We start from the raw sequence: 70190 nt of genomic DNA, 5'->3' as shown, positions 1-70190 counted from the left end.
AAGGGAAAAGAGCAGAAAATTACCCCCATCCTAAACCTAGGAGCATGGAATTGCAAATAGTATGTAGGCCAACCAGGGGTTGGGCGGGGAGGAGGGGAGAGAGACTGCCAAATGAAAGAAGCTGTGATGGTGCTTGTTTTACAGTAAAGCCACTATTGAGCTTACATCAAAATTTGAAATTTTTGATTCCATCATACCCTCATTCATGTGATTTGATTTCCAGTACAAAACAAAGGGAACCCATAAGATAGCAGAAAAGATTAGACATAGTGATGAAAATTACCGAAACCCAATAACAATATAAGGAACGCCTGCTAGGAAAGATTGAATCTGCAACAGTTAAAACAGCCATATTAATTCATTAGCATTAAATAAAGGGGAAAATCCAATAGAAATACAAACTTTTCAAATTACAGAGAAAGATGTAAAGATTATTTTGATAAGAAAGACGCAACGAAAAAAAATATCAATAAAATATTCTAACAGAGGTGAAGCTTATCTCTAACAGAAATGTTTTGAGTCATGGTAATTGCTTCAGTAAAATCTCAATCTGTCACAAAAATCAATATGATAGGCACGCCCACATTGAGAAGTTATAAACAAAAAAGTACCAAGGGAAGAATTTCTCCTTCTATATATTTTTTTTGTTTGGTTAACACAGTTCAACTTCTACAAATTCCATAGGTCATCAAAAATTTTTTGACAAGTACTAAGCTTCTTCCCCGTGACAGCATCACAGATTGCCTTATAAGTTTATCTTTAACATTTCAAATTGACATGCTTTATCTTTTACATGAGTTGATATAATGTATCCAATGTAACAATGGCCATAAGCTTATGTAGTTCTACAGGGAATGAAGGCAATCCTTAGCAAACGTACCCAGAACTTCAGCAGTTTTTCCCTTTCATATCTTTCCTCAGTATGATAATCCAACTGCAGAAAAAAAGAGAGGCATTTTACTGGTTATCGAAGAACAAGACAATGTCAAGATTTTGAAATATTAAAAAGAAAAGGATGCATAACAGATCAGAGAAATGAACAGGTATGTCAACCTCGCGGCTCGTTTTTAGCTCTACATAGAACCTCCTTCCCTCATCAGTTGAATCACAGCAATCCATTTCAGCACCCATCAAAATACGATGAGCCCCTAATTTTGTTTTAATCACAGAACAATATTCTGCATTGGCATCAACATTCTGTATCCCTTCCCCATCAGCTCTTCTTGGATCTTCAGTGGCGAGGCTCTCAAAACAATATCCCCAATAACATCTAGACCAACATGACACAAGTTAATAAAACATGTTCACCTAAAATTAAGAATAGAAACAGTAAGGAAATTATGATACAACACTCTTAACCATGTCTGGAGAACTTGGAACAACTAGATCAGGTATGAGAATGTATTTGATAATTATTATAAAAAAATTAAAATGGCATATCACATCATTGTCAGGCCAAAATTGTTGCGCCTTTGTGCCCTTCCATTTACTTCCAATTAAGAGTCCTCGAAGCTGTTTTGTTTCCAAAGTATGAAGAGATGAACCCATACCTTCGACGATCCAATTCACTTTGTGGCCTTTCTGGAAGCTTATGCACATCAAGATAGACAACCCCCTTCTTCTTGTGCACACCCATTTCCCAAGGCTCATGCCGAATATAAGCAGTAGCTAATATCTACATGGGTTCAATATCATCATAAATTAACAATCGAAAATGTCCATATCTCAGTGTGTGAGTATTGTGTATTTAATAACCATCATTTGAGTATCTAGTACAATCAGCCACAAAGGAACCCAATCAACATAGACCACTTGGAGACATTGTTCAAATAGATTAGCAATTACCTTATTAAGGTTGTTACGGAAAGTCTGCGAAAGCACCCAAGAGAAAAAGGGGGAAAAGGAATAAGTTTAGTAGATAACCTTAATAAAACTACAACATGGTTTTGAGCACTGGAGTTATAATACATACATACCACAAAATGCATGTTTTGAAGTGGAATGTTTTTGTCTCTTATGCAAGCAAGAAGATCACCAAAGCCCTGAGAGCCCAAGTCTGGTTTAGAGAAAAGGAAAAGGAAAAAAAAGAGTTGCCAGCTTACGTTAGCCTCATATAACGCAAAAACAGATGCATATATATAAGAATTTGTTTTTTAATCTTACTATGCTAATCCATAGTTGCAATCTTTTAGATGCAAGCATACCTTTTTTCTCAATAAAGGTATCAAAACCTTGACTAAGATCAGCTCCAACATCTTCAGTAATAAGACGCTTAAAAAGCCTCTAATAACAAATAAAACAGTTACGTCAATGAGATAACTACAACCATGGATTGTACATAGACAAACTAAAAGAAATAATACCAAATTAGATCTAGCTACAGAAAGCTTACCAAGCTTCGGTCATCAAAGTAGACCACTCCACCTTCTACACGACTATAGCAAGCAAGTTCGCACGGCTATTGGATTAAATTAAAAAATTCAGTAAAAGGGATAAGAATCAGCAGATATTACAAGGTAACCTCCCTACAACAGTGGTTTTCTAGCAGCATGTGAACCTACATAAAAATACCATTAGTGGTGAGATGCTACATTCCTTAAGCATATCAATAAGATCTCTCTTTTTTTTCCTTTTTTTTTATAGGCTAATACATCAATTAAACATCCATGCTGGATTAAACCTATGATCTTACCCACCACTCCTTTTTTTGATAAGTAAAAGATCTTACCCACCACTTCTAATGTGGGGTGGAGAGAGGGGAGATGCCATCAAGGACTCTGAGCAACAAAAACTAAGAGAACAATAAACCAAATCAAACAAGACAAATGTCCAATTACAAACTGTTTTCACCACCTCAGATTTCCTTATTTTTGTTCCTTCCTTCAAACTGCCATAATGAATGCGAGAGAAAGAAAACAGAATATGCCAATCAATAAACATCTGGGTGCGGTGCCATAGAAACCTTTTCAAAAAGGAGAAAGAAATATCCTTGCTGAGTGGAGATCTCCCTTTACACCATTGATAAATCAAACTTTAAAATGCTAAAATAAAAATCTAAAGAAAAAGTACAAAGGAATAGAAAAATGAAGGCTTTCTTACCTCCTGAAAAGCGATGCATTTTCTTGATAATGTTTCTTCACTCTTTGAAAGCCTTAGTTCAGAGACAAAACGTTCATCATGACGGCCATTCGGAAACTTTGGACCAAATCCAAAATTCTGTCTCTGAGGATAAGGTCCAGGTCGGGGAAGGAGGCCTGCTCCACCTCTATCATTCTGCCAACGACCACGCCCGAAACTTCCCCTACTCTGGCTATTAGTGTTGCGTATAGTAGGCAATACTGCCACAAGGGATTTTGATGAATTTGCATGAGAAAAAAATCATAAAACTTTACAGGGTGAAAGAGAGGGGAAAAGAAGCAACAGGGCCTAGCAACGCAGATGCATGAAGCTGAAGAAGATAAAAGAACAGACGAAAAAGTATTATTTAGTCAAAAGAAATCAAGATTTACATATACCACATGCCTTCAGTAAGATGGTGTAAATTGCCAATATGCAGCTACATATCACATTTTTTTATAAGTAAAAGCTACATATCACATTGTTAGAGGAAGATGCAAGGAACCACGTATTTCTTCAGAAGTATTATACAGTGTTGTTATTTCGCGTAATCGTTCATCATTTCCAAGGCTCAAGAAGGAACAGCACTTGTTCCCGCTTTCTAACAGTTTCATGTGTTTTGCACAAAACCTATAAACCAAAACCACTGCTCGTCAAAACTTATTTGTAACCGGATTTTATTTTTTCTATCGGACCACCATTTTCTTTATAACATCAGTTTAACAATAACCACAAGGGTCTTCAACGTGTAATAGATGTAAGACACCAATATTAACATACGAGTATTTGCATTGACATATATGAGTCAGACCACTTTATTCAAAACTAACGGGTACATCTAACCAAGTCTCTTTACTAACTACCCTTTTTTGATGGGAGAGGGGGGTTCTTCACATAATATCCCATTGCTATTTTGCAGCAAAACCTCTAGAAAAGCTACTACTAGTAGCACCAAAATTCCGGCATCTCTTTCGATATTGATAGGTAAAAACGATTATACTACATTAATGAGAATAGGCTTAGCCCAGGTACATGTACAAGAGTTTAACACCTATTTAACAAGAAGGGATCTCTTTCGATTAATATATTATCTAGGGAGAATAGAAGCACTGAAATCAGATCAACACGCTCCACAAGCTACTCGACTCAATTCGTAAACAACTATTACTGCTGATATACAACCAAAAAACCATAGAAAATCACATAACTAACCAACCTCCCCCCGAAAAAAAAAAAAGAAGAAAAAAATCGGGAGGCTTCAAAACCTACCCAAACAACCAAAAAAGCCCAATATACAAAAGACCCATCAAAGAGAAACAATCAAAAAAAGGTTACCTGGAATCTGGTAGGGACTAGTAGCAAGGGTTTTACAGTAATCCTCGTTATCAGACCCAAAGAGATCCCTTTCGTCTTCGTACCCATGATACCCTCCGTTGTTATTCTCCACCTCTTCACCATTCTCTTCCGCTTCGTCTTCTTCTTCTCCTCCTCCTCCACCTCCACTGCTCGCGCTCCCACTGGCGCTACTGGAATCTCCGCCGTTGGATGAAGATGCGGATGATGAAGACGACGATGGTGAAGAGGCGGCGGAGGACGAAGATGACGATGGCGACGAAGAATACGCCCCATCTGGTCGGACGTGGCGGTTTTGATCGTCGTCTTCGCGGTCATCTCCGAAGACATCTACGTCTTGTTCTGGGAAATCCATCGGATGTTCTCTGGGACCTTTGTTTGGACGATGGGTCTGTTTCAGCTCTTAAAATTGGTATTGGAAGCTGAGTTGGTCGGATATGACTCGCGATATGCTCAGTCTGATTCGCCGAGTCAGTGGTTTTACGCGAGTTGACGCACTGAGTGGTGAAATTGGGCTCAGTAATTTGATAACTAGGGTTTTTGGCCCAGCAAGGAAAAAGGAAGAAAATAAAATTGGGGTTTTATTGGGTAATAGAAAAAAAATAAAAAAATAAAATAGTAAAATAATTGGTGAGAGAAAATAATAATTATCGCACGCCTTTATTATTGACAAATGTCTAACATTATTTTTTATCTTGAATGCATCGTTATCAATTATGCAAATTTACATAATTAAAAATTAAATTATATCACATAAATTATATGTGGTGTAAAAATATTTAAATAAAAATATTTTAAAATATATTTTATCAGTTGATTTAATTCTAATTGATAACTCAAGATACAGAATGATATCGTTCGAACAAAATACAAAAAAACTTGCAATATTAGCTTACCTAATAAGGAAAATGTGTTCAAAAGTGGAATTAACAAATGTCCTATTTACAAAAAAATAATAATAAATACATGTCACTTTTCACAACACTTTACACAATTATGTTTTGAAGTGAGGGTAGTTTTGTAAATTATCTTATAAAAGTAACAATATTTTATAAGAATATCCTCATTTTAAAACATGTATTTTGAAATATATTATTAAATGTGTTGTGTATATATCATTATTCACGAATAAATTGTGTAACTGCAAGAGACGTGTGGAGTGTAGGATGCCAAAAGGAGCAAATGATGTAAATGACTTCTTGGTGCTGATGGAGACATTGAATGGAATTTTAGTTCATAATGATTTTGAACAGATGGTTGTGGTGATGAAGAAAAATAAGGCCAAGAAGAAATATAGTGATTTTTTAATGCCATTTCATGGACCCAAGATGTATTTATTAGTCAATCAAGCTGAGCAATTGTTAAAAGAGTAAAGTTAAAAGAGAAGTTGTAGATATTATTAATGTTCTGGGTCGACCAGAAAGCAGCTGAAGCTCAAGCACTGCTCAATGCTCTAATGCTTTGTAGTAACTTGGGTTTTGGGATAATCAATCATCAAATTCGAAGGGGATGGATGCTTTACAGATAGTTAATGCAGTCAGTTGTTCAGAAGAGGATTTGAGTAGGATCATTTGTGCACTTAATTTAAAACATTGTATAAAAGATTTTAAAAAAATAAAAATTGTGTCGTTAGTTTCGTTTCATTATCAATGACAGTGATGTTGTTTTTGCTTCCAAAAAAAGTCATAACCCTTATGGTAGAAGCTTTACTTGAGTTCTTGAATAATAGAAATGATGATCATGAAGTTTTGAACCAGCAAAAATTTTGATCATTAATATAATATAAAAGGTTATACTTAAAGCCCTTGTATCGTTAACGTCTTGTTTACTTTCACAAAATTTTTTATTTCATCTCATCTAATCATTATAATTTTTTTTAAATTCCTATACAAAATAAAATAAATAATTCAACTTTTTCAAAATCCAAAACAAAAATAGCATTAAAAAAAATATTCTAACAATATTTTATTTTATTTTTAATTTTTATCTCAACTCATCTTATATCATTTGCGAAAACAAACGAAATCTAATGAAAAAAGGGTCTTGCTGCACTGCACAAAACTGAGTTGGTTGTGAAGAAAAATAAATAAAATGTCCAATGAATGACTCAAAGCTGTCAAAAAAATATTGTATGTATTATGAGTTTTGCTACACATAAACCGGTGTATTAGCACACCACATATTACTTATAGTGAAACCCATTATAACTATAAAAAACCAAAATACTAATCATCTTTTAGCATAATTGATGCGGGAAATCCTCTACATCAACGGTGTGATGGGTGTATAAAAAAGAAGGCTTCTAAATAAATGCAAGTCGAGCGGCCCTCGTTTTATTCTCTCTCAGTATTGAAAGGGCTAACAAGTTTGTTTCTTTCGCTCCCCATGTATTAGACGCTTCAATCTCAACCAATATTTCGAGTCCAACTTGATGATAACCACAGTATGAATTGCTTGGAGAGTGTTGCAAAACCAATAGATAAAGCGCTTGAACACATCAAAAAGCATTCGAGACAATGGAGAGGCGATAATGAGGATGGGAAGGACGAGCCGAAAGAGTTCAAATTGTCAAGGGAACTGTCAAGGGACCCAAGAAACCTCCCGCACGCATAGAGGCTTGTTCAAATTCCAACTTACCATCTTGGGCCCAAGTGTACTTGTGCTTGGATATCAAGACCACGATGTAGTGTGTGATTTATGAGTGGTGGCACAACATATCCCAAATCCATGAAGCAGCACATGCAGCCTACGTTTGCAGCAAATTTTGTTATATTCTGAAGACTACTCTTCGAACTTCAATCTTTGCCAACCCATTTTCTAAATGCCAGGACATACTCTAGCCTTTTCTTTTGAGCCTCAGTTTTAGCTTCTGATGCTTTTAACCTCCTATAAAGATTCTTATGGAGCTTTACAAACTCACTTTTGTACATCCACTTGTCAGTGAACATTTTATGCTCTTTCATGTAATCAACAACCTCCATCACTCTCTCAAAGTAACCACCTTGAAGAAAGCTCAGTAGCAAAAACTCACACAAATCTCTGCTTAACACCAAATTTCCACTCTGCATATTTCTCTTAATGTCTCCCCATATAAATGTCATATCACGATACATCCCTAGTGAAGAATATCCATGAACCAGAATAGAAAATGTTTGCTCAGTAGGTTGGACTTTCATCTCTTGCATTCTTCTGTATGTCTTCAAAGAATCCGCTACCATTTTGGCCTTGCAGAAAAAGTAAATAGAAGAATTGAACTGATAAACTATAGGAGGAACTGTTTTATCCTCCTCTCCCATTTCTCGAACCAAAAAATTTGCCAGATTGGATTTACTGATCGCACTCGATGCATTTCCATACATGGCATCTTTATCTACTGCTTCTGATAGACAGGTGGTGATAACCATCTCATCAGACAAATTTAAGACCAAACCAGCTTTTTTCATTTGCTTTAGCAATGCTTCTGCTTCCCTAAACATCTCTGCCCTGTAGTAGGCTGCATAGAGTGATGAATAAGTAGTAAAGCCCATGGGAGATCCAGCCGCTTCCATGTCATCTAAAATGTCATGAGCAGTTTCAACCCAACCCAAATTAATGCAAGCATCAATAACATCAGAACACAAACTGGATCCTCCCAATGAATGGATCTCCTTCGGAATGATGTGTAAAAGTTTTGACAGGTCACTAATCCTCCCAACTCTCCTGTATCCAATGATGAGCTTAGCCACGGCCCTGTTACTAGGGGCAAGTTTCCCATTTCTAAAAATAATGAGTTCTTGTATACCTTCCACTTTGAGGACAGAATCCTTCTGCAGCATGTCAGGCACAATCTGTATCTTTAGCCCAGTCTTGAGATTTTGAGATCCCATTGGAACAAGGCAGGGCTTTTGTAGTTCCTTCATATCTTTTAGAATGGGAAAAGACTCTGGGAATCTATACATATCCAACACAAGCTCAGCAGCAGCATCTATGTCGTTAAATTTGAAATGCAAGCTCAACAAACTATCATAGAATTGCCGATAATGATGGATAAATGGAGACAGAACTTGATCGATGTGCACTTTCAATCTCTTCATCTCATCCCTCTGACCGTTCATTTCATGGATCCTTGCAATAACAGCGATTGAGTGAGCATCAGCTATAATGCCTGTCTGTGTCATCAATTCAATGATCTGTTGGCCTTTGAAAGATAATTTAAACCTCGCACAAGCATCAAGCACCAGGTTAAAGATCATTGTATCCGGTTTTATCAGCTTTGCACCATCACTTCTTTTCGCACTTTGGAAAAAATCACAAATTTGAACCAAGAAATTTGAGGCCAGGCATGTCCCAATATCTGTCTTCACCATATGCAGAAAAACCAACCATAATATGTTCATGGGAGGCGAACTCCCTCTCTCCAGCATCAATCTTAGAATTACTATGGCAGGCATAGGCATTTGAGATCTTGCTAAGGAGAGAGACAGCTTTGTTAGCACGTCAGAGTGAAGTACACCTGTTTTCTCTTTCAAAACTAGCAAGACCAAATCATATGCTTTATGTAGCCAATGGGGGTCAGACGAATAAGTAAGGTCAGTGATCAACCTAGCCAGAAGGTTATCGCTAGGAAAGCCGTACAAGCTTTTAAAATCGTTAAAAGATTCCCACGCTTCAACCATTTGGTGATCCTTCAATGCAGTTTCAAGCTTTCTCGACAGAATTGAATGAGAGGAACCTTCCCAACATATCCTTTCAGAGGAAGTACCTGTAGAAAAACTTAAAAGGAACATGTTCCGACGCCAGTTATAGTTACTGTCAATATTTTTTCCAGCAATAAATACCGCATCAAAATATGATATAGTGGCAGTCCTATGAATAGCTGCAGCTTCTCGGAACCCCAATGTATAGAGCTTGATGAAGCGGGGATGCATCATAATTCTCTAGTCAATGTCATATATATCATCATAACAACGACACCTATAAAGTACCTCAATGCATGTAAATCATCACCTCAATGTATACATGTCATGTTGGACAAACGCTGCCCTTGGCCAAGTGAAAATCCAGAACCAAAACTGAAACATTTGATTCTTTAACACAAGTAAGGGAACTCAATCATCCAAGACCATCTCGTAGAAGGTACCATAATTTTCAACCAATCGCTGTCTGTTCAAAGAAAATGAGTGAATGAGACACATAACATTTTGCTAATACAAACAAGTTAAAACAAGTGTTTCAGTTAGCTAAAACTGAAATTAAAACAAGTTACATAAACTGCTGGGCTCCGACTCGGGCTCCAAGTTAAAGCAAACTCCGGGTCCGTTCTGCTCGGCCGGAGCCGGCGTCGGGAGTCGGGCGTGGTAACATTGAGAAGAGTAGGATGCGTTCGGCTCCCAACGTGGAACGAAAAAAAATTATCGGGCCCCCCACCCACCCAAATGATCAAACCGAACTTCAATCTTAGGAATCTCAGTCCCCAAAGTGCCACCAATCCAAACCAAAGCCAGCAAATTAAACGAGTGCGTACCTGTTGGTCTGTCCTTGAGTCTGTGCAGCAGCTACTGGGGACTTGGAGCTTGGCTGGGCGGATTATCTGTCGAGATGAGAGAGCGAGTAGGCAAGGAAGAAAATATGATTTTTAGGTTAAAACCTACAAAATGGTCCGTTCAGATCTAAGCGACAGGAAATAATATATTGAGAAATTATGTTTGCAGTCCCATTTGGGTACTACACGCGCACGCCTTATGTGATGAAACGATGTGTTTCATTAAGCAAAAAAATGTATCGTTTTGACGGACTCCCCAGTCCGAGATCCATCTGAGCCCTTTGTCAACTCTGGACGATCGTCCCCTACCTCAGCTTGAAGTCGCGGCACGGCCGGCTCTTCCATCAGGCCAAATAGGCAATTGCCAAGGCCTAATGAAAAAAGGCCTCTTAAAAAATATAAATAATTTTATATACAGTTATAAAATATATAAATATAGTATAATCGTTTTAAAAAATAATAAAATTTATTATTAAAAAATTAATTATTTTTCATATAAATTTTATATATATTTTTTTTAAAATGACTGTATAATATTTATACACTCACAACTGTAAGTATCATTTTTCAAAAAATATATATATAAAGTATAAATTTTAAAAAGTATATATATTCAATAAAATGTTTTAATTAAGAATGAGAATATAAACAAAATCAAATAGATATTATATTATCATTAATTTTTAAAGTATCACATATAATAATTATTTTCTTATTCTTTTTCTAAGAATACACTTTTTTTTTTCATTATTAGTTTAATATATAATTAATGTGAAAATTATAAATAACAAATTTTAATTTTTCAGCATTCATAATTGTGTTTAGTCTAAAGTGTTGTAAAACTAGATTTGATAAAAAAATTTCTAAATAAAAAATTTCTTAATAAAGATTAAGTCAGTTATTAATTGAAAATGTGGTATAAAATCTTAATCAATAATTTTATTTTATAAAATGATAGAAATTATTTTTAAATAAAAATATAATATAAAAATAAAAATAAATTTATTTAATTTTATCTTTAAAAAAAAGTCTCACTCAAAATTTTAGCTTAGGTTCCGAAACGGATTGAGCCTGCCCTGTGTCGCGGTCCCCTTCCTTAGCTCGACGTCGGCCCCTTCCTAGATCTCTCTCTCTATTTGAAATTGATTTATCAGATCGTACTCGGTTACTTGTATTTTTTCTATTTCTTGAAGAATTATTTGATTTACACGGTATATCTGTTGGCTTATATGTTGATATTTGGGATTGATGACAACTGGATGACAACTGGAAGAGGCCGACGGTGGTGGAGGACTTGACCACTAGCACTCTGTCGGATAAGAATTGAAGAGACGGTGGAGGGAAATTCTTCAGTCGTTTTCAGAGAAAAAATTTGCTTTTTATACATCAGTGGCATTATTGTAATTCAAATAAATTTTAAAGAAAAAAAAGTCTAGGCTTACGTGAAATGTCTCCAAATGAGGACTGTAAGTAGACCGACTCTGATATATTTTTTATAACTAGTAACATTCATCTTATAATAAAAATCTTTATTTTTATTTGTTAATAAATAATGTACATGTACCATGAAACACCCATATGGTATATATATTCGGAATTCGGAGATTATGGTTTAATTGTTATAATTAAGAGCATTAGCATTAGATTATCAAATGTAAATGTAAAATTTGGATAATATGGCATGATTTTTTTTCAATTTTTTTCTATTATTTTTTTTTTCTAAATTAAAAGCTATATAGAAATACATCAATACAAGTGCATAGCAATATTTATGGAGTGTAATAAATACATTCTAAATATTTAATATAACACCATTAAAAACACATCTATCTATTACGTTTTTATCTAAAAAAAAACCACCATTGAAAATCACAAGCAGCAAAAATGAAAATTTTTTCATAAAGCAAAAAGAATAAAACAATTATTTATGAACATAGATTAGAAAAAACATAGAAAATGACCAATTAACTGTCTACAAAATGAAATTTTCCAATCTCTTTCTTTCATTGAATGCATAAAATTTTCTGTCTCCAGCTCAAATCACAACACTGGGAATATTAAAACAAAGCTCAAATCCCCCCCACCAAAAAAAAAAAATCTTAAATTTGAAAGATTGAACTCAGCAAACAAAAAAAAAAAAAAAGGAAAAAAAAGGTCAATGGCCAACAATGCATTCGGGAGAGGGAGAGGGTCTATTAGCCAAACTTCTCATTGAATTTACATTTACATAATAAGAAATTCTATTTACAGTCCTGAAGTGGGGACTGTATGTGCATGCACATGCTTAAATGAGAGAAAATATTATTTTAGGAGAGATAATTTTATAATTTTATAAAATTTTAAAGTTAAAATAGACTAGGCCTACACATGCAGTCCCCAAGTAGGAACTGTACCTAGCATTGCTATGTATAATTCAATGAGAATGCTGTAAATACATCTCCTATCAATGATGCATTTAGGCCTAGTGGGCCCCCTGCATACTCTCAGCCTCTCTCTCAACTCTTTCTCGCTCCTACTCGCCAAAACCCTTTTTGCTCTCCATCTCATCATGTAGTTATAAGTATCTCAAAATCAAAATCCATTTCTTTTATTTTTTTTAATGGAGGATGAGATTGTTTAATGGTGGAAGGAGTTGTGTTTTGGATGCTATGAAATTTGATTGGTGCTTATGTTTGAAGTTCGATGCTTATTGCTTTGAACATATGATTTTGAAAAATATTTAGAATTTCAATCCGAAATCTTAAATTAGTTTAGGATTTTAATCTTAAACCCTAATATATGTTGAGGTTTTGAGTTGAAATCCTAAATTAGATTAGGACCTCGTTATGAAATCTCTAACCTAATTTGTTTTGGGGTTTTAATTTTGAAATCCAGGCATGAAATTTCACTTTATAATTTTTACACATGTTAATAATGTTATCAATTCATATTCTCTTTTTTTTTTCTTCAAGTTTTATGATGCCTATTGGAATTGGCAAATGCGTACTACATGTTTATATTTACTTTTTTTTTTTAATGTATATCAATTCTTGTAACATTGTAATTCATTCAAGTTGTTAGACAATTTGTAATATTTTTAAATTAATTTTTAATAATTTTAGATTAATGTTTAATGTTTTATACTATTTGTAATAAATTAGAATTGTTAGATAGAACTTAGCAACTTTATTATGTTTTATGCATTTAATTTAACTGAAGCGAGAAGTTAAAAACAAATTTTGGGTCAAAATTGGCTCAAATATGAATTTTGGGCTAAAAAAAATACCTCGTAAACATGTTCAGAATCTAGTAGACCAATAGATCCATTACGGCCACGGGGCCCAATGGATCAAGAAGCGTATCTACCCTCCCGGCATCCAGATGCAACGTCAGTATTCCTAATCGTAACTTCTCTCAATTTATTTTATTTAATTATTATATTTTTTAAATTTTATATAAAATAAAATAAAAAATTTAATTTTTTAACATTTTAAAATAAAAATATTATTAAAAAATATATTTTAATAATATTTTATTTAATTTTTAATTTTAATCTTATTTTATCTGATCTATAAAAATAAACGAAAATTTACTCGCTCAAATAAGCACGTGGCATCACCATCCCTCATCCCTTAATTCAAAGTGATACGACGGACAGCCACCATGGTTTTCTTTCTTGAAGGCGACGCTATTGACTCTTGCATTAGGCCTGATTTGAATAGTAAATTAAAACGAGATAAATTTAGATAGTTTGAAAATAAAAATAAAATATTTGAATTGAGATGAGATGAGATGAGTTATAAATGATTTGAATTAAAATGTTTTATGAAATTTTGAAAAATGAGTGAAAAAAAAATTGAATAAAAATATTATAAAGTTAAAATATTATTATAATATAATTTTTTAATATAAGTTTTATTTAAAATTTGAAAAAGTTGAATTGTTTTTTATGTTTTGTTTGGAAGTTTGAGAAAATTTTAATAACTAGGTAATGATTAAACAAAGAGTACAAAATTTAAAATTTAAAAGTATTTATGTGTGTGATGTTTGGATATTGAAAAGATGAGATAAAATCATTTTTCTATCCAAACAAAACCTTAATTTCAATTAATCGTATTTGTTTTGGATGATGTAAGTCTCACGCAAGTTTTTTTTTTATAAAAAAGTCTATTCCATCAAGGTAAAAAATGAGTTTTTTATATTTTTTTAGAGTAATTCTACATACAACCGTGAAGTGCATAACCGTTGCGTAATCGCTTTGAAAAAGAGTAGGGTCCACTATTAAAAAATTAATTTTTTTCATGTGGGTCCCATGTTTTATTCATTTTTTTCAAAACGATTACGCAACGGTTACGCAATTCACGGTTGTAAGTATATTTTCTCATTTTTTTATAGTGGAATCTACTTTTTTATAAAATATTATGCAAGGCTTAAACATTTAAGATTTGTATATATTATTATTCTTTAATTAAAATGCCATCAAAGTTCAACATCTGCTTGATGTAGAAATCATTCATAAAGATATTTTTTTTTTCAATTCAAATCTAATAATTCTAATTGCAATTTTAGAAATAATTTTTTTTACTATTTTTTTCAAACTTGCTTAAATCCTACTATATTAACATGCACGCAAAAGTAAAGATATTTTAATTGTTTATAAATATGATAAATTTTTTGTTACAAAATATATGTTAACACAGATTTATAAATGCTAAGACTCTTTATAAAAATAAGTTTTAGAAATGAAAAAGAATATGAAAAAAAAATCTATTTGCAATTTTTTATACTTAGCGTATATTAATATAATAATGCTATTCTTTTTTATTTACACAATCCTCTATAATTAAAATATAATTATTTAAATTATTTTTTTCCTCTTCTCTCTTTTTCTCCCAACTAAAAACCAATGATCTCCCATCTTCTCTGCCAAGCTCCCTCCTCTCGTTTACTGCTTTTCAATTTTTATTATGTTTTTCAACCTTTTTTTTATTGGTTTTTATTGTATTATTTTTCTTTCATAACAAGGAGAAGAGCCGATTTATTGTTTTCCGGGCTCCCACAACCACCACGCACCTCACAGTAGGATTCCCCCGCTGCCATTCCTTCATACGGCTGAATTAGAATGTTAAACGGAGTGGTGCGTGAGATCCACACACCACTGCACCTGGGAGTACTTGTTGTTGCCACGTGTGCCATTTTCAGGGCCAACAACCTTGAATCCTTCAATCTGACCAACCTCCACTTTCTTAGAGTGGCGCATGGCCTTCACATGCCTACACAGTCCCTGGTGTTCATTCTATAGCAATTTGACGCATATCTTATTTGCTATTTTCCTATGTTTCTATTTTTTTTAACCAATGATCGTATGAAAGATGTAGTAGAAATCTCCTGCAACCAGTCCAGACCAGCAAAATACAGCATAACTCGCTTAACTGCGACTCCTAGTCATAGGTTACAGTCAATTTATCAGACTGTACCAAAACCTCTTCAAGAGGTTTCCCCTTATGAGAAATAGGTGGGGGTCAAGTTACTTGCCCTAGATCCCTATTTTTTTATTTTTATTTCTTGTATATTTGTTGGCTTGAGATAAATATTGTGACCTCCTACCTTGTTGACTATTGTATCATGTAACTGTTAAATAAATCTATGATATGTTTGCTTAAAAAAAAAGAATATAATTATTATTTTTAAATGTGAAATTTTAAATTTTACACAATCCTCTATATTTAAAATATAATTATAAAATTCATTTATTTATTTATAATTAATACAATACATTGAAGACAGAAAAAAAATTCATACGAGCTGGTAGTTGGTACGGCTGCCGTGATCCCGGCAGGAAAGGGATTACAAATAAACAAGAAGTGATTGTGTACTGTGTAGTAGCCTCACAGTTATGGCTCTATGCAATCGCTGACTCCCTCACCTGCTCTACTCTCCACGATCAGAGTCTCTCTTCTTCTTCGCCTTTCAAAGATAACCAAAAGAGCTTCACAACACTGTTATATTCACAAACCCTACCTATCCTGTTTTCAAAATTCAACTTCGTCCAGATCTCGACCCCCAATTCTCTCCCCCCCACAATCCAGAGACCACCCCCACCAAATCCCCTCTGAGGTTTCTTTTCTGCCCCAAATCTCAAATGGGTCGCAAGCAAAATGGCCCAGAAGCCACCCACTACACCTCTCTGATCCTCTTCTTGGTGGGTCTGATTTCCTGTGCTCTGGTCTACGCAGTCCTCTCTGTGGTGCTCAGACCCTCCCCTATTTCAGAGATTGATTCCTTGGCATCGTTTAAAGAGAGTGGTGGCGAGGTGGAGGGAGAGAATGGAGGATGTTGTAGGGGAATTGAGCATTTGGAGCTTTGGGGGAACGCTGTGAAGTGGGGCTCGGAGTTCAAATTCAATTCATCTGAAGAGTGTTGCAAGGCTTGTAAGGCCATGTGTAGTGGCAGCGATGGACCATGCTTATGTGATTCCTGGGTCTTTTGTGGGAGTCGGGATGCTTGCGGGCCGCAATTCGGTGAGGTGAGTTTAAATTTGTTCTTGATATGTTTATGTCATTGATCTGGAATTGGTTTAACCTGTTTGGATGTTTCGGGATGCTGAATCGAATATTATGATGGATTTTTTTTTTTTTTGTGTGGATTTTTGTAATGGTGAACCAGTTTGATCCGAAGTGGCGTGTCGGGTTTGAACTGTGAAGTGATTGGAATAATTGACAGTATATTCAAATTCGGTATTATAGGTCAAACGGCTACAGTTACGCGTAAAATGTGATTCATATATTCAGAGCTTTTATAGAATCGTATATAGAATTTGATTTGAAAGGAGTAATCTTTGGAGATGGTTATTCATAATTATGCAATTTGCTGAATGAGTTCCAGTACGTGAAAGACTTCATCTACATCAACTTACTCCATCGATATTCCTAAATTAGTTGGACTTTAACCTCTTAAAGCACTTTGCAAATAATATTCTATTTTTTTTTTCTTGAGATGCTTGGTAGCGGACAGCTAGAGAATAATTTCAGATGTTTATCATTTGTGTATATTTGACCGAGTATTTATATTTTCTCATGCCGTGGTTCATAAAAGTTTACTTAAAAATATGCTCTGTTTCTGGACTACATGAGTAAACTTTAGTTCGTTCACCTCTTTTTCTTCAGTGCTGGTTGAAAAAACAAAAGGACAACTTGGCCCCAGCACGGCAAAATGAGGGGCAAACAGTTAGTTGGACTTCTGGCCTCATCTTTGGGAAAGGAGAGGTATTTAATTTGCACATTTTTGGTTGATGTTAGCCATTTTTCTATTTTGAAATCTCAAGGTTCTTATCATTTTCATGATATTTCATATCCATGCCATTCAAATATTTTTTTTGTTCTTCTCTATTTTTAGATGCTAAATGTGCATCAATTGATGGTGTGATTAGCATATGCAATGCGCTAGCATATCCCTTCAACTGAGGGGCACCCCCTCCAGACCCAACATAGGCATGCTGGCCTGGGTTGAGGGAGAGGGGAAGTTTCCTCTCCTGAACCTCAGTTTTGGCTTGGGCTGGTGGAGACAGGGACTCTTTACCCAACCCGGGTGCAAAGAGTGGGACACCCTCCTCTCCCCCAGACCTAGGTCATGACTCATGACTCGGTGAGCGTGGATGTGAGATATTAACTTTCCCTATCATTTAAATATAATTTCTTTTTGTAGGGAATCATTGGCTTGGAAACGGAATATGGCACTCTTCATATAAAAGTAAGTGGTCATGCTTTGGATGTTGAGCAATAAGATGCTGTAAATACTGAGATTTTTCTGTTCAAGAATTTACTTTGCAAACCGCTTCTCCATGGTCTTAAACCCATGGTTATGAGTATTTTTTTATCCTTTAATAATGGTTATGGGGTTTATCGGAGGTACTTGCGTCTTTTTTTAGGGTTAGGTTGGGGCATATTTTGTCAAACTGCATAGGAACTTTATCATCTTCATCTGACTATTATGCCCGAGTACTAGTATATTTTCTTTTTTTGATAAGTAAAAAATAAATTTTATTAATGAGAATAGGCATAGCCCAAATACACGGGACATATCCAAGAGCAACACCTATGTGTGATGGTCTAAAGATACAAGGAAATCATGAATGCTCATGTCATCAAAGTCTATTACCATCGACCAATGGAATAAAGTATTAAGAAACTCCTTCCATTTCTCTCCATCCATATGCACCACCAAAGATAATTCGGGGACATCTTCCACATAGCTGTAATTTGAGAATTAGATTGGATGCCTCTCCAACTTTCTAGCAAATCGACCACCCTTCTCGGCATCACCAAGTAACCCCACTCTCCCGAAGATATCATTCCATAAGCTCAATGACCATTTCACAATGCAATAATAAGTGGTCAACAAACTCCCCACTTTTTTTGCACATACAACACTAGTCCATCACAATGAATTGGCATTCTCGACTACAAAGCTTGTACTGAGAGAAAGTTTCCCATCCTCTTCTTATCTGCTTCCAAAGCCCCACCCCATGTGCTCCACTCACCTCGTTCGAGCACCATCCTCCCCAATGCCCACCAGATTTTACTTCTAACAGCCCTCCACAAAGCCCCCCTCTCTTTTTGGTATCTTCACAACCATTTAGCCAATAAGGCCTTATTAAAAACCAATAGATTCTGAATCCCTAACCCTCTTCATGTGTTGAAGTACAAACCGTTGCCCAATTCACCAAGTGAAATTTGAACTCTTCGTCCATTCAACCCCATGAGAAGCCCTGTTGTAATTTCTACGCTCCATTTTCTCCAGCACTTTGTCCCATATAGACTTTGACTTGAATGAAGCTCCCAATGGAAGACCGAGGTATTTCAATGGCAAGGATGAAACTTTGCACCCCAGAAAGAATGCCAAGCTCAACACATTTGGGACATTTCCAACTGGAACTATTTCTGATTTGTCTAGATTCACTTTCAATCCCAAAGCCGCTTCAAAGCAATGTAAAAGAGTCTTTAGGCTTGAAGATGATCATGGTTGACTCCATAGAAAATGACAGGATCATCTGCAAATAAGAGGTGGGATAACTCAAGTGTGGGAAAACTAGTATATCTTTTCCAAAGATGTTTGGTTCTGACATTTATGTGTGCATGTGCGTGCACGCACATATACATACACATGCATACGACCCCTGTTATTTGGCATCTTGCTTACTGTTAGCAGGGCACTTTCTTCATTTCCTGAAGAAAATATCAGACTTTTGGTCTTATTTCACATATGTTTTGTTTTGCATATCTGGTTTTATGCAGCATACTAATAAATCCAGTTCTTAACGACAATACTTCATTTGGTGCAGCTTTTCCCCGACTGTGCCCCTTATTCTGTGGCTTATATTCTAGAATTGCTGACATCACGCCATTGTGCGGGTTGCCAGTTTTATCGAGCAGAGGGCCGGGGTCAATCTTGGGATTCAGAAGGAAATCACATAGAAAATGTAAGGCTTCATCAATTTCCTTTTTTCTTTGACTGTGGACCACTTTGTGGTTAGCAATTTGCAGCTCTGATCAGTAGTTTCATTGATGTTTGTTAAATCTATTGCTTCTATGTTTGTGGGAAGATGTTCTATATGGGATGTATAATGGCTTCTGTAGGGCTCTATGGATTTGATTGCCATTTAGTCTTGAGTATTCTTCATTTCCTGTTTTCACTTTTAAAGTTTATAAGTTTTGGTACCACTGATGCAATTTATGCCTTCTCATGTGTTTTGGCCAATTTGGAGGTTCATCACTTTTTGGTTCTTTTGGATCCACATTAGTTTCTAGACGAACCAAAGGGATGAAGTTTGGTGCACATCTATATATACATGCTTGCATGTACTTGTGTTTGTACCTCTGCATATTCTCCTGTGCCTTTGCGTCTGTAAGTTTTTCACTCTCGTGATATCGCTGCGGGTTAAACACTCTGTTGGATAGATCTGATTTAATTTGCATTTTGAATGTTGAAAGACTATTCTTTCAATATTTCCAGCGTAAAATAGTTATGAGTATGGTTTTGTGAATTTCTCAGGCTCCTTTTGGCCCTCCATTTGCACTGATTCAAGGAACACTAGAACCCCAAGGATCTACATTTAAGAAGATTCCAACAGAAGTTTGTCCGACCTTAAGAAGGGGTTCGGTTGCATGGATTGGTTCTGGCCCTGAGTTCTTCATAAGCCTTGCAAACCACCAAGAGTGGAAAAACGCATACACCGTGTTTGGTTCTGTTCTTCCAGAAGACATGGAAATGGCTGAGAAAATTGCTCTGCTTCCCACCAGATCGGATGTTTGGAACAATGTCAACGTGTCTGTCTTGGAAACACCCGTGTCTTTGCAGCTTCGAAGAATCAAGACAAGTAACGGAGATCTTACACGAAAGTAAAATCAGGTTGAAGCAGGATATAGACGTTTGCAAATTTGAGGTTTTTCTTTTTCTCTGCTGCTTTCTTATATATATAGGACGTACGATTTGTTTCTGCATCTTTTGCTGAGTAATAAGATAGTCTCCTGGCCTAGTGGTATTTTCCCGCACATCAGGGGAAGTTCTGTATCCAAACTTTGTAACAATATGTACATTTATCTGAAGGAATATAAATTGAAAGACTATCAAAATTTTCATTCAAGTTCGTTGTGAATGCAGTTGTAAATCCTTTCTGCTTGCCTGTGGTAAATCAGTGTCACGACAGATTTTTTGTTTTTAAAATAAGAAGACTTTCATTAAAATTATCATAGAAATTATTACTCAAACCATTACATTTTGTTGATCAATTATGAAACGATACCTTGGCAAGATTATATTCTCACCATATCTGCTATATAGAGCAAAGTTTATGGGCAGTTTTATTCTCAACAAATCTCCTTCATCCTCGTACGCCTTGATCCCCACCGCGCATTCCCTCTCCGGAGCCTATTCTCACACCTTCATCATGCTCCTCCGCTCCCTCAACCCTGCCTCTCTGTGTTTGCCTTTCGACCGCCACCACGCAAAGGTCTCCAGCCTCGTCAAGGCCGAGCAGTTCATGAAGTGCATCGAACCTCCATCTCTAGTCCAACAGGACCTAAGATTTTGTTTGTCATTTTTTTTTGGAATGGGTAAATAAACAAACAAAACATGTGGACTGGAATCTAACAAATAGAATTTGATTAATTGTTACATGGCATTGCTCCTAATATTGTTTCAAAATTAAACATTAGAAAAGAAAAAAAAGAAGTGGTCAACAAGTTAACAAAACTTTCGCGCACACATCCCAGTGGTAAATAGAGAGATTCATGCATCCATGCATGTACCATATGTTGAAGATTTCCCATTATCCTCTAAACGACGACGTCCGCCTCACGTTTTCCTCTATTTTAGTGAGTGATAATATCTGTCTCTGATCTCCCTTGCACGGAAAAGAGATGGCTCTCACTCTCAATAGCAAAGTTAATCTCACGGCTCCAACCCCACGCCTCTCCCGTACCGCCGCCGCCACCTTCCTCACTACCCTCCACGTCACCAACCCAAAACACATTCCCTCCTCTGTCTCTTCCTCCTCCTCCTCCTCCTCCTCCTCCTCCTCCTCGGTTACCGACAGTGATTATACTTCCGTTCCTTTGAACTGGGCCCCGCACTCGTGGAAGTCCAAGAAGGCCCTGCAGCTCCCGGACTACCCGGACCCGGAAGAGCTCGGGACGGTCCTCCAGACCCTCGAGTCCTTCCCTCCCATAGTCTTCGCCGGCGAGGCCCGCAAGCTCGAGGACCGGCTCGCCCAGGCCGCAATGGGCGATGCCTTTCTGCTTCAGGGTGGCGATTGTGCCGAGAGCTTCAAGGAGTTCAATGGCACTAACATTAGGGACACTTTCCGGGTCTTGCTTCAAATGGGTATCGTCCTCACCTATGGTGCCCAAATCCCCGTCATTAAGGTCCTCTCTCTCTCTCTCTCCGTGATTTAATTATTGGGTTTTTGCGTGTTTTCGTGAATTGAGTTTTCCTTTCTATGATTTGGCTGTCGCTTTAAGATACTTCGAAATTCGGCGTCTTTGGGCTGCATTTGTTGTCTATTGAGGACTTCTAGATGCTTCACCTATTTCTGAATTTTCCGTTTGTATTTTAGCTTCAAGCCTTCAACTTTGGCGGTCTGTTTGGTTCTCATCAGATGTTATTTCTTTTTAAAAGACATGATCTACCGGCTACTGCTGCGCTTTTCAGTTTAACTTTTTGACTCGTATGGATGTGGCTGTCTCATCAGGTTCTGGCCACTAATTATAACATTGTTCTAACTTCTTTCATGGATATTTTATTTTTCTTAATCACTTAAACAATTGTTAGTTAGTCTCCTTCATGTTAACTGGCGCCTTATTCCAGATATGAGAACGTATGGGTGCTTTCTAATGCTTTTATTCTCTATCAATTTAAAACTTTATAGCTGCAAATGATGAATGACTACAACTACTCCCTTCCAGATGCTTATTCATAAAAAAACAAATATGTTTTTTTTTTTCTTAAAAGTTTTATAGGAAAATAAGTGGAAAGCTGGAATCTTGAAATACCCATAAAAAAAAGTTGGATTCTTGAAATGGAATGGCTGCTTCATAAGTCACACCGTGCTGATGAAGCTTAATTTTAAGGTTGGCTTGCATGAGTGCTTCAGGGTTATAGAAAGTATTTTTTAGTGTACTATAAGGTTAAGGTGGATTTGGGCTCCGGGATTCTCGACATTGAAATAGTATGACACTGGAAAGCACAGGTTGTAAATCATTAAGTAGCGAAATACCCACTGGTCTGCCAAACCCATATGAGATCCACTTCTAAAGGAGCCCATAAAACGTGAATAAACCGTAAAGAGAATACATCATATCTATTATTTTATTTTATTTTATAAGTAAAATCATATCTATTATTTTATCATTAGTAAGAACTTCCTAGATTGAATGTCAGACACTGCTTCTTTAATCTCTTCTTTAAAAAAAGGGGCTGGAACATTTAATTATCCATACTCTCTCTGGCACCACCTTTGATTCCCATTTGACAGGAGTTGGCTTAAGGAATGGATGTTCAAGATGAAAATATGGTGTTACCAATACAGACCAATTTCTAGGGGGCATCGGACTAGGGGAATTTCCCCTTGAATTACCTGAGGTGCACTTGTGGGAAACTCCTTGCCGAGAGCCTGTGCACCCCTGTGATTAGCCGAGACTTCATTCGTGGACACCCGCTGCCAAATCAAAATAATAATAAAAATATATGGAGTTACCAGTACAAAGGACCAAGCACTAAAGATAAATTCTTATATCAAGAAACGATATGTACTTTTTGGTCCATGCTCTATTGGCCGCAGCTTGACTCTTGTGATTTTACATTGTGGCCATGTTTCAATATGATGCGAACTCCTAATTACAAAAATACAGAGTTGCCAGAAACTCACTTCTTTAGAGCAAGTCAGGACTTTCTTCATCTGCTTTCTCCCTTGACCTATCTTAAATTTTTGTGGAAACTCACTCATTTATATTGGTTTCTTTATGAAAACAGCATATCTTAGGCTTCATATGGTCCTTTCACATCTGGTTGATTTTCGTATTCATTTTAAGTAGTCTTTACCGTAATTTTTCTTGCATAATTTTTTCATGAATTCTTTATAAGGTGCATTTCCCGCCACTGTTTCCCATATCATCTCCCGCCACTGTCTCCCATATCATCTCCCTTGACTGTCTCTCAAACTGGTAATATGGTTTCCTATATGCAATGACCCATCCTTTACTTGTTTGTATTAAGTCAATCTTTAGTTCTACAATTTTCTTGAATTATCTTAGGTGTTTGCAATTGTTGCATGTGTAGTTAACTAACCTAGGTGTTTGCAATCCTGACTGAAAACTGTTGCATTTTGTTTTGTGTTTAGAGTTAAAATGGCACATGCAAATCCTTGTGTGCCAAATATGCATGCGTAAAACTACGAGAGTATATCTGCCTTATTTTGTTTAGGTTATGACAGGTAGGAAGGATGGCAGGGCAATTTGCTAAACCTAGGTCAGAACCTTTTGAGATTAAAGATGGTGTAAAGCTCCCTAGTTATCGGGGAGACAATATCAATGGCGATGCTTTTGATGAGAAATCTAGAACACCTGATCCACAAAGGTTGATCAGAGCGTACCTCCAATCTGTCGGCACACTGAATCTTCTCAGAGCATTTGCCACGGGGGGGTACGCTGCCATGCAGAGAGTCTCACAGTGGAATCTTGATTTTGTGATACACAGTGAGCAGGGAGACAGGTATTTTGAATATATATGCCTACACTTTATGCAATTTTCTAGGTGTGCATTTAGCTGGGAAATTTCACTTTTAGCAGTGGGTTAGTTCCACCCCCATATATTTGTTCTATACAGCACCGTCTTCCTCAATTATTCACGACTTATTTATTCCGATCATATTAGTCAATAACCCTTTGTTTCACCAAATGAAAGTGGAGGCTTGTTATTTTGGGGTACCAGATTCTCTATTAGCAAGCAGTTGCGTGAAACCTATAATTTCATAAATAGTTTCATTATTTAGATGTATACAGGCAAGTATCTTCTTGTAATTACTACTGACCCTTACCTGGTTGAGGGAAGGTACATGGAACTTGCACAAAGAGCAGATGAAGCTCTGGGGTTCATGGCTGCTGCCGGGGTTACTGTAAATCATCCCATAATGAACACAATTGAGTTTTGGACATCTCATGAGTGCCTTCATTTACCTTATGAGCAAGCCTTGACTAGGGTGGATTCAACAACTGGGTGCTACTATGACTGTTCTGCACACATGCTTTGGGTAGGTGAGAGGACTCGGCAATTGGATGGGGCTCACGTTGAATTTCTCAGGGGTGTATCCAACCCTCTTGGCATAAAGGTAAATGGTAGATGTGCTCTTGAAATTTATGGGGACATCCTTAAATTATATAGATCTCATTTTGATGAAAATGCTGCTGTGAAGATATTGTAGCATAATTTAAATGATGCTCTCTTTCTTTGCCAAGAAAATAGAGGATTTTACTTTTGCTTAGTTTGGTTTTCGCTCATCCGGTTGGCCTTTGAGTAGAGAACAAGGGAAATTGTCAGATTGAAGCATAAGTTGCTCCAATCTAAGATTATAAACAGTGCTAAATGAACATGTGTGCCATCTGTAATTAAGGAGACAATGGTCTCCTGCTCGTTTTGTGGTACTAGTGGGTATTCTTTCAATTGTCATTATGTGCAACTGTGTTTTCTTTCATCCTTTTCAAGTCATAAGGTGGGCACGGTTGCTTTCCCTTTAGTGGAGCTCCAGATTTATGTACATTGAAGTTCAGATAATATTTTCTTTAATTTTGGAAATGAGAATATTTTGAGATGAATATTTTCTACATTTTCTCCTTTGGATGTTGAGGTCTGGAGTTAGTCATGCAGGTGAGTGACAAGATGGATCCAAAGGAGCTTGTGAAATTGTGTGAACTTCTCAATCCTCACAACAAACCTGGAAGATTGACGATAATAGCTCGAATGGGAGCAGATAACATGAGGGTTAAGCTCCCCCATCTGATCAGAGCCATGCGCCAGGCTGGGCTTATTGTAACGTGGGTTAGTGACCCCATGCATGGGAACACAATAAAAGCTCCTTCTGGTCTCAAGACACGGCCATTCGATGCAATCAGAGTAAAAACTCAAAACCAATGTCAAAATTTCCAATCTTTTGTCACTTTATGCATTTTGCTTATGGTAATGGTACTGATAGGAGGTCTTCTCTTTTGTGTCAGGCGGAGTTGCGGGCTTTCTTCGATGTTCATGAACAAGAAGGGAGCTATCCTGGGGGAGTTCATCTGGAGATGACTGGGCAGAATGTAACAGAGTGTGTCGGAGGGTCGAAAACAGTGACTTTTGAGGACTTAAGCTCCCGCTATCACACACACTGTGACCCCAGGCTGAATGCGTCACAGTCACTCGAGCTGGCATTTGCCATTGCCGAGAGGTTGAGGAAGAAAAGGTTAAAATCTGATCTGGACTTCCAAAGAGGGCAAAGATGATATTGGTCCCATGTTGTCAGATGTTTTTAGTTTGGTTTTTGTACGCATGGAGGGTCTCAAAGATTTAAATTTTGGTCGTTTCTTATGTGAACAAAGATCTTTCTAGCTCTAATAAAATAATATGCTTAAATGAGGATCCTTTAGCTTGATCAATCATTCTATTCCTAATCAGATGGGGTTGTAAGGAACACATTGAAGATGATCTAATGAGCGGTTCAAAGAAATTAAATATCAACTTAAAGTTTCTTTATTCAATAAGATCATCTTCATTTCACTTGAAATAAGATAGTATATATTTAATGTAACAAAACAGATATTTTGGTCATTTCACATCATGTTGACAAAGTAATTGTATTTCATGCTTTACAAATGATCTCATCATTTCTCTTGAAATGGAGAAGGGTCACATCGAATAAGATTAAAGTAAGAAGGAAACTTGTTCAGAGAAATTCAGCAAATAGAAGGAACTTTCAACCACAAATGCACAAGAACTAGCAAAATAAGATTAAAATACAATTACTGACAGGAATTGAAATCATCATTCTCCACTATAACAGAGTAAATACCATGACACAATGCAAAATAAGATGCTCAGAATTTATCTTTTAGGGGGCAAACTCATGAAGAGCAATTTAACTACTCAATTCTTGGAACTGCCAGGCGTCTCGTCCTGCCAGGTTGCTTGCCATTGCTTGTCATAAAAGGTCGTCTCTTCCACCAATTTCTTTAGGTTTTCTATATCCTCGTTCTTCCGGATCACCAGAACTCCAGTAACCGCTATAAACAACAGAGTTTTACAAAAGAAGTTGCTCATTTGGTCAACCAAACCTACCCCAGTCAAGCTATCAACCAGATAAGCCATGAAGAAGCCTATCATTGCAGCACGGCCTGCATAAAAATCATGAAATAGCATGGATGGATTAGAATGAGTCAGCAGTGCTTTTTCTCTGATCTAAATTTCATTAAAGGGGGAACAAATGAAATGAACAAACCATTAAGTAGTTCTGCTTCAGGTAGGTGGAACCTTCTTATCCATGCCCACCAAGGTATGATGCTTGTGTCAAAAATTATAGGGTCATCATTACTGGATGATTCTGGGTTATTTTCTAGCCATTTTCTCCTCTTAGCCTCTGCAAATGATTATTCAAGGAGGTCCATTAGAAATCAAGTAATCTGAAGAATCGGGATGAATAGTGAAAAAATCATCAAGTAATCCTAGCTGAATACCATCTTCACCTCATCCCATCCTCTCTTCTCCATGAAGAGAGAGGAAAAAATATTGCAAGCATCCAAGTTTTTAACCAAATTATAAGGAAAGCACAAATTAAAACCCCCCACTGCCTCAAAAAGTTAAAAAAAAAAATGTTCCCCTTCCCCAATAAAATAACCCTTCCCCCTCAAAATACAAACAAAAGCCCCCAAAGTCCTTATCCCACCCCTTAAAAGGTCCTAAAAAAAATTCTTCCCCACACCGCCCCCCAAAAAAAAAAAAAGAAAAAAAAATTAAAATGAAAAAAAAAAACAAGGTTCCTCCAAAAACCCATGGTCCACACTCACTTTAAAAGTCCCCGAAACAGAATCACCTTGAGGTCCAGAACACAAAATGAAAGAAAAGCATAACTGCCAATTGATATCACTTCCTATTACTCTACAGAAACATGAAGACTCGACAATGTCCACAAAGGTGAAGTGCGAATTTGGAAAACCTCATGTAGAGCAAGAAACTTAGGGGAGAATCTTTCTTCTAGGCTCCACTTGCTGTGTAGTCTTGTCAACTTTGGCAAATTGGATTAGGCCGATGTATTTCTTCTAGAGCAAGGCATAAAAATGGCCTGAAATTACAGAAATCAATCTCTTCATGAAATCTAGGCTATTTTCACTGAAGAAAGTCTTCACAAAATAACCTTAGGCCACGGAGGTAATGTAATTGGGATTAATTGGCCATGTTAGCCAGATACAGATTCAAACCAAGCAATCTTTTGCCCAAATATTTGGAAAAGATTAGAACCGTGTTTTTCAATTTTCTTCACATAGAGTGACAGGTTTTATAGATCTACAAAGCTATTGACTCCTTTCTCAATCGATGACTGAAATTTTGGAAATTATAATTTTTAAGTAGCTTGTTTTAGGTCTCAGTAGAAGATGAACAAAAATCTCACTTCCAAGTTAAATTCACGCCTAAGCAAATCTCACTCCCAAGTCAAATTAACGACGAAGCAAAACTCGAACTCAGATTCAAAATAAACGAACTTCTAGATCACAAAGCAAACGAAAAGAAATTCCTTTGAACCCAAATTGACACAAACCCAAAACCTCACCAGCATCAATAACTGCATCCCAGTCAGTCTTTCCATCTTTCTCAAACTGCTTCAAGTCCCAAGTCCCTCCAATCCATCTGGTGTCCCCAAACTTATTCACGACCGCAACTTCTCCTGCTTCCGCTGCCCCCAAATACCCATTGGTTCCAGCAGAGCTCTCATCCTTCTCAGCCACCGGCTGGGGAGGTTCCGGGACCTTCTGGTCTGCTTTTGGTTCTACTGCAGTGGCAGCTGAGGCGGAAGCTCCAACCTCATTATCGGCCGAGGCCCTGACGGTGGAGAGGAGGAAGACAGGGTTCTTGAGTCGACTCAGAGAGAGGTGGGGTTTGAGGGTGATTTTGGGTTTGGAATTGGGATGTATAGAGCGAGAGAGGGATGGAGGGTGGGTCGGAGGAGAAAACAAGGCCATGGAAATGGACATGGTTTGGTTGGGAGGGAGAGTAGTGGGTGTGTTCAGAACATTCGGTGCGTCTTTTGGGCTCTATCCTCTCCACTCAGCCTCATAAACGGCCGAATTAGTGCCTGGTGGTTAGTAGTTGGCGTTACAGCTCTGACAATTAAGATGATAGACAGTAACCTGAGGACTCGTTTCGTTACATACCATTTTTATATAATTATTATAATTTTTTTTAAGAAAAATGATACTTACACTTGTGAGTATGCAATTACTATATAATTATTTTAAAAAAATTGAATAAATATGAGATCCATATGAAAAGAAATTAATTTTTTAATAGTAAATCTCACTCTTTTTCAAACCGACTGCACTGTCCTTACACACTTCACGACTGAATCTAGCATTATCCTTTTTTTAAACTCTCACGTAAAATATAATAAATAATTTAATTTTTCTAAATCTCAAAAAAAAATTTATATTATAACAAAATTTTATTTAACTTTCAACAAAATATCTCATTTTATCTTATCTAAACTGCATGAGTATTGCTACATAGCAGTCACTGTACACATTACACATATTACGTGGCTACTTCAGCTCCTTTAGTTTTTTTTTCTTCTTCGTTTTGCACCAGACCTTCCCCAGTTCCCCTTTCTCTCTTCCTCTCGTCCTCTCTCTCTCATCATATCTCTCCCATACCGTCTCTCTCTCTCTCATCATATCTCTCCCATACCGTCTCTCTCTCTCTCTCTCTCTCTCTCTCTCTCTCTCATCTCAGTCTCTCTCTCACATCTCGAACTCTCTCTCTCATACCGTCTCTCTCTCATCTCTGACTTTCTCTCTCATCTCTGACTCTCTCTCTCATCTCGATCTCTCTCTCTCTCTCTCTCATCTATGAATTTCTCTCTCATCTCCGACTCTCTCTCTCATCGGGTCTCTCTCTCATTTTTGCTCTCTCTTTCATCATCTCTCTCATCTCTATATTATCAATGGCTGCTCGTGTGACATGTAATGTGTGCAATTTGAATGCAATAAAATAGTGGCTGCTACCAAGACTTTTTCAAGCTGCATAACCAACTTGGAATCAACAACGGGTGAGCTAACTTCTTTTTGTCTCACCCTTCGATGCACTATGGTAAACTAATTTTTCCACATGTTTTATTTTATTTTATTTTATTTTATTGGGTAAGAATTTAATATAATTTAACAATTCAAATGGGAAATAGTGCAAAACAGTTAAAATAAATTGGAAAATAGAGTTTTGACTGTTTCGATCCCATAATGTTTTAACAGTTCCTCTTTGAACCGGCACTGCCTATCTTCAGACTCAATCAGCACCTAATATAAAATTGACACATCAGAAAATTTCATAAGAAGATGGTGCACCTCATCACACGAGATCTAAAACAAAAAATTTCCCCTCCCTCCAGTGAATATCTATTTCGCTCGGTGAAGAGAGAAGCGCCTCTAGACCAACACGATTTTGCCTCCGACGCCGACCAATTTTTACAGCCACCTCACCGCCGCACGCCGTACACACCGGCGGAGAAGCACAATGAGTGATTCTAAGGTATATTTCTCTTTTCTGAGTATCCATCTTTCCGTTCTTTTCTCTAAAAATGTGGGATTTAATTTGTTTTTGTGATGTTTGTTTATGGATGTTCTTATTTTCGTTGGGTTTGGTTCAAAGAGAGATTTAGATTTTGGATTGTTGCATTTATGACGTGTGGTTGGAAGGAAAGTTGAACTTTTTTCATGCTTGAATTGTCTTTCAGCTTATGCATGAAAGGGACGTTGATAGGTGTCTATGTTTATACTTGTTTTTTTTTTTTTTTTTTTTGTAAATAGCAATTTACAAGTTTCTCTTGTGGTTTGTTCCCCAAGATCTCTAATTTTCAAAGTTTAGATATTATTTAATAGATAATATTATTATGAAAAGTTACTTGTTGTAATGGATTGTAAATTTGTAATCATATTTTATATTTATTAATTTATTTTTCAGTTTTCCAAAACTGATCTTTTAGATAATCTTTTTAATATATATCGTTGTTTTCAAATTTGTTTTGCAAATTATCACTCTTTGGGTTTTCCCTCTCTCAATTATGCATATTATCACTCTGTAGATTAAATGATCTTATTAATTGCATTGTTTTATGTTGGCATGAATGATCTTATGTCAAGTTCGGATAGTGATGAAGTTGAGATACTGATAAGTAGAAATTGTCCTCAAGTTGAAAATGAAAGTATTGGGGCTGAAGTGATGGAAGATCAATATGATTTGAATGTGAGAGATTGAATGAATATGGAAGATCGTGTAGATCAAGTGAATTTGGAAGATGAAGTGAATGTGGAAAATGGAGAGAGTCAATGTGATTTCCACTTCCAGTAATGGACTTTTTGAACCGTTTGTTGGGAATGAATTTGATGAGGTAGAAAACACCCAAACATTTTATAAAGCATATGCAAGACAGAGAAGTTTTGCAATGAGGACCAACCATACTCGATTATCAAAAGAGGACAGAAAACTAATTCTAGTAGACTATGTTTGCACAAGGGAAGGATTTAGGTGTGAAAGTCTCAAACAAAAGGAACAAAAAATTCCTGAACCTGCTGAAACTAAGATTGGGTGTAAATCAACGATGTGTATAAAAAAGAACCAACATTAGAAGCTTCAGTAGTTGATCCCTACAACAATATTTTTGGACATGATTATGAAGGAACTCCTAAGTTATCTGATGATGAATGATCCACCAACACTACAAAACAGAAAAAAGGACTGTCGTCTCTTAAACTGACTAGTCCCTTCTGTCAAGATGTCCATTGCTTTATGTCAAAACAGATGCTCCCTCAAGACACACTAAGAAAGCCATCTGAAGACATCATGATTTTATTTTCACGTGAATGAACAGTTTCAATTACTATTCACTCACGGACTTTACTGTTTTCAATTATTGTAAAAGGCAACCCCTTCATCTATAAAAGGGCCACCTCTACTTCAAGGAAGGCAGGCTTAGTTCCCCTTTCTCCTTCTTTCCGAATTCATCTTCCTTCTCTTCTTCCACATATCCCCTACCTCCGTCCGCTTAGTTCTCTGTAAGTTCAAAACTTGTAATCTTACGCTTGTAATTTTAAGCTTATGTTTCAATGCAAATTGTTATTTTTGCATCTATCTATTTTCTGTATTTTGCATATATGCATATGGTTGGTTTTACCGTCTGCTCTTATTAACTGTGCATACTCTTATTATTTTCATTTCCAATTATCTTCTGGTCCTCTGTTTACTTACTCTTCTTCCTTCTCTTCTTCAATTCTGCTGTCTTTGTGATATATATATATATATATATATATATATATATATATATATATATATACATATACACACTTTCCTGGTCAATCACCTTTAATTGTATGACATGATTTAGTTCTGCTCTCATGATGGTAATCGTGTGGACATAAAACTATTTTAGCTGACATGATTAGTTAATGTAAATTTTTTCTCATCAATCACTATTTATTACTTTATAATCTGTATTTTATGAAAAAACCTTCATATTTTATAAAAAAATACCTCACATCCAGTGAAAAAATTCTAAAGTCTAAATTAATTAAAAAACTGGTCGAGAGTGGAAAATTTTGTTCATTTGCTTACGTAATAGCATGTGGCCCTGTGATTAATTAAGACCGACGTCCTCATTATGATTAAATAATAAATATTGGTGCATGTAATTAATTAATTTGTTTCTTAAACTAAGTTTAGAAGTTGACTATAATAATTGAAATAATAAATTCTTACGTTCGGAAAGAATTTAATAACTTCAAATAATAAAAAAATACTTTAATCACAAAAAAAATTCACAAAATAAAAGAAATATAGATACATAAATTAATGAGTCTAGTAACATTAAGCAAATTAAGTAATAAATATATTAGGAAAATAACTTAAGGGCTTTCAACGGGAAAGAGATACATATTGTTTTTTTTTTTTTTTTTTCTTTTAAAGGGAAGTGATATTTTATTGTTTTTAGAGAAATGATATTTATAATTTTAGGATGTTTAAGTCTATCATTTACTCTCTTTAAAAAAAATGATAAATCTAGTACCCATAGGAAAGAATTATTATTTTTAATAGTGTACTTCATTTTTTTTTTTCAAAAAGAATGTACAAGATTTATTTATCTTAGAACTATATCTAGTATTGTTATTATTATTATTATTATTATTATTATTATTATTATTATTATTATTATTATTTTGAATTTTGAATTTTCTTAATTAATTTTGTGCTCCATTCACATTGCAAAGTGAAAACCTTCTTGAATCCAGTTAAATGGATAATTCAACGAAAGTATAGGGTGGCATGCACGAACAAATCGTGACCCAACAGATGTTTTAATTTCTTCTTGTGGGTAACTCATTCAAAAGGAATATCATGAGCTTTTTGTCCCCAAAACAAGTCACTTTTTTTTTTTTTAGTGGAACTGATATCAGAGATAAACCATCTTGAAACCGATCGAATTGAAGGAATATAACATAAAAAAAAAAAAAAAATACTATGGATATAAAGAGATTATATAATGTAAACTCACATACTGATGTGATTTCATAGAATCTGTTAGATTTATTATATAATAAAAATAACTTTACAATTTGACATACCATATCAAATCACATTAATTTATTTATTTATTTTTATGTAATCATTTTATAGTTAAAATATTTTTTTAAAATAAAAAAAATAAAAATATATATAACTTTACAGATATTACCTACACCCAAACCATAAATGCTAGTAAATTTCGGTCAGCTTTTGGGCTGACTAGGTTTAGGTCCAGGATTGTTCTGCAATTTGTTTTTTGGGAGCAAATCACAAGGAGCTAGGATGACCGTGTCTGTGTTCTGGCTATGTTGAAAATTAAGGTCGATTTGGATATAATTTAAACTTGAGAATACATTCCAGCCGGTTTGGCTGTCTATCTCCAAATAACCGTCTCCCAATAATAACCCTACATGTAAGTGGTTTAATTTATGTATTTTATATCCATCCTATAGAAGATTACAAACTCCACAAAAGCTTTCATATCCTCATCTTCCACCCTGACCATAGAGACAAACCTAGAGAAAACTAAGTGCCGTGCCCCTTTGTCTTCCACCTTGACCAAATCTAGAGAACACCTTGCCGAGCAGAGACAAGCCCTTTCCTGCCATCCAAGAAAGACAGAGATTGTCCCTCCCGAGCCGCGACGAACTGATCTCGCGACCCCCAAGCACCCATCTCAAACCCAAGGGTCTTGAAGTGTCCCATTCGAGAATATTGTCCCATTCTCTAGCTGATTTTTTCTTTCCTTTTTGGTTTGTTTGGCCTTCGACAGCAATGAAGACCGAGAGAGTGACCTGTGGCGAAGGTGAAGGCGGTGAGAAAATGGCACCGAGCTGAGCATTGCAAATCTGAAAAAATCGCGGTGTGGTTTTCATATGGTGATCAACACTCTATTTTTTTCGTATAAAAAAATGAGATTTGTGTGTTGCGGTGGTGTTAGGTGCTATCGGCAGTGGTGGAAGAAATTGTACTATGTTTTTGCTCCTAAAAAACAGAGGTTTGTTGGGCGGCATCTGGGCTATTTTAATGGTGATGACGGACTGATTTTGAGATATTGCCCCATTCACCACTCTTTTGTTTTTTTGTTTTTTTGTATGAAAAAAATGAGATTTGTGTGTTACGGTGGTGCTAGGTGCTATCGGTGGTGGTGTTAGGAAGAAATTGTGCTCTGTTTTTTAGGTTTGTTGGGCGGCGTCTGGGTTATTTTAATGGTTGTTCAAAACTTGCTATGGAGGTTAGACGTGGGGCTTCGCAGTGCACTTTTCTTGCAGTGCCATGCAATGCTCGGTTGTCTCATGGTGGATCGATTTTTTTTTTTTAATTGTGGCAAGGGTGGTGGTGCACGACGGTGGAACTGAGATGGCGTCGGACTGGTGGCGGTGAAACTCTGCTTTTTTATCGTGCGGCGGTGAAACTGGAAGTAATTTCCTATCGTGAATGAGTCTCTTTTCTTTCCCATATGAACGAGTGTATTGTAAATTTGAGGTAATTTGTGATGTGACAATATATGTATGGAAGGTTGTTAAAATAAGTAAAACAGCCCGACCGGCTAGAAGGCCCTCCCTTTAAGCTTATCTTATCTAATTATTATAATTTTTTAAATATTTAAATAAAATATAATAAATAATCTAATTTTTTAAAATTTAAAATAATAATAATAATAATAATAAATAAGAGCCACGAACCAATTTGGAAACTCAACTTTGATTGTACAAATATCCACTTTTGTATACGAGCGATGCTACTCTACTGTCTAGATTAGCCTGCTCCAAGTGACAGCTAGGTCAAAATTCTTTTTTTATATTTTTTCAATTTTTTTTTATCATGTAAAATATTTAAAAAAAAAAAATAATACACTAATTTTCACTTCCTTAATTATTAAGTAAATATATATATATATATATATGAGGTGTCAAAATGAGTGGGCAAAGTAGCATTTTTCTTTATATATATAGGAAAATACATTAGTTACAAATGAATTACATAAAAGTAAACTTACAAACTAACGTGACTTGATGTGATATGTTACATAACAGACTTGCAATGGGAAATGCGGAGGACCATCGATCCATCGGCATCAGATCATTTATGGCTCGTATAGACCTGACACGTGGTCAGGGAACCAAGCCACATTTATGGAGTCGACACAGAGCCAGGTCACATTAAAGGAGGTCTGACAATAGAAACAGTAAGGAAGACACGGACTTTGTGGAAACCCCAGCCACAATATAAATAGTTAGCTTCTAGTACAAAAAACCTCTCTCTAATCCTTAAACTCCTTTACTTACTTGCAAACTTTTAAAAATATTTACTAACTTTGGTATCAGAGGTTCCCCGACCCTAAGACCGTCTAGTCCTAGATGCTTCGTTCTCCATCTTTTGCAGGCTCATTCTTCAAGACATAAGTTGTCGAAACTTGGTCCAAAGATGTGTGAAACATGAAGTTAACACAGTATTTATCCACGATCCATTTATAAGAGGTTGAATTAATTAAATATTGTGCGTGTATCAAAACAAGTTCCAAGTTACATATATATACATGCCACTATAAGAAAAATGACCAATTGTGGCGAATTTTCCTTTGTTGTAAATAAAATCGCCGCAATAGGTAACTTTTAGCGGCAATTTTATTTTTGTCACATCCTATAAACCCCGGCTTTGGATGTAGACAAGAGTGGTCCCTCTCAGTGAACTCTTCTGTTCTTCTCTATCCTCGAGTATATCATCGCTGTGATACCCACCCTCGCACGTCTTGACCAGCATTTTCAATCACCGCCCAAGCTTCGTTGCCTCCACTTCGTTAGCCTTCCCAGTGAAACCCACGGTTGTCTTCTCCTCCCCATACAACTGGGTGCCCTCCAATTGGGGATTTGAAGCATTTGGGTTTTTCAACGATTTTGAGCAAATCGAAGGTGGAGATTTGTCGACCGAGACTCTTGGGTACCTTCCGTCACCACAGGTATGGCTGCAATGAATTTGTCTATCTCTGCCCCGTCATCCGTGCTTGAGTCTAAAATCATAAATTTTTTAGACTCAAGCACGGATTTTGCGGACGTGTTGATGTGGGTATTAGATTTCTAGGTACCCTCATGTGATTTGTTTGGCATATTCTTGGTTCTGCTTGGCCCAGGTTGAATGTATACAATCATGCCTGGAAGCTTTCTATTACATGGCATTGGATCGTTTGCATCATGAGAATTATTAGAATATGTACTCCCAATATCAAGTCTGTCACACAGCAGACCAACAACACACGCACAACACAACAATCACAGATTCTAGAATAATCACTACAGAGAACATAGTGTTTGTTATTTATTCTCAGCTATGACCTGTAACCAACAATATTATTTTTTATTCTTTTGTAAAGTCTATATATAGACTCTGATTTTATAATTAAATGTATGGAAGAATCCTTGTCCAATTCCATTATCTTCACACAACTCTCAATGAATGCTTTGTTTTTTATTTTTTGGGAAAAAAGAAGAAGAAGAAGAGTAGTCCTGAAGATCACTTTCATAGGTAGACTTGATTATAACCCAAAATGCAAGCTGAGGCTCTTAGCCTCTCTGCACAACTCAGCCTCTTTGTATAATAATTTTTTTCCTCTGTGAGATTGATGTGGATGTTCCTCTGTTTGAGGTTTAATATTGTGTATCTGCCTCTTGTGTTTGAGCTGCTCAATCAGTTGTGGGTATTAGATAATTTTAATTCACCAAATATTACTTGTTTTTCCTGAATCAGAAGTTTCTTCTCGTAGAATTTATGGCCCTATTTTTTTTACCTTATTTACTGTAAGTATGTGAATTCTTTTAATGCTTGAAGAAAGTGTTGCCATTTTTCCTAGGGTATATGTTTTAACAATATACATAGGGTGTCATTTTTGTTTTAACAATATACATGTATGCTTATATAACTTACTAATGAATAGGGTAATAGTTGAAGAAAGTGAATTTAGACCGTGTCATTATTGTTTTAACAATACACATGTCTGCTTATATAACTTACTAGCCTTAAGCATTGCTAATAGTTGAAGAAATTGTCTGGTAGCATGTAGAACTTTGCGATAATAACATGTAGAACTTTGTGATAATAGTATGTAGAACTGCCTTAAGCATTAATAGCCTTAAGCATTGCTAATAGCAGGAAACTCTAGAGATAAGATAAATTATGTGTTAATAAGATAAACATTAAAATTTGTATGAAACTTTTTGAAAAATGAAGCCCTACCAACTGGGCGAAGGAATAAAAGAAAAAGAAAAAAAACCCAATGTAGCCTTTGCGGCAAAATTCAAACTCGCTGGAAGCTGTGCATGTGAAAATTGGAAGATAGCTATTGCGGCAATTTGTGATCGCCAGAAAAAGGTAAACAGGTTATGGTGGCTATTGCGGCGATGTGAAGAATCACAGCAATTAAACCTATTCCGGCAAGAATAATACTACGTATAATCGTGGAGTGTGCAAGTCCCGTGCAGTCGCTTTGAAAAAGAATGGGGTCTATTATTAAAAAATTAATTTATTTTTATGTGGGTCCTGTATTTATTTACTTTTTTTAAAGTGACTGTATGACCCTTGCACACTCACGACTGTAAATATAAATTTTCTTTCAAAAATTTGTATGCGACGCAACATGATGTATATTGTGGCAGATATCAATATTGACAACCAAATAAATCATCGAGAATACTTTTTTTCGGCGCCAATGATAGCTTTTACGGTGATTTGTAGATGTTGGAAATAAGTTCAAATGTGACGAAAACATAAATCGTTGAAAAAGATCAAGTATATTTGCAGCGATTTATGGTCTATTTGCGGTGATAATTACACGCTGGAAAAAGCTTTTGTGACAATACTTTAACATCACTGGAAAAAGGTAGTCATTCTCGGCGAAAACTTAAACTTTTGCGACGATATATGTCATTGCAATTGATCTTTCTCAACGATTTAGGTTGTGTTTGGATGTTAAAATGAGTTGAGTTGAGTTGAGATGATAAAATATTATTAGAATATTATTTTTTAATATTATTATTATTTTGAGATTTAAAAAAGTTGAATTGTTTATTATATTTTATATTAAAATTTAAAAAAGTTATAATAATGAGTTGAGATGAGTTTGGTAACCAAACTCACCATTAGTGGTAAACGAATCACACCATTTCTGTCCTTTTTTTTAATTACATTTGAGACAAAACAAAATTGCAGGAAATAGTACGTAGTCTTTTCTGACATTTTTGTCTATTATGATTTTATTTCGTCAAAATTGCAGTGATATAAAAATCGCCAAAAATAACCAAATGGCACAGCGATTTAACGGATCAATTGCGATGATTTTAAGCACCGAAAAATACCAGGTTTCTTATAATGATAGCTCATTAAAATATTGTAAGTTTAAGGATAAAAAGTGGATGAGAGCATATATGCATGCATGACCACTCACCATCATAATGATCATCCCAGGCATGACATGACCGAAAGTAGTACTCCACTGTAACGTTCGAGGCTTATGGGAACAAAGCTACGTTTGCCATGCATATAATTAATTACATGTAATTAATAACTGTAACTTGAGAATCATTATAAAAAATAAATAGTACTCTAGTAAAAAATTGATTATATAAAAATTCATCATTTAATGATAATAAATATGTCACATCTTATTTAATAAAATAAAAATAAGACGATAGTATGGTATGTATAGAATTTTTTTTTAAAATTACTTTTATTATAAAATAAATCCGACAAATCATATAAAATCATGTTAATTTATAGGATTACTTTTATATAATCCTATTTATAACTGTAGCAATTCTTTTTAGTGAAATTTATTGATGACTAAAGTGCTTTCTCTTGCTTGAAAAGAGGTGAAACGGCCTCCTCTAAGTACTCAGAAAGGGGGAGGAAGACGTACAAAAAGGCTAACAGATTACAGTAAGGTTGGATGGATTGCAAACTTAAACCAGCCGCTGCAGGCCACTTGCTAAAAATAAAAAATAAAAATCCAGCCCTCATGCAGCTTGTTAGTGATCTGGCCTGCATGCATGCATGCAGCATCAGAGCTGAGCTGAGCTGAGCTGGGCAGGCATTCATGTGCCAGTTGGTAATAAAGAAATGGAAGTCCCGCGCGCAAACAAATACCATACGGGGAAGAAAAAGGAATTGGGTGGGGGAGTCAGCCTCAGGCCGATGCTTGCTCAGACGTCGACGGTGCATGCATGCTTGCTTGCTTGCTTCAATTCATATTTAATGAAATAGACAAGAGCACTAACCCATGGGCCCATTGGTTATTGAAGTACTCAAATATTCAACGAGCTCATTAATACACTAATTATGCGTGGGTTCTCAAGTTTTCAATTTATGGAATTCAAAATGATTATGGCAGAGAGAAACTCAATAAGTCATCACTCTATATTTATTGAGCTATCATATATATCATATAGTAAAAAATATTAATTGTAAGATATTTATTGAGGTCTTATATATATATATTCAATATATGTACTGCATTTTGAGTACTACATGTTACAATTATAAAAATATTTTATAAAATTAAATTTACAGGCTCGAATATCGTGATGTGATATATTATTAATTAGATATAGTATTTTGGAATAAAATTAACTTTTCAATCTGATTATTCCACCGCATTTTTATTTGACGTGCGTCACTAGACAATATTTGTGGGTGTCGATGATCTACAATTTGGTTGGTCATCACCACTACGTGTTCTCTCTTTCTCTCTCTCTAGATCTATCCCTAAATATGTATTTGTTTTTATATTATTCATTTTTTGGAAATATATAGCTAGCAGCTCATAATTTTTAGTATTAATTATTAATTATCATGTACATGTACACACACGTGATATATGTATATAAACTAGCTTCCTCTTTCACTCATTCTGAAAATCAAGCTTGATGATCTGAAGCCAAGCATGGAGCCAAACAATATTAATGGTGTAAGAGATCATGTTAGGCCGCCTGCATCAAAGGCTAATGGAAAGCAAGATAAACACATGACGGTCATAGAGGTAGGTAACGTTAATGAGACACAAGTGATTAATGATTTTGTTGGAGGATCAGGAGATCATTATGATCGAGATTATTATAGTCTGCCCTATGTTAACTATCTCTCCTCTCGGGAGATGGACTCCCTCACTGCTCTCTGCGACACCTTCTTGCCCTCGATTGATGTCTCCGACGACGTTACCACCGATGATTCCGTCGTCAAGTTCTACGCCACCTGTGCTTCCATGGCAGGCACTCCAGAACGTGTAGGGATCGGTACTCCTTGAAATCTAATTTCTTGTTCATGTTCATGATTTTCCTGGTGAATTTCTCCTCCATATATATATATATATATATATATATTTGTTCCAACTTTCAAGCTGCCGCATGCATGCATGCCATGGCCAGTACTCGCGCTGAAAATCTTATCGTGTTAATTAGTACTAGTACTGATGCTACCAGAAATTATGATCTTGTCTTATTTTCAAAATATGCATCACAGCATGTTTTTCTCCTTAATTTGTTTCGATCAACAGAGAATCTGTGGAGTTTTTAGGAAAAAGATAAAAATTACGAACTACTGTTGATCTTTGTGGCTATATATCGATCTGTTATCTTGTTTTCTGCAATTTGGTTGATGATGATGATCGGATGCATGCAGCTAGGGGGATTGATAAGCGAGAGACTGGAACACCCAAGAAAGTGGTTGATCCGATTATCGTTATTCCTGCTATCGACATGGATTGGGACCTTAATACTATGCGGAAGAGGGAGCCTTTCAAGCAAGTATCCATATTTTCAAAGATTTTCTCAGGTATCCAGGCAGAAACGGGAAGAAGTAGTGCTCTCATGGTCTCTCAGTTATTTCTATACTCTCAGAATGCTCTTCAGGACCATGAAGCTTCTCATTCTATATGTTTTCTTCACTCAGGTAATTAATTAGATCTTTAATTAATTAATTTAATATTTATTTCCTTTTATTAATTGCCACATAACATGCATGCATGTATATATATATTTAATTTTTCCTGATCTATATATGTATATTAATTAATTGCATGACGTTTCTAGTTGTTTATTTTATTTGTTTTATTCAATTTTTTATTCAATTATGATAAGATTATCAATATATAATAAAAATAGCGATCTCTTCATGATCATGTCGCCCAGCAATTTAATTATATATATATATATATATATATATACGTAATACAGATATTTTTTACGTTTTTTATTTGTCCCAAGTAAGCAAGAATATTTAAATATTTAAGATTAAAATAATTAACCTACTTTCGACCCTTCCTTTTCCCACCGTATAAAAAGATGTTAGCGGCCCCCGCATGGCAATATTTAAATAAAAAAAAAGGAAATACTTTGATCTAATAATCTCATAAATTAACGTGACTTGATATGATTTATCATATTATAAAGTTATTTTTATTGTTAAGTAAATATAATAAATCAGATAAATCAACGTCTATTTGTAGACTTGTTTATGTATAATTCAGTTGTACATGTAACAATCCTAACAAAAAATTTTGTGATCACTGATCAGGATTGTTCAAAATTAAGCTGTTTAAACATTTATTGAGTCGTTTTCTTTTGTTTTTCAACCCTTTTTCTTTTGACAGACAACTAGTCTCTCAATAGTTATAGAAAAAGAAATATTAATTTATAATAAAATATATTTAACTGATCATATAAAAATACGTCAATTTATAATTTATTTTTATATAATTTATTTGTATTTGTAGCATTTTTCTTATAAAAATATTGCACCTAAATACAGACAAGAAGTTTGGGTTGTTTGCATATAATACCTTAATTCCGTGCTTTAATTACCAGACCTTTGTTCATGCATGCATGCCTGCCTCCCACTTGAGAATTTGATTTAATTCACCACCCTAAAGCAGTAAAGCTGCGTAGAGTCAGTAGGAATATCGAAATAAATTAATTCAAAGTTGGTTATGTTGACCTACTAAGATGAATACTGTCTGTTTTATCTTAAATTTTATTATTTTTTAATTATTCTTCGATGTTGACCTAATAAGACTTAATTATTCTTCGTACATGAACTTAAGAATATCTTTGAAGCCATTCTACTCGTCATTTTTATATTATACACTATATTTTATTTTTTTTTATTCTTGTTAAACTAAAAAAATTATTTTATTCATACACCACACATTTAATAAAAAAAAAAAAAAAACATGTGCTATGTGTGTAGGGATGATCAATATTATATCTTTGACCCACCTAATCCTTAGGATTGATTTGGATAGTGAGATGAATTGAGATGATATAATTTTAAATGAATTAAATAAAATATTATTTTTAATATTATTATTATTTAAAAATTTAAAAAAATTAAATTATTTATTATATTTTATACGAAAATTTAAAAAAGTCATAATGATGAAATGAAATGAGATAAAGCTATCTCCGACACGGAACATGGCCTTAATCTTATGATCTGATGCCAAAAGTTATAATTTTTCAGGTGGATGAGAAGAATGATAACATTTCATGGAAAGCAATCCGATATGCTGGACCAGACCCACAGTTCAAAACCCAAGCTCAGCTGTCCAAGACATCGAAACAAACTGGCTATGGAGAGCATGAAAAAGAAGATCAAGATCGTGGTGTAGAGGACTTTTATGGACCCCTCTACAGAGGCATCATTAATCTGAAAAACCCTCGGGACATGAATGTAGATACTCTACGACGATTTGGATTTCCCACCTCAGTTGTTTGTGGGAAAACAGATCCTTCCAGCTTGTCTTGTCCTTCTTTGGTCATCAAATGTGATGCAGTTGTGATTGGTTCTGGCTCAGGTGGTGGTGTTATTGCTGGTGTTCTGGCAAAGGCAGGATACAAAGTGCTTGTTTTGGAGAAAGGAAGTTATTGTGCTAGGAAAAATCTCTCACTTCTTGAAGGTCCAACTATGGATGAGATGTACCTATCTGGTGGTTTGGTGGCAACCATTGATATGGGCATGCTAATACTTGCAGGTTCGACTGTCGGCGGGGGCTCTGCGATTAACTGGTCAGCTTCAATTCGGACCCCTCAGCATGTGATTAATGACTGGTGTGACTCCCATGAGCTAGAATTATTTGACAGTGAATTATACAAAGAAGCCATGGATGTTGTCTGTGAAAAAATGGGAGTCCAATCTGAATTCCAAGACGAAGGATTCCACAACACGATCTTGAGACGAGGGTGTCAAGAATTGGGTTATCCTGTTAACACCATACCTCGAAATTCATCGGCGGATCATTACTGTGGTTGGTGCAGTCTTGGCTGCAAGGATGGAAAAAAGAAAGGTACCTCAGAGACATGGCTTGTAGACTTGGTAAGTTCAGGCAATGGTGCAATTCTTCCTGGTTGTGAGGCCATCAAAGTATTGAACAGGAGGAAGAAAGGAAGAGATAGGAAGACAGCAACTGGAGTTGCTTTCGAGTTTAAACATGAAGGAGCTAAAGAAATTTGTGTAGTGGAGTCTAAGGTGACTATCGTTGCATGTGGTGCACTCAGCACACCAGAATTGCTGAGAAAAAGTGGCTTGAAGAATGAAAACATTGGAAAGAACTTGCACCTTCATCCAGTGGCAATGGCGTGGGGCTATTTTCCAGATACACCTTTGTCCAACGTTTGGCCAAAGGCAGAGAAGAAGAGCTATGAAGGGGGGATAATGACAGCAATGTCCACCGTTGCTGCGAATTTTGATGGGTCTGGTTATGGTGCAATGATACAGACTCCTTCATTGCACCCCGGTACTTTCTCCATGCTAATGCCATGGGTTTCTTCAACAGATATGAGAAGTCGAATGTGCAGGTTTTCGAGAACTGCCCATATATTTGCATTAGCAAGGGATAAAGGTTCAGGAACAGTGCTTTCACCAAATTCAATCAGTTACCAAATGGAAGAAAGTGATGAAGAGAACCTAAAGAAAGGGCTAGAGAAGGTACTGAGGATATTGGCAGCTGCCGGAGCTGAAGAAATAGGAACCCATAACTGCAAAGGAAAGACCTTAAATGTGAAAAACGCTAGTTCACATGATTTTGAGAAGTTCGTGAAAGAGGAAAGTTCAAGGCAGTTGAAAGGGCTTTCAACTCCGCTATGTTCGGCGCATCAAATGGGGAGCTGCAGGATGGGGGTTGACCCAAAGAAGTCAGCGGTGAACCAGATGGGGGAGACATGGGAGGTAGAGGGGCTTTTCGTGGCGGACACAAGTGTCTTTCCAACAGCTTTAGGTGTGAACCCTATGGTCACCGTTCAGGCTATTGCTTATTGCACGGCACAGTCTGCTCTTGAAGTTCTCAAGAGGAAGAAGTGCAGATAACAATCGACTAATAATTCAAAACTTTATCTAATTGTACCTTGCCTGTTTCTCCAATAAACAGTGGCTCCCTTGAGTGCATGTGCATCCTTTGTTGAGTGTGATAAACTCGGGCGGGTACATCATACATAAGATGAAGATATCTTTTCTTTTCCATGGCTAAATTTGAAATTTTTAGAATCGTGAGCAATACTATGATGATTTTCCTTTCTATTCATGAATGTACAACCACTAAAATATGTGTTACATTAATGGAGGAAACAACAGAGAATAACAGAGCAAAAGAGACTTCATCAGTCTATCCATGGCAGCATGCCACGAATCTGTTTTTTTTTATCACATTGACTAGAAAGATAAAGGTGAAAAAGACTGGCTCATGGGCTCATAGGCAGAAAAAACATGAACAGCCGTAAAGAGTAATCCTGACAAACCGTTTCAAGATGAAACCCCAACAACGCTCCCGTCATTTATCCTAGGCTCCATTATCATAAAGCTGAAGGTAAAAAAGGAGGTGAGTTTGAAAACAAGGTAAAAAAGTAGTAGATATGTGATGAACAAAAGAAACAATGGACCTGTGAATAATTTTGTGCTTCAGATGAGGGCATGTTCCACCCACCACCCCTTCCACCATAGCCATATCCCCTTCCCCAATTATATGATGCACGATAATTCTCACCACGTCCGGCAGCAAAGCCACCATAACCAACATTAGGCCTCTGCTGGAAATTGCCAAATGTCTGCAAAAGTAAAAGAGAGAAAATATGGTGGCATCCATCAACTTTTATTTTTATAGTTGATTTCTCATTTCTCATGGTTTCACTTCATGAAATATTTAAAAAAACACAAAAGTTAACAAACCTCAGTATTCAGCTTGGTTCGTTCAGAGAACCTGTTATGCGCATTCCTAGCTCCCCGGGTGAGTGAATTACATGAAATTGAATCAAAGAACTCGTCCTTATTATATGCAGGCTGCATGGAGAAGAAATAAAATGTTTTCATTTAAGTAGCATGAGATAGTAGATTATGATAACCACACAACGTTATTTGTCTTGTTTGTCTCAAGTATATATAAGGAATATGAAGATCCGGCTCGTATTTAGCAACATTGCAACTTGCAAGTCCTACCTTAAGATTAGGTACCGGGCCAAGACTCTCTCTGTGCGCCAAGCTTTGATCGGCCGCATAACCTTGTACTACTACTGTTTTATCATTTGCCTTTCCAAGATAACCCCATACTTCATCCTTGTTAAACTTCTCGTTCATGGCAATAAAATCAAACTCTTCAGTGAATTGTGCAGCTGAGTGCTTAGACTGCAGAAGATATCAATAAAAAAATACTCAGTTTTTGAGAATTTATAAGAACTTATCTATGCAAAAATGGTCCACACATGGGAACCAAAGGTGTTTTCTATTTCAAATATCAATCATTCACATTTAGTATAAAAATGTCGAAAGAATGATCTGAAATGAGTGGGAATTGTATAAAACAATGGAAATTCAAAGGCCCCATAGAGACATGGATCACACCCCAACCAAGTTGATAGATCTAGAATTTTTTTTATAGGTAAAATAGAATTTATTAAATCAAGTAAATAACTGAAGCCCAAGTACTAGGAAGTATTCAAAAAGAATACCTACTTACAAGTTAGCAGCTAGAAATGGATACAAGAAAAAGTTGATAGATCTAGAATTGGCAGATTAGGTTCATTTTCCCAGATGGCATTAATTTTTCGGTTTGATATTTATAATGAATGATGCCTTCATTTCCAGTTTCTTTGTTCTGTTTCATCAACTTGTAAAAGCACCCAAGAAATTAAATACAAGCATAATGAATAGTCGAAACAGCATGAAATGCAAAAGTCAAAACAATTTTTTCAAAAATAGAATAAAAATCATAAGTAGCCAGCCAAAAAATAAAAAACAGGAGAACCTACCTGTTGTGCAGATGACGGCAATGGAAAAAGGGGTGCTTGAGATACTGAAGTAGAAATTAATGGCAGATAATTAGATGGTGTCAGTGTTTGAGCACTGAAACCACTCTTATCAGGGTACAGTTTCTGCATGGAAGAAAGAGCATATGGTCTAGACTGTGTTAACTGATCCGAAATTAACAATGATGGACGTGGTGTTAGCAAGGGCCCTGAAGAATCCACCAATGAAGATGGAGGACAAGGCATAGATGAGATAGGAAGAACTGATCTTAGGTCAGAAATAGCTTTACCACCAATTTGAGCTTTACTGGTGTTTATGTCTATGCAAGATGAAGCAAAAGAAGATGGAGTTGATCTATTAGCAGTCATAGATGCAGAATGTGGTATAGATGATTTTATGAAAAAAGAGGATGGGATATCAAGAGAAGCAGAACATTGTATTGGACAAAGAGGGGGTGACAAGTGTGGATGTACAGAAGCAGAAGAAATAGATGAAGATACAGGGCCACCGAATTCTGATGTATTCATCAGGCTCGGGTTTGTAGATGCCTGAATTTGAGGAGCCTGCAATAAACTCTGCATTGTCGAGGGAAATGATCCAGTAGATGGTGGCTGAAAAGATATAGGTTGAAGGGGAGCATTGGAAATACTGACTGGTGTTCCACTGTGGCCTTGCCAATACATCTGCATTGAAGAAGATGGGGAACCAGCAATGTCTGAAGTAGGTAAATGATCCAATGGGCCCACCTGGGTTACAGATTGATATGAAGAAGGTGCACCAGGATAGACTCTACTCGTCAAAGCAGGGGTATCTTTCCATTGAGTTGACTCTGTCGAAGTTTTAACCCCAGTTGAAGAGATTGATGAAGAACTTGAATCAATCCCAGAATAGCGTGACTGCAAACATAAAGAAAAACAAATATATGGGTGGATTTTGTTTTTCTGGATGACACTTCAAAACTTGAAATGCTTAATCTCCTGAAAGTAGTACCTGTATGATAGCAGGATCACCGTGAATCTGCTCTTCTGTTTTGGCGGGTGGGGAGGACTGGACTTGCAAGTCCTGAATAGCATATGTTCAATATAAATTTATACATGTAAAGTGCAAAGCAGAAAATGTAACATTCTCACAATTTTAGGACATATCAAAACAAGCATTTGATGAGAATCAGAAAGCATCAACAACTTATTATCAAATGTCCTCAACGATAATACAAAAATAACATGTGTTTTGTAGGGGATATACATACATACATACACACATATATAAAGTGGGAGAGAGAGAGAGAGAGAGAATTCAAAGTTGATGCAAATGCACCCAAAGTAAGTCAGTGTTGTTTTTTGAGGTTATAAGTACTCTCACATCTTGAAAAAGTACGGTGATAACTTTTTCAGCTCAGGCCCAAAACGTTTTCTTCCCTGGTGAGGTATTCTAGTCTGCATCTAACACCTTTTTCCTATGATGCTCGATAAAAAAGGATACGTTTTTCCTTTTTTTTTATAAGTGACAAACAAGGATATGTTTACAGAATGGTTCTCTGTTTCACGAGATTTTTCAAAAGAAGCAACAAATAAATATGTTTCCAGAATAAAAAATAAGGAGGCATGCTGAGAAAGGAAAATAAGTTACTCTCACTTACTTTAATGTCACTTCCTCGGAAAAGAATGTACTCAAACACCTTATCACTTGGTGGAATTTGTGCGCCATCTTTCTTCCGCCCCTCTGTTCCGTAAGACCTAACTGAAAAATCACAGAAGGCAGGATGTTAAAGTGAAAAGATTTCAAGAAAGTGCAACATAGTAGAAGAAAGTTTATCTAAATGGAACAAGGGATTTGTTTTTTTTTATAAGTAAATGGAACAATGGATTTTATGCTGTGCTATAAACTATAAACTATAAACTATAGACTAAGGAATGCAATCAAATTTGTGCATATCAGATTAAAACACTGCTGCATCAATATGTTTACTAACATTTTTTTATGTTCCTTTTCCAGTAGTGTAAAAGGGCAGACTTCACTTAGAGAACTCCCACAATCGGTGTCTTACTGTTTAGTATTTTTTAAGTCACTTTTCACCTATCTAACTTATCAAAGAAAATAAGTCAGAACTTTTCTCCTACCCATATTATACTTTTTATTTCTTGATAATGAAAAAACTACCAAGAATGAAGGGATAACCTCAAGTATGCAGGCAGTACACAAGAGATTACACAAAAAATCACAACCTGAACTTCAATAAATCAAGAAAATCCCAAGTATATTAAATGACTATTTATAGCCATCCAGTTAAATAATAATAATGAGAATAAGGCCTCAGCATTGCACCTTATCATCTGAAGCAATTCCAGAAACCAAAAGAAAATAAACCTAATATTTCTATTATCTTTATTAAATTAAATTTTAATTAACCAAACCAATAAACCGGAATTAATGTAGCAATACTTTTAAATCACCAGAACTCTATCAAGTAAAAATGACCAAAAACATAGGGTATCTGCATCATAACACGCCAAAACTAGGTATCATTTCTCACAAACGGCTTCGATCATACATTCTAATCTGCACATTACATAATTGTTTTGCCACATTTACCATGCTTTTGGTCAAAATTTATCCATATTCGCCTCTAGAAAATCTCATCTATAAGTAAATACAGAACGCATGCACAGATATATGTATATATATTTATGCATGTGTGCATATGCATGAAGCACGCATGAACACATATTTATAGGCCTGTGCATCACCAAAACTAGAAAGCTTATCATGCATTTGAGACAAAGACGCTACAGAAGCAAATGAATGACCGATGAAGATTGAGAAATAATATATACAAACGCGACATAACAAATTTAAAACAGATGTAACGAATTAATATATAAAAAAAAAAAAATCAAAGTCTCGCGAAATATACTACCAAAAATCAATACATATAATATGCGACCTCCGAAAATGGAGTAGAGGATTAGGTGGCGTACCGTTGTTGAGGCCAATGGTGGAATCGTGGACATTGAGGTAGTAGAGGACGCCCTCGTAGCGAATCTCGGACTTGGAAATCAGGCTTATGAAGCTCCCTATGTACGATGCCCCGCCATTGGAAGAAGAAGAAGAAGAAGAGGGACCTTTTGCCCCCACAGACTCAGTCGCCATAAACACGCGATCGGGGCTCTCTCTCTCTCTCTCTCTCTCTCTCTCTCTCTCTGTGTCTCGGAACAAAATCTTTCCTTCGGTTCGTGTCTTTCGTTTCTATAACTTTCTATTCTTAACTCTGAAGTCTGAAGTGTTGTTTTATAGGTATCAGAGAATCTCGTACCATTAGATTTTTTTTAATATTACCTTTTAATTACATAAAATAAATAAAAATAAATTTATTAAATTTCCTTAATTAATATTTATGGACAAAAATTAATTATATAAGATTGAAAACTGAAAAATAGAACCATATTCTAAAAAGGCCCACCGCCACTAGCTGTAATTTGGCTTTTGTTTTCCTCCCTTTCTTCTCCTAGAAGGCAAAGTTCTTAAAGTCTCGTTTGATTATATAAATAAATAAAATAAGATTAGATCAGATGATAAATTTATAAATAATAATAATATAAATTATGTATAGTAATAAAATGATTTGAAGTTTTATTTTTTTATAATTCTTCTCAACTCATCTCATATAACTTTATTTAATCATTATAACTTTATTAAATTATACACAAAATAAAATAAATAATTCAACATTTTTAAATCTAAAAATATATTGTAACAATATTTTATTTAACTTTCATCTCAACTCATCTCATCTACGAAAACAAACGAGACTGAGTTAAAATATTATGAAGTTTTGAGAAATGAGAGAAAAAAGTTGAACAAAAAAAATTTAAAAGTTAAAAAGGGTTAGAATATAATTTTTAATGTAATTTTTGTTTTAAGATTTAAAAAACTTAATTATTTTTTGTATTTTATGTGGAAGATTGGAAAAGTTATAATGATTAGATAAAAAAATAAAAAATTGAAATTGAAAAATATTTATATTTAAATGTTGTTTAAATAATAAAATAAGATGGTATAGGATAAAATGAGTTGAGATGATTTGAAAAATTTGTAAAATTAAACTAGACCTAAGTAAAGATATCATTGAATTTCACACATATATCTCTTATTTCACTCGAGTGAGGTGAACTATGATTTAAAAAACAAACAACAATAAAAAATTTTTGAAAAATTTACTTATTCTAAGTTCTTTTACCTATAAAAAAAGTCATCGAGTCAAGGAAAATCTATTTGCAAGTCACTTCTTGACACACCAACATACCTTAGTGACATAGAAGATGTGAAGGCGTACGTGTCAACTAATAAGTAAGATCTTAATTTTTTTTGAAATTTTAATGGATATCACAGTAAATAATGCATTTACATACTGAATTAAGAAAACTAATCAGCTAAAGTATCATAAATATTTTACTTTATAATAATGTTTGATATAAATTTAAGACGTGTAATATTGTAAGTCCCTTAAAACACACAATATATATATATATATATGTTTGGTCTATCTTAAATAAAATGATAGTGCAAAATGTTACTTTTTGGTGGGTAAGTTCGGCATTCTCATTTGAAAGAAGTCGGTAAATTTAAGACCTATATAAAAAATTATTTTTTAATAATATATCTCACTTATTTTTAAAATGAATTCGTGAGACTTAACTATATATAGCTTTACTCAATTTTTTATAATTTTAAAGTTTATTGTATTAATTTTGATAAATTTTAGAATAATAATATTATATACATTCGTAGAATGTGTAAGTACTTTATAATTATTTTAAAAAAGAATAGAATTTATTATTAAAAAATTATTTTATTTTATATAAATTTTATATTTATTTATTTTTTTAAAAAAATTACACAATATTTATATAATTTATAATTATAAATATCATTTCTTAAATTTTAAGGGTAATGGAGTGATAATTTGAATACACGACCCAAGCGTAATTTTCTGTAAAAAAAAAAAAAAAAAAAAAACATCCCAAATGAATTGAGGAGGCCTTGGCTCCTCCACCAATCCGAGCTTCGAACCCGACAACCCTCGTATACGTTCATGTTTCGTGCTGCAAACAAACAAACTCTGTCACCGCCACCAGTTTCATTCCTGAAACTATTCTTTCGCCACGTTTTCTCAGTTTCACTCCAAGTCTCCAACACAAAAACTGTTGTCTGTATCCGTCGCTGTGAGATCTCTTTACACTTTTCCAGATCTAAAACTAGAAGCTCTTTCTTGAATGCTTCCGATTCCGATCCCAGACAAACCCTAACGGAAAGGCTTTGATTGCAAAATTGGGATTTGAATTGCAATATGGAGCAGCTAAAGACGATCGGTAGGGAGCTGGCCATGGGTTCTCAAGGCGGGTTCGGTCAGTCTAAGGAGTTCCTGGACCTGGTGAAGTCCATCGGCGAGGCCCGATCCAAGGCCGAGGAGGACCGCATCGTACTCCACGAGATCGAAACCCTCAAGCGTCGCATCTCCGAACCCGACATTCCCAAGCGCAAGATGAAGGAGTACATCATCCGCCTCGTCTACTTCGAGATGCTCGGCCACGATGCCTCCTTCGGCTACATCCACGCTGTCAAAATGACCCACGACGATACCCTCCTCCTCAAGCGAACCGGTTACCTCGCCGTCACTCTCTTCCTCAACGACGACCACGACCTTATCATCCTTATCGTAAACACTATTCAGAAGGACCTGAGGTCTGACAACTACCTCGTGGTCTGCGCGGCGCTCAATGCGGTCTGCCGGCTGATCAACGAGGAGACCATTCCGGCCGTGCTTCCGCAGGTGGTCGACCTACTCTCCCACTCCAAGGAGGCCGTCAGGAAGAAAGCCATCATGGCGCTTCACCGATTCTACCAAAAGTCCCCCTCTTCCGTCTCCCACCTCGTCTCTAATTTCCGCAAGGTGGGTACTTGTAACGAAATCGTAAATTTGATTCAGGCAATGGTGAATGCTAATCGTGATCATGGGTTCTAGGGATAGTGATATCACTGGATCTACTCCGACTATTCGGTTGATTACACAATCTATCTTCGTCCTTGACCAATTAACTAAAGTTGTAAAAATGAGTAATGATTCAGACCAATACCACAAGCTTAAACAACACTCTTCAAGGATCAGAGGCGAGTATAGGACTCATAAAGCAGGCATTGTGAGATAACGTTCGGGACAAGTTAAACAGGGATCATAATTAATATTGAAATTCCTTAAACTGAGGTGCATGCACTGATTTTTCTCGTCACAGTTAACTGTAAGAAAGTCATCAATATGAGCAATAAGAGCTCCCATGTACTCCACAAAAAGGAATAGGGAACTAAAGCAATGAGCTTTTTATTTTCTCACTTCATGTAAAAATATGTAAGAAAAAGGAAACAATAAATCGGCAAGTATTGCAATCTGTGTTTAGTAGTAGACGAGAATTTCCCGTAAAGTTTCTATGAGGCTTTTTGGTTTTGGTTTCAGCAGGTCTGCCTTTATAGGGTTATTAATTTAGTTTTATACAATTGTATGTAAGCAGTATTATACTTTTGTCTTTTTCTCCTTATGCTCTGCCTTAGTGTCGGAATGTTTTCTTATTTTTTATGGTAATTTTCTTGTCTTCTGTTCCAGAGGCTCTGTGATAATGATCCTGGGGTCATGGGTGCAACTCTTTGCCCTCTTTTTGATCTTATAACCATAGAAGTTCATTCTTATAAGGATTTAGTTGTAAGCTTTGTAAGCATTCTTAAACAAGTAGCAGAACGCAGATTACCAAAGAGTTATGATTATCATCAGATGCCGGCTCCATTTATTCAGGTATCTCCTCCTCGCCCTTTCTTTGTTTGTGTGTTGCATGCTATTGGCTATTTATAAGATATAAGCATAAGACACCCAAATCCATCCACTACTTTACTTCCTAACTTAGTTTAGAGATGTTTGGACAACCATATCTGTCCACTACTTTACTTCCCAAGTTAGTTTAGAGATGCTTGGGTCTTCTTGTTATAAACTTCATTTGTGGGAGGCTGTGATTTAGATCCATATTGAATTATACTTTTAAGGTGTTCCAATTGTAGCTTTGAGTAGTCTTTTTGGAGTACAACCTTAGATGTGGCTTGCACTTTTTTTGGTTTGCTACAAATGGTATAAGAGCTTATCCTAACATGCTACAATAGAATGGCTTGAAGAGCTTGTATGGAATTTGAGTGGAAGTGATTGTAACACAATACATTTATGAGAGGGTGGTAAATGAGATTGCACATTGCCTGGGGGAGAAGTTATTGGCTTTTGCAATGATTCCAAGGAGCTCCAATTATGACCTCAATTGTACTTTTTGGCTACATGCATGAATGACTAGTGTTTTACTTGAGTCATTACAAAACTTCATTCTACAATGTATAGGCAATCTCACAATTCAGTAAAATGTGGCCTATAGATTCTATACTCCCTTTACACATGCAGAACCAATTTTTCAAAATGATATAACGATTCCTTAAGTTTTTATTTTATCCTTAAGTTCACATCTGGTTAATTCAGCCATCATAACTTACTCACGCAGATCAGGTTGCTGAAAATTCTGGCATTGCTGGGAAGTGGTGACAAGCAAGCAAGTGAAAATATGTATACTGTTGTTGGCGACATACTCAGGAAGTGTGATTCATCAAGTAACATAGGAAATGCTGTCCTCTATGAATGCGTATGCTGTGTGTCTTCTATATATCCCAATCCTAAATTATTAGAAGTTGCCGCTGATGTTATTTCCAGATTTTTGAAGGTATGCCTTGTGCATTTTGTTTTGCACCTTTAAGTTAGCAGATTATTCTCACTGTTATCGCTCTAGCTTCCACCTGGAATCACTCAAGTAATTATAATGTGATCTTGTGGCCAGAGTGACAGTCACAATTTGAAATATATGGGTATTGATTCCCTTGGTCGATTGATAAAGATGAGTCCTGAGATAGCTGAACAACACCAACTCGCTGTGATTGACTGCTTAGAGGTGAGAGATATTGTGCTATTAAATACTGAAACAGATTCTTTTTCTGCCTATGCATTTCGTTCTTAATGAAGTCGGAGTAGCAGCTTCTGTTATGTTAGCCAAGGGGCAAAGTTTCTTTCTTGGTTTTTTTATAATTTTTAAATCATTTCATTTTCTTCTTGGAGGTATATTTTAGCTGAATGAATGGATAAATCTAGGATATGAGGAGGCATGTCTGTATTGCTTCCTGTCCATTTATGCCTCTGTTAGTAATTTGCCTGTATTCTCTTTGCAAACTGTGTATCTTTTATATTAATAGGTGTTGGAATGACATTATGCAGGACCCAGACGATACTCTGAAGAGAAAAACCTTTGAACTATTGTATAAAATGACCAAGTCCTCCAATGTTGAAGTGATTGTGGACCGAATGATTGATTACATGATAAGCATTAATGATAATCATTACAAAACCTATATAGCATCTCGATGTGTGGAGCTTGCAGAGCAATTTGCACCCAGTAACCATTGGTTTATCCTGGTAATTGTGATGATGCCTTAGCTTTTTAGACTGTCTATGTATGTGTGTGTGTCTTTATATTTGATGTATTCTCCACAGACCATGAATAAAGTATTCGAGCATGCCGGAGATCTGGTGAATGTAAAAGTGGCACACAACTTGATGCGGTTAATTGCAGAGGGATTTGGTGAGGATGATGATGCTGCTGATAGTCAGCTGAGATCGTCTGCTGTATGTTATTTAATCTGCAGTATATTTATATTAGATGCATATATAACACCTGTGTAAATATTTTGTCTATGTGTGTATGTATGCATATCCACGCATACGGAGACATGCGCACTAAATCTTCATGTCATTCAATCACGTGAATTTCTGATTACACAAGAATTTCTGGTCACATAAGATTAAAAAATACAATCCTTGATCATTTTTTTCCATCTATCATCTAATGCCCAACTAATGTAACCTAAAGTGGTGTAGAGAGATATAACTAACCTTGGAGATCCAAATTTGTGTTATCAAAGAAAGCAATTATGACATATAATTCTTTTTTCTCCTTGTATATAATTCACTCGATTATTCCTTAAAAATACGCTTTTGCACTATCATGTAGTGTACATCCTCTTTGTTGGGTATCATGTATTATCCATTACTTTACAGTAGATTGCAGTTAAGAGAAATTTTTTTGATAAGTAGATTGCAGTTACAGAAGTTTTAGGTGTGTTAAGTTCTTATTTATTCTTTCTCTTTATCTATTAAATTTACAGTCCACAAATAAATTTAATAGACGGGATTTAATGCAAGAATCCACCTTCCCATTTTTTTCGTGTGTGCATCAATAAATTATTAGAAGCTTATTGAGTGCAGATTGGAGCTCAAGTATGTATATGTAAATTGGTTCAGCTATGTAGTGCACACCATTTTTTTATAGGTAAACTAAGAATATAGTGCACACTATTTCTTGTTTTTCATAATTTCTTCTTATCGATGGAAATGCAGGTGGAGTCATATTTGCACATTATCGGGGAGCCAAAGCTTCCGTCTGTATTTCTTCAAGTACACACTGTCTTACTTAGGTTTCATTTTTATTTGTTCACCTCCATACAGATTTTGCTGAAGAATGCCTTTGGTTATTATCCTAATCTGTAGTTCTGATTATAGGTCATTTGTTGGGTTTTGGGGGAGTATGGAACAGCTGATGGGAAGTATTCTGCTTCTTATATTACTGGGAAATTATGTGATGTGGCAGAGGCATGTTCAAATGATGAAACTGTAAAGGTATTCCTCAGCTTATATTGTTCCCTATTGTCTACTTCTGGTTACTAGGGTTGTGCCCCTTTGGGCTTTGAATAAAATTTGCCTCGTATAAAACGAAAAATTCTGTATAGGGAAACTTAAGTTACCATTGCCTGGCGTGTTTTGACTTTATGAAGATTTGTTTTGTTAATTAAGGTTATATTTGTGTTTTTGATGAGTCAATTTCATTAAAAGCGCAGAAGGGTTGCTACCCAGGTACATAGGGTGCATATTGGAGGAACACCTATGTTCGACAACAGAGTAGAATCTTTTTTTTTTTTTTTTGAGAAATGGAAACGAGAAATCTTCGTTCTTTAAAAAGTGTATTTTTTGAAGAACAAGAATCATATTCTGTTTTGAGTTGTTCAATGCCGCATATAAATTTTAAGCTTAAAAAAATGATGGGTATAAGTTTTATGAAGCAATTTGAGAAGGAAAGTGATTGATCCAAGTATGCCTTTATTTGGGTGGAGTGTAGAGAAAAAGAGGTTATCAAAGAACATGTGGTTGATTTTTTTGAAAAGATACTGAGCAGGAGCGGTGGAGGCCTACTCTTGATGGGTTGGTGTTTAACATTATTGAACCAGGGGATGTGGTCAGGATGGAGAGGGCTTTTGATGAGGAAGAGGTACTTAATGTAGTAAGGAAAATGGTAAAAGACAAGGCTCCCGGACCTGATGGTTTCTCTATTGGCTTTTTCCAAGAATGCTGGGAGGTGATTAAAGAAGATCTTCTGAAGGTGTTTCAGGAGTTGTTCTCGTTTGGAAAATTTGAGAAAAGTCTTAACTCCACGTTCCTTGCCTTGATTCCTAAAAAGGCTGGGGCTATTGAGATCTCAGATTTTCGGCCTATCAGCTTAGTAAATGGAGTATACAAGATTATCTCAAAAGTGCTTGCAAATCTGTGATACCCCATATGATATAGATAAGGGTAGGTGGTGTATGGGATCCCACATTGCTTGGGAAGGAGAAGTTCTTGCTCTTTATAAGATTCCAATAGGGCTCCAATTGTATCATTGACTAGTCCTTTTGGAGTATAGGCCGTGTGGTTTGGGCCTTCTATTGGGGCGTTACAAATGGTATCAGAGCCTATCCCAACCAGAAATGTGGGACTTGAGCCGTGCCACCTATAATGGACAGGCCCGACGAGGACGTCGGGAATTTAAGGGGGGTAGATTGTGATATCCCATATGATATAGATAAGGGTAGGTGGTGTATGGGATCCCACATTGCTTGGGAAGGAGAAGTTCTTGCTCTTTATAAGATTCCAATAGGGCTCCAATTGTATCATTGACTAGTCCTTTTGGAGTATAGGCCGTGTGGTTTGGGCCTTCTATTGGGGCGTTACAAAATCGCTTAAGTGAGGTCTGGGAAAAGTTGTGGCTAAGCCTCAAAATGCCTTTGTTAAGGGAAGACAGATCCTCGATGCGGTTCTAATTGCCAATGAATGTTTGGATAGCAGATTGAAGGATGGAAACCCAAGTATTATGTGCAAGTTGGATATGGAAAAGGCGTATGACCATGTTAATTGGAACTTCCTCATACATCTATTAGGTATGTGTGGTTTTGGTGAAAGGTGGAGGTCTTGGATTAGGTGGTGTATCTCTACGGTACGGTTTTTTGTATTGATTAATGGTAGCCCTGAGGGTTTCTTTCAGAGTTCTCGTGGTCTGAGGCAAGGGGATCCGTTATCTCTTTTACTTTTTGCTATTGTGATGGAGGCACTAAGCAGGATGATCTCGGCCTTGTCGGCTAATGGTTTTGTTAGGAGTTTCCAAATTGGTTCTCCAAGCAGAGATATTACTACTATCTCTCACTTGTTGTTCGCAAATGATACGCTTATTATGTGTGAAGCTAATCGGGACCAGGTGCGGGCTGTGAAGGCGTGTCTACTGTGTTTTGAAGCAGTGTTTGGTCTAAAAGTGAACTATGATAAATCTGAGTTGGTACCGATTGGAGAGGTTTAGAATATTATGGAGTTGGCTGACACGTTGGGTTGTAAGATAACGTCTCTTCCTATGACTTACCTGGGATTACCTTTGGGTATAGCTCCGAGGGCACGCTCGATTTGGGACACAGTAATTGAAAAAATAGAAAGGAAACTGGCAAGGTGGAAGAGAATGTACTTGTCGAAAGGGGGTCGGATTACTTTGATTAAAAGCACACTTTCTAATCTACCAACTTATTTCTTATCTTTATTCCCTATTCCGACAAGTGTGGCGAGTCGTCTTGATAAGTTACAGAGAGATTTTCTGTGGGGTGGAATGGGAGAAGAGTTTAAATTTCATCTTGTCAAATGGGAGAAGGTATGCCATCCTATCTCTAGTGGCGGTTTGGGTATCATAAATATGCGGTTGTTTAATCGGGCGTTACTTGGTAAATGGCTATGGCGATATACCAAGGAGCCAGAAGCCCTATGGAGAACTGTGATAGAAAATAAATATGGTGGTTTAGGGGAAGGTTGGTGTACTAGAGAAGTTAGAGGGGCACATGGAAAGGGGCTATGGAAGTATATTAGAAAAGGGTGGGAGGTTTTTTATTGACACACGAGATTTCAGGTGGGTTCAGGTGCCACGATCAGATTTTGGAAGGATGCATGGTGTGGTAACAGTGCCCTTCAAGAATTGTTTCCTATTCTCTTCCAGATAGCAAGTGCCAAAGAAGCTACAGTGGCAGAGGTTATGGGAATCTCAGAAGGGGGTATTCACTGGAATATCAATTTCAACCGAACGGCACAGGATTGGGAGGTGGAGATTTTTGCAGATTTTTATTGTTTTCTGTACTCTTATAGTCCTAATATCCAGCATGAGGATAGTCTCTGGTGGATTCCTGCAGGAAAAGGGGTTTTCACTGTTCGTTCCTATCATAAGGTCCTTGCACAAGTGCCAGGGGCACAGTTTCCCTGGAAAAGGCTCTGGCGACACAAGGCCCCTCCAAAAGCTTCTTTTTTTGTGTGGACAGCGGCATTAGGCAAGATTCTTACTACAGATAATCTGAGAAAGAAGAGGATAATCATCGTAGACTGGTGTTGTATGTGTAAAGGAGGGGGTGAGGCGGTGAATCATTTACTCTTGCATTGTGAGGTAGCCAGGACGCTCTGGAATGAGGTGTTTAAAATGATGGATCTAGCATGGGTTATGCCGGAATCTGTGGTGGATATATTAGCGTGTTGGACATTTATCCGAGGTGTGCACCAGATCAAAGAGATTTGGAAGATGATTCTTATTTGTATCATGTGGTGCTTGTGGCAGGAGCGAAATGAGAGGACGTTTGAAAATAAGGAGAGATCGATGGAAGAGCTAAAAATTTTCTTTTTTAGGATTCTTTGTACTTGGGCCATTGCTGTGGGCTTTAATGGCATGGAACTTCATGATTTCTTAGTTTCTAACGTGCCTTCGTAAATAGGGCATACATTTTTGTAACTGGCAGTTGTTGCCCTTTTGTTAATAATACTTATTTTACTTATAAAAAAAAAAAGTATTCCTTTATTTAATTTTTTTATACGAGAACCATCACCTTCAACATTTATGGTTTTTTTTTTCCTTGAACTGGGCCATGATTTTTTGCTTCCTTTGAAGGCATATGCAGTTACAGCAATCATGAAAATATATGCATTTGAAATAGCAGCTGGAAGAAAAGTGGATATGTTACATGAGGTATGTTTTTCAAACAGTTAAGCTCAAAATCAAAGTCTTTCTTCCATCTTAATTGAAATCTATGCTTTTAGCGGTTCTGTACATCTGCTAACATCTGAATCTAGCTCCTGGCTTGAAGTTTATGTTTGGACTATTTATAGATGATCTTTTAATATTTTTTATTGATCTTGTTCCTCCTATGATGGATTGAGGGATTGATGCAAACAGTAATCAAAGGCTAAAGAAGCTGATATAAGGAGAACCTCAATCAAGAGAAGCATTTTGTACTTGAAAATAGTCTTCCAATTTATAATTTGATTTGTGACAATATTGATTGCATCAATTGCATTCTCAAGATTTGTCCTAAGGACTATAATAAGTATCTTGAACCTCCTCCTAGGCAAGAATTCATTTAAGGCATTCGCTAAAATCAATGGTCAGCACAGGACATAAAAGTAATGACTGAGAGAGTGAGAGAGAGAGAGAGAGACTGCTCCTCTGCTATATGTGCTGAGTCTGAGGTGTTTTCAGGGTCGAACTAAAAATCTTGGTAGAGATTCCTGGAACATCTGGTGAAATGTCCCAAAATGCCTCTCTCTCTGTCTCTCATATTTATCTAACTTCTATAATTGTGTGCTTCTGTATAAGATTGTTGTTAGTTGTACATTATAAATCTTAGTTCTTCCTACGGACTTGCACCATATGCTTGAGCATCCTTGCACCTGTCTTTAGAGTTAGAGAATTTGGGATTTTTGTCATACCTTTTCATTGTATTCACAAACGTTACTAGAATCTCAGTCTGTTTATTGTGTTCTTATACTTTTTGGAGGACTTTCTGGACTAATAACTCTTTCATCTTGACATAGTGTCAATCCTTGGTTGAAGAATTATCAGCTTCCCACTCAACAGATTTGCAGCAACGTGCGTATGAATTACAAGCAGTCATTTGCTTAGATGCTCATGCTGTCGAGAATATTATACCATCGGATGCAAGTTGTGAAGATGTAGAGGTAAATTTTTTTTTTATCTGTAAATAATAATTTTTATTGATAATTTTATCTGTGAATATGTGAAGAGTCTGAAGATGTAGAGGTAATTGCAGAACTGTATTAATTTCAAATCTTATGCAGGGGTCTAGCCTTTAATTGCTTCTTCTTTGATAATCTTAAAAAATTATTTATCTATTGATCTTGAAGTGTTTTTTCTCATAATGCATTTTCTATTTTAGGTTCCTTTTGTTTCTATTTTCTGATTTCTTTATGTTTTTAGGTAAAATAAGATTTTATTAAATCAAGTAAATAGGCGAAGCCAAGTACACAAGAATTATTTTTTTTTATAAGAAAATTTTAACAAAGTAGGGTAATGAAAATTTTTAACAAAGTACACAAGAATTTTAACAAAGTAGAATTATACATAGAGTATGCTATTATTTTGAGTTCTTATTGTTTAATATCCTTGTGACTGAGCATTCAAGCCATGTTTCAGATGTTGTGATCTTATGATATAATGTTGTAAGCTACTGGCATGGAACCATTAAGAATGTACACTATGATGTAAGATCTCTTCAAGGCCAAATTTATTTGGGATAGTATCATCATGAAGATGGTACAATGGTTGGCTAGATGGCAGGGTGATCTCAGGCCAGAGTTCACAAGAACTGTACGGCTCCAAGTCAGAAACTTACTCCGACAATGGCAGGGTGATATCATTTGTTTGCAAGAGAACAAGCTAGAACTAATTACAAGGCAAATAATTTGTAGTTTGTAGAGAGGGCATCATGTTGGGTGGTCGTATCTACCTTCTAAAGGTGCATCAGGTGGTGTTCTTATCATGTTCAAAAGGGTGGTGGAAAGAGTAGAGAGATGTGTGGGTGAATTCACTGTGGCATTCTCCTTTGTAATATAGAAGATGGATTCCAATGGGCATTTGCAAGAGTCTACGGCCCTAATATTGACTCAGAAAGAAGATTAATGTGGGAAGAATTGGTGGGACTCCTTAGTTGGTGGGAGCTACCAAGTTGTATAGGGGGAGACTTCAATGTATCTCGTTTCACGAGTGAACGGTCAGGTACACCCCACATCACTTCCGCTATGAGGGAATTCTCTGACTTCATTTTAGAACAGGTGTTTATGGATATCCCACTAACGCGAGGCTTGTATATTTGGTCCAACACTCGAGAACTCCCATCTTGGTTGAGAATTGATAGATTTTTGTTACCTCCAGAATGGGAGTTACATTTTCCTGATGTAACTCAAAGACGACTACCTAGAGTGTGTTCTGACCATTTCCCTATCCTTTTGGATTGTGGAGGCATCCAAGGAGGCAGAAGGTATTTTAAACTCGAAAATGTGGCTTAAATCTGGCAGTTTTGTAGACAGAGTTAGGCAATGGTGGTCCTCGTATGAGTTCCAAGAATCTCCAAGCTTCATTTTGGCAAGAAAACTAAGGCATCGTTCACTTTCACAAAACTTTTCATCTCATCTCATTTAATCATTACAACTTTCTTAAATTTCTACACAAAATAAAATAATCAATTCAACTTTTTCAAATCTCAAAACAAAAATAATATTAAAAATATATATTTTAACAATATTTTATTTAACTTTCAACTTTTATTTCAACTCATCTTATCTGCGAAAACAAACTAGACCTAAAAGCGCTAAAACACGACTTGAAGTTATGGAATGAATAACTGTTTGGCAATATACTATTACAACGACGTTCCTTTATGGAGGAGTTACAAGGTTTGGAGGGTGAGGAGGAGGCAAGAATTCTCACTGAAGCTGAAAAAGCTCGCAAAAGTGAGGTAGTTACAGATCTCGAACGAGCATTACTAATGGAAGAGATCTCTTGGAGACAGAAATCTAGGGCTTTATGGCTCAAGGAGGGAGGTAGATGCACAAAGTTCTTTCACAGGGTGGCTAATTCACATCAGAGGAACAACGCTATAGATATATTAATGGTTGATGGAGCAGTTTTTTTCGGATAAGCCAAGTATTAAGGATCACATGGTACAGTACTAAGAACATCTCCTATCCGAACAGCAACCATGGAGACTGTCAGCAGATGGGTTGACTTTCTCAGCTTTAGATCAACAGTGTGCAGGGTGGCTGTAGAGGCCCTTTGAAGAAGAAGTATGCAAAATCGTTCGTGGCATGGCTAGTGATAAGGCCCCAGGCCCTGATGGTTTTACCATGGGCTTCTTCCAAACCTGTTGGAAAGTGATCAAGGGTGACCTTATGCGGGTATTTCAAGAGTTCCATTATTATGCTAGCTTTGAAAAAAGTCACAATGCCACATTCTTAGCACTCATACCAGAAAAGGTGGGGTCAGTGGATGTTCGTGACTATCGTCCTATTAGCCTTGTGATTAGGGTCTATAAGATTATTTCTAAAGTGCTAGCAAACTGACTGAGTACGGTGATGGAGATGTTAATCTCGAAGCCACAAAACGCATTTGTCAAAGGTAGACAAATCTTAGACTCGGTTCTAATTGCAAATGAAGTGCTGGATGGACGTTTCAAATCTAGAGAACTTGGGTTAATTTGCAAACTAGATATGGAAAAAGCCTATGATCATGTTAATTGGAAATTTCTGCTTTATTTACTTGCAAGATGCGGTTTTGGAGATAGATAGATGGATGAAATGGATAGAATTTTGTATCTCAACAGTCGTCTTCTCTATCTTGGTGAATGGCTCACCAGCGGGCTTTTTTGACTCTTCTCGTGAATTGAGACAAGGAGATCTGCTCTCCCCCTTACTCTTCTTATTCGTCATGAAAGCCCTCAGTAAGATGATTGTAGGTCTTGTGAAATGTGATTTTCTATACGGTTTCTCGGTGGGGAATGGTAACTTCAATTCTCGTAATATTTCTCATTTGTTGTTTGCTGATGACACTCTCATATTCTGTGAAGCAAATCTTGGGCATATCCAATCTTCGAGGGCCCTACTTTGTTTTGAAGCCATTTCGAGTTTGAAAGTTAATCTTTCAAAGTCTAAAATGGTGCCGGTGGGGAATGTTCCCGAAGCGGTGGCTCTAGCCTCTCTCTTGGGATGTAAGGTATCTTCTTTACCTCTTTAGTATCTTGGATTACCATTGGGTGCTTCATTCAAATCAAAACAGATTTGAAATCTTGTGATTGAGAAGGTGGAGCGTAGGTTGGCATCTTGGAAGATGTTGTATTTATCGAAAGGTGGTAGGCTCACATTGATTAAAAGTACTCTCTTTAAGCTCCCCACCTATTGTTTTGTCTCTATTCCCCCTCCTAGCAAAGATTGCCAACCGTATTAAGAAGCTACAACACGATTTCTTGTGGAGTGGTTTAGGGGACGAGTTCAAGTTCCATCTGGTCAATTGGACCATGGTGTGCATTCCATTTTCTGTGGGTGAATTGGCTATTTGTAACTTGACGAAGTTCAACCAAGCCTTATTGGGTAAATAGTTGTGACGGTGCCAACAAGAAAGGGGGGCCTTGTGAATGTCTGTCATTGATGCACAGGTTGGGGAAGCATAGGATGGTTGGTGCTCAAATGAGGTACACGGCTCACATGGGATAGGTTTATGGAAAAACATTAGGAAGGGTTGGGAGACTTTCAGGAGACATACATATATTGTTGTGGGCGATGGTTCTCGCGTAAGATTTTGGCATGATAAATGGTGTGGTAAAAGCCGTCTCAAAGACACCTTCCCTGCCATATTTGAGTTAGCACAAGTAAAGGATGCAGCGATAGCAGACATTTTGGTTTTTTATAGTGGCTCCCCTCAATGGAATGTGGACTTTACTAGGGCAGCCCAAGCTTGGGAGTTGGAGGTTATTTCAGACTTCTATGCGGCTTTGTATTCCGTACGTATGATCGAGGGCAATATGGATAGGATGTTTTGGAGCCGTTCCAAGAAAGGTAAATTTATGGTCAGATCATTTCACAAAGTTTTATTGAACCCAGGATGCTCACATGGAAGAGCATCTGGCAGACCAAATCTCCTTCAAAAGCAGCTTTTTTTGTTTGTACAACAACTTTGGACAAAATTCTCACCACATATAATCTAAGGAGACGTCGATTAATGGTATTGGATTAGTGTTACATGTGTAAGAAATATGGTAAATCAGTTGATCATCTGTTTTTACATTACGAGGTGGCCAAGACCATGTGGGCTGAATTTTTTACAGGACTTGGTTTATCATGGGTCATGCCCGGCAGATTGGTGGACTTTCTAGCATGCTGGAGAGGCCTTCGAGGAAATTCACAAGTTGCAGCAATATGGAAAATGGCCCCCATATATATGTGTTGGTGTATGTGGCGGGAGCGAAATTATAGAAGCTTTGAAAACCAAGAGAACAATGGAGGAGCTGAAAGTTTTTTTCTTTAAAACATTGTTTTCTTGGGTGGAGGCAATTGTTTGTAATGGACTTAGGAGACGTTTGGATTCAAAGATGACTTGAGATGAATTGAGATGGATTGTGAATAGTAATGAGATGAGTTGTGAATAGTAGTGAGATTTGTGAGTTAAAGTTGCTGAATAGTAATGAATAGTAGTGAGATGAGCTGAGATGTCCTGCGAATCCAAACATCTCCTTAATGTCCATGACTTTCTTCTTTCAGTTGTAAATTATAGCTAGGTATTTCTCATGTATATTCTCTGTGTACTTGGACTTTGCCTATTATTATGAATAAAACTTCTTGATTATTTATCAAAAAAAAAAAAAAAACAAAAAACAATGGTTGGCTAGATGGAAGTGTATATACTTTGTCCAACTTACCCCCTTACCATAATATAAAAGACTTCATATTTTGCTAGTGCTATGGTCTGTTTCTCATTTCTGGTATGGCACGTTTAAGATTAAACTGTGGTTCAGGTATGTTCATACTACTAGATTTGAATAAAAAAACTTTTGAGAGATACACTCTGAGGTCTCGGTAGTCAGATGAACTAGTTTTCTTAAGGTGGAGGGTACTGAAGTGGCAATTTTCTTGGTGGAAATGATGGTACAAATATCTGAGCGATTAAATGGTAGTTGGATGGTAGGCTGAAACTTGTGTGCCTGCATAGGGCGGTGCATACAAGCATCTTTATGTAGCATCTTGGCTGGTTTTGGCACACTTGTAATATTTGCCGCTTGATCAATCCGTTTTAATGTTATTGACATTATTCAATGCTCACTCCTAATGTCTCTGAATTCTCCTTGCAGATAGATAAAAACCTCTCGTTCCTAAACAGTTATGTCCAACAGTCACTGGAAAATGGTGCTCAGCCCTACATTCCTGAGACTGGGCGCTCTGGCATGTCGGATACCATCAACTTCAGAAGCCAAGACCAGCCTGAAGCTTCGATGCATGGTCTAAGGTTCGAGGCATACGAGCTTCCAAAGCCCCCAGTGCCATCAAGAATGCATACAGCTTCACTTGAGCCCTCAACTGAACTTGTTCCAGTATCTGAGCCAGCTTATTCTAGGGACACCCACCAGGTTGCTACTGTGCCATCTGTGTCAGATGCAGGGTCATCAGAACTGAAGCTACGACTTGATGGTGTTCAGAAAAAGTGGGGTAGACCAGCATACTCCTCTTCTGCGCCATCTACCTCAAGTTCTACTTCCCAGAATACAGTGAATGGGGTCACTCAAGTAGATGCTGCAGGCAGTGTAATTTCAAAAGCACACAAAACTAATGATTCGAGGAAACCACGAGTTGAGATTTCTCCAGAAAAGCAGAAGCTTGCAGCTTCATTGTTTGGAGGATCATCTCAAACTGAGAAGAGGCCTACTACGGCTAGCCATAAGGTCACTAAGGCAGGTAGCCATGCTGCAGGGAAGAAGTCTCAGGCACCAAAGTCAGCAGTTGTATCCAATCAAGTGACAGTGGAGAAGACAATTCATCAACCTCCTCCAGACTTGCTTGACTTGGGTGAACCAGCTGTTCCAAGTGCTACTCCATCTGTGGATCCATTCAAGCAGCTAGAAGGGCTTCTTGACCCAACTCAAGTTAGTTCGACAGCAAATCATGGTGCAGTTGGTGCTACTGAATCACCTGATATTATTGCACTATATGGAAAGACACCTGCTAGTGGGCATAGCAGCAGTGCTGCAATTTCTTTGCCAACCAATGGGGACGGTGTCAATTTCACAGCTGGGTTATTAGATGCAACTATCAGCACCACTCATGCCGGCACCACACTTCCAACACAATCTATAAAGGGACTGAATGCTAAAGATTCCTTGGAAAAGGATGCACTCGTGAGGCAGATGGGTGTGACTCCATCAAGTCAAAATCCTAACTTGTTCAGAGATTTGCTAAGTTAAAATTGTTCAGACAGCAGCTTCTAAATCAGGAACTGGAAAATTGATTGCTTTATGATATGGATATATTTCCAGAGCAGCTTTCTGTTTGATTGGTGATATTTCAATGATGCAATTAGCGAAACTAGCCGAGTGGCTAGAGAATGAGAATGGAGTAATTTAACCTCCAGAATCAGCAAGTTCAGGTACCTTTCGATAAGAACAGGACCTTAGCTGGGACTGGGTTTTACCCTTCGAATAGCATATATCAAATTTGGTGCTTTTTCCGGAATGCTTGTGTTAGCCATGCTATGGCAAAACAGTTCTCCTGTGCAAATTTGTATTTCCTTTGCTCCGGATGGCATTTGAGTTACCTTGTAATAATAAACACATGTATAAGCGATTTGTCTTTTTTAATTTTTTACCCTTCATTTGTAACATTTTTCCTTGGTGTCCATTTGGATCTCCAACAATGAGAAGCCTCGTTTGAATCGTACAATGGTCTACATATAATAATTCATGTGGGTTGAGCTCTGCAACAGCCACTTGCCCTTTATTTTTTTTATTTTTTGTTTTTGTATAGTAATTAAAAGCTTCATTGGATTTTGCCTATTGCCTTGTAAGATTTGTTTTTCTATATTGTTGGAACACAACAGTTAACCGATTACAACTGTTGTTGCAAATGAGGGTATTGGAAACAGAGCCCTAGAACTTTTACGTTCAACTGTTCTTGCAAATGATGATGTCCAATGCAATGAAACCAAATCAAATGGTTCTGCCCTTTTCGTTTGATTTTTATTTCAAATAGTTGGAAAACTTGGTCCACATTTGGCTCCATCAAAACGAAAATAAGGGCAGGGCAGGGCAGGGCAGGAGAGGAGAGGAGATGAGATGTTATGTTGAAAGTTAAATAAAATATTATTATAAATTATTTTTTAATATTATTTAAATTTTGAAATCTGAAAAAGTTGAACTGTTTATTATATTTTATGTGGAAGTTTGAAAAAATTATAATGATTATATGAGATAAGATGAGATGAAATAATTTGGTTTTAGGTAACCAACCCAGCCAAATTGAAAGACATAGGCTTAGGGTTCATTTGAACACTAAGAATATTTCAGAATATAAGTGAATAGTAGTGAGATGGTTTGTGAATTATAATAAAATGATTTGAGTTAAGATGTTTTATTGTATTTTAGAAAATGAGAGAAAAAACTAAATAAAAATATTATAAACAGTTTTTTCATATTATTTTTATTTTTAAATTTAAAAAAGTTGTATTACTTTTTATCTTTTATTTAGAAGTTTAGAAAAATTGTATTAATTTTGTGTTTGGATAACGATTAGATGAAAAAGTTAAAGATTTAAAATTGAAAAGCATTTTATATTTAAGTGATATTTAAAAAAGAGATATCTAAAAATATTTGAAAATACCTCTGTGTCCAAACTAGCCTAACTTAATTGATAAAGCTCCTAAACTATCAGTATCCAGTTGGATCAAGATGGCTTAATAGGAAAAAAGGAGGGCAAGCCCTATTATATTGACTGATTCCATCATCCCAAAAGAGATTAACCACTAGGCTAAGACCTAGAAACCAACAAAAAAAATTAGGAAAAAAAGTTCAAAATTTTTAAAGTATGAAAAAATAAATTAAATAGTTGGTAGGTGACAGAAACAAATTCGAACTCATTTAAGAGACGTTTGGATTCGAAGCTCATCTCAGCTCATCTCAATTCATCTTAATTCATCTCATTATTATTCATAACTATTCAACAACTTTAACTCACAAATCTCACTACTATTTATAACTTATCTCACTACTATTCACAATCTATCTCAACTCATCTCAAGTCATATTCGAATTCAAACGTCTCTTAATTAATAAATAGCAGAAATAATCCATTAATGAGGTCATTTTCAGGGGATCCAGCACATTGCAGTGTACAAAGTTGACATGGTTTAGCTATTTAGACTAATTAATGGAGATGGACTACCATCGACATACTATATATATATATATATATATATATATATATTCATATGAAGATCTGCAGTATCCACAAAATTAGACAAATCTGTTCTCCCACTTTGTCATTTAATTTATAAGGAAAAATATGCATGAATTTGAAAATACATCTGAATAGCCCTTCTTTTTCTTTTGTTTTTTTCCTTTTAGTTTTCCTTTGACTTTCCATGCCTTTGAATGGTTGCTTTGGAAAACTCTGTCAACTATAACATCACAAGTACATAATGGGAGACACCTGTCCTAGAGTTATTAAGAAATGAGACCAAAAGTCAGCAAGTTCAGGGGGAAGCTGAAATCGTGTCTTCCCTGTTTTTGTAAAATGACGATGATGATGATGGAGTTGTTGGAAGAGTTTCTGTTTTTTGAAAGTTACCAATTCAAGCAATATTAATATCTGCCTGTGCTTGTTTCGTTGAGTGTCTAATCTACTAACTGCAAATTGAATATAAATATATTTATATATTTAAATTAAATTAGGAAATATTTTGTTACGACGAATGATCTCGTTTGATTATACAATTTAGATGAGATAAGATGAGATATTTTATTAAAAGTTAAATAAAATATTATTATAATATAATCTTTATTTTGAGATTTGAAAAATCTGAATTATTTATTATATTTTGTGTGAAAGTTTAAAAAAATTATAATAATTATATGAGATGAGATGACTTGATTTTGTGCAACTTAATACAACGAGTACTTTAAAAATAGGATATGTTTAAATTATAAGAGTAAGATCATGCATATAAAACTCCATCATGAAATTATCTTAGAAAACCTTTAGATTCCTAATCCAAGTAATACATGTGATATGATATTGCCAGCTAAAATCATTTGTGCAAGTGCC

At 36.1% G+C, this 70190-nt stretch overlaps 8 protein-coding genes across 10 annotated transcripts in view; 4 read left to right on the top strand and 4 right to left on the bottom strand.

The window, feature by feature from the left end:
- The window catches only part of LOC108983091 (decapping nuclease DXO homolog, chloroplastic), a 6302-nt gene extending 1366 nt beyond the window's left edge, over positions 1-4936 (bottom strand). For both annotated transcript variants that reach the window (XM_018954624.2, XM_018954625.2), the window contains exons 1-10: positions 4453-4936; positions 3100-3338; positions 2393-2458; positions 2205-2283; positions 1977-2056; positions 1846-1869; positions 1551-1675; positions 1054-1270; positions 881-934; positions 284-330 (exon numbers count right to left, since the gene is read on the bottom strand). In XM_018954624.2, coding sequence (XP_018810169.1) covers positions 284-330; positions 881-934; positions 1054-1270; positions 1551-1675; positions 1846-1869; positions 1977-2056; positions 2205-2283; positions 2393-2458; positions 3100-3338; positions 4453-4825 — 1304 coding nt within the window. In that variant the 5' untranslated portion in view covers positions 4826-4936. The remainder of the gene's footprint in view (positions 1-283; positions 331-880; positions 935-1053; positions 1271-1550; positions 1676-1845; positions 1870-1976; positions 2057-2204; positions 2284-2392; positions 2459-3099; positions 3339-4452) is intronic.
- Positions 4937-6573: 1637 nt separating this feature from the next.
- LOC108983097 (pentatricopeptide repeat-containing protein At4g17616) lies at positions 6574-10285 on the bottom strand. 2 transcript variants are annotated; one of them, XM_018954634.2, is made up of 2 exons: positions 9716-10285; positions 6574-9612 (listed from the first exon to the last, which is right to left on the bottom strand). In XM_018954634.2, exon 2 carries the CDS (start codon positions 9378-9380, stop codon positions 7266-7268), a length of 2115 nt encoding a protein of 704 aa, XP_018810179.1. In that variant the 5' UTR covers positions 9381-9612; positions 9716-10285; the 3' UTR covers positions 6574-7265. The 2 variants fall into 2 exon arrangements, with proteins under 2 accessions (XP_018810179.1, XP_018810178.1); XM_018954633.2 differs by having other exon boundaries at positions 9974-10285.
- A 5496-nt stretch (positions 10286-15781) lies between these two features.
- LOC108983094 lies at positions 15782-20612 on the top strand. The gene is made up of 5 exons (XM_018954629.2): positions 15782-16496; positions 17137-17235; positions 17675-17719; positions 19311-19448; positions 20021-20612. Exons 1-5 carry the CDS (start codon positions 16113-16115, stop codon positions 20369-20371), a joined length of 1017 nt encoding a protein of 338 aa, XP_018810174.1. The 5' UTR covers positions 15782-16112; the 3' UTR covers positions 20372-20612.
- A 605-nt stretch (positions 20613-21217) lies between these two features.
- LOC108983088 (phospho-2-dehydro-3-deoxyheptonate aldolase 2, chloroplastic-like) lies at positions 21218-26154 on the top strand. Its single transcript, XM_018954619.2, has 5 exons — positions 21218-21891; positions 23958-24235; positions 24575-24851; positions 25388-25633; positions 25735-26154. The coding sequence occupies exons 1-5, from the start codon at positions 21388-21390 to the stop codon at positions 25999-26001; spliced, it is 1572 nt and encodes a 523-aa protein (XP_018810164.1). The 5' UTR covers positions 21218-21387; the 3' UTR covers positions 26002-26154.
- Positions 26155-26419: 265 nt separating this feature from the next.
- LOC108983089 (light-harvesting complex-like protein 3 isotype 1, chloroplastic) lies at positions 26420-28896 on the bottom strand. Its single transcript, XM_018954622.2, has 3 exons — positions 28320-28896; positions 26994-27131; positions 26420-26889 (listed from the first exon to the last, which is right to left on the bottom strand). The coding sequence occupies exons 1-3, from the start codon at positions 28738-28740 to the stop codon at positions 26642-26644; spliced, it is 807 nt and encodes a 268-aa protein (XP_018810167.1). The 5' UTR covers positions 28741-28896; the 3' UTR covers positions 26420-26641.
- An 11199-nt stretch (positions 28897-40095) lies between these two features.
- Positions 40096-44820, top strand: LOC108983095 (long-chain-alcohol oxidase FAO4A-like). The gene is made up of 3 exons (XM_018954630.2): positions 40096-40583; positions 40979-41248; positions 42818-44820. Exons 1-3 carry the CDS (start codon positions 40245-40247, stop codon positions 44657-44659), a joined length of 2451 nt encoding a protein of 816 aa, XP_018810175.1. The 5' UTR covers positions 40096-40244; the 3' UTR covers positions 44660-44820.
- Positions 44821-44839: 19 nt separating this feature from the next.
- Positions 44840-49848, bottom strand: LOC108983096 (decapping 5-like protein). The gene is made up of 8 exons (XM_018954631.2): positions 49567-49848; positions 48228-48328; positions 47579-47650; positions 46591-47484; positions 45782-45967; positions 45515-45625; positions 45229-45393; positions 44840-45149 (listed from the first exon to the last, which is right to left on the bottom strand). Exons 1-8 carry the CDS (start codon positions 49736-49738, stop codon positions 45129-45131), a joined length of 1722 nt encoding a protein of 573 aa, XP_018810176.1. The 5' UTR covers positions 49739-49848; the 3' UTR covers positions 44840-45128.
- A 1768-nt stretch (positions 49849-51616) lies between these two features.
- LOC108983090 (AP-4 complex subunit epsilon-like) lies at positions 51617-67875 on the top strand. Its single transcript, XM_018954623.2, has 11 exons — positions 51617-52538; positions 53244-53429; positions 54172-54387; positions 54502-54612; positions 54933-55130; positions 55209-55340; positions 56112-56168; positions 56274-56390; positions 59986-60063; positions 60909-61052; positions 66230-67875. The coding sequence occupies exons 1-11, from the start codon at positions 51936-51938 to the stop codon at positions 67334-67336; spliced, it is 2949 nt and encodes a 982-aa protein (XP_018810168.1). The 5' UTR covers positions 51617-51935; the 3' UTR covers positions 67337-67875.
- The last annotated feature ends 2315 nt before the right edge of the window (positions 67876-70190 follow it).

The sequence above is a fragment of the Juglans regia genome, chromosome 9 (assembly GCF_001411555.2).
Source record: "Juglans regia cultivar Chandler chromosome 9, Walnut 2.0, whole genome shotgun sequence".
NCBI lineage: Eukaryota > Viridiplantae > Streptophyta > Magnoliopsida > Fagales > Juglandaceae > Juglans > Juglans regia.
The sequence above is the reverse complement of the archived record's forward strand: the minus strand, read 5'-3'. Positions and strand labels throughout refer to the sequence as shown.

Bases quoted from the DNA above. Each gene is read 5' to 3' on its own strand.
- LOC108983088 (XM_018954619.2), top strand. From the start codon at position 21,388: ATGGCTCTCACTCTCAATAGCAAAGTTAATCTCACGGCTCCAACCCCA. The intron at 24,236-24,574 runs GTATTTTGAATA...GGTTGAGGGAAG, and splicing joins CACAGTGAGCAGGGAGACAG to GTACATGGAACTTGCACAAA. The intron at 25,634-25,734 runs GTAAAAACTCAA...CTTTTGTGTCAG, and splicing joins GGCCATTCGATGCAATCAGA to GCGGAGTTGCGGGCTTTCTT.
- LOC108983089 (XM_018954622.2), bottom strand. From the start codon at position 28,740: ATGTCCATTTCCATGGCCTTGTTTTCTCCTCCGACCCACCCTCCATCC. The intron at 27,132-28,319 runs GTGAGGTTTTGG...AATCATTTGCAG, and splicing joins GGATGCAGTTATTGATGCTG to AGGCTAAGAGGAGAAAATGG. The intron at 26,890-26,993 runs GTTTGTTCATTT...ATTTTTATGCAG, and splicing joins TGAAGCAGAACTACTTAATG to GCCGTGCTGCAATGATAGGC.
- LOC108983096 (XM_018954631.2), bottom strand. From the start codon at position 49,738: ATGGCGACTGAGTCTGTGGGGGCAAAAGGTCCCTCTTCTTCTTCTTCT. The intron at 45,968-46,590 runs GTAGGTTCTCCT...TATCTTCTGCAG, and splicing joins TGCCGTCATCTGCACAACAG to TCTAAGCACTCAGCTGCACA. The intron at 45,150-45,228 runs GTCCATTGTTTC...TTTTACCTTCAG, and splicing joins AAGCACAAAATTATTCACAG to CTTTATGATAATGGAGCCTA.
- LOC108983090 (XM_018954623.2), top strand. From the start codon at position 51,936: ATGGAGCAGCTAAAGACGATCGGTAGGGAGCTGGCCATGGGTTCTCAA. The intron at 54,388-54,501 runs GTATGCCTTGTG...TCTTGTGGCCAG, and splicing joins TTATTTCCAGATTTTTGAAG to AGTGACAGTCACAATTTGAA. The intron at 56,169-56,273 runs GTACACACTGTC...TTCTGATTATAG, and splicing joins TTCCGTCTGTATTTCTTCAA to GTCATTTGTTGGGTTTTGGG.
- LOC108983094 (XM_018954629.2), top strand. From the start codon at position 16,113: ATGGGTCGCAAGCAAAATGGCCCAGAAGCCACCCACTACACCTCTCTG. The intron at 17,236-17,674 runs GTATTTAATTTG...TTCTTTTTGTAG, and splicing joins TCATCTTTGGGAAAGGAGAG to GGAATCATTGGCTTGGAAAC. The intron at 19,449-20,020 runs GTAAGGCTTCAT...TGAATTTCTCAG, and splicing joins AAGGAAATCACATAGAAAAT to GCTCCTTTTGGCCCTCCATT.
- LOC108983097 (XM_018954634.2), bottom strand. From the start codon at position 9,380: ATGATGCATCCCCGCTTCATCAAGCTCTATACATTGGGGTTCCGAGAA.
- LOC108983095 (XM_018954630.2), top strand. From the start codon at position 40,245: ATGGAGCCAAACAATATTAATGGTGTAAGAGATCATGTTAGGCCGCCT. The intron at 40,584-40,978 runs GTAGGGATCGGT...GGATGCATGCAG, and splicing joins TGGCAGGCACTCCAGAACGT to CTAGGGGGATTGATAAGCGA. The intron at 41,249-42,817 runs GTAATTAATTAG...ATAATTTTTCAG, and splicing joins TATATGTTTTCTTCACTCAG to GTGGATGAGAAGAATGATAA.